This window comes from Labeo rohita, chromosome 13 (assembly GCF_022985175.1).
Source record: "Labeo rohita strain BAU-BD-2019 chromosome 13, IGBB_LRoh.1.0, whole genome shotgun sequence".
NCBI classification, from domain to species: domain Eukaryota; kingdom Metazoa; phylum Chordata; class Actinopteri; order Cypriniformes; family Cyprinidae; genus Labeo; species Labeo rohita.
The window spans coordinates 29,237,308-29,298,255 of record NC_066881.1 but is presented as its reverse complement, the minus strand read 5'-3'; the positions used below and the strand labels follow the sequence as shown (position 1 = coordinate 29,298,255).

General features: G+C 34.8%; 2 protein-coding genes and 1 non-coding gene across 6 annotated transcripts; 2 read left to right on the top strand and 1 right to left on the bottom strand.

Annotated features, from left to right (window-relative positions):
• Positions 1-517: 517 nt before the first annotated feature.
• Positions 518-30,093, bottom strand: ide (insulin-degrading enzyme). 3 transcript variants are annotated; one of them, XM_051125590.1, is made up of 26 exons: positions 30,023-30,093; positions 29,734-29,874; positions 28,036-28,220; positions 25,711-25,918; positions 24,119-24,288; positions 21,870-21,992; positions 21,371-21,483; positions 20,536-20,698; positions 20,051-20,143; positions 19,876-19,967; positions 19,538-19,618; positions 19,014-19,117; positions 16,449-16,551; positions 15,412-15,534; positions 15,251-15,333; positions 14,579-14,723; positions 11,181-11,291; positions 10,383-10,503; positions 10,209-10,300; positions 9,190-9,301; positions 8,095-8,262; positions 6,688-6,960; positions 6,534-6,595; positions 5,884-5,956; positions 5,723-5,790; positions 518-4,062 (listed from the first exon to the last, which is right to left on the bottom strand). In XM_051125590.1, the coding sequence occupies exons 2-26, from the start codon at positions 29,766-29,768 to the stop codon at positions 3,967-3,969; spliced, it is 2,997 nt and encodes a 998-aa protein (XP_050981547.1). In that variant the 5' UTR covers positions 29,769-29,874; positions 30,023-30,093; the 3' UTR covers positions 518-3,966. The 3 variants fall into 3 exon arrangements, with proteins under 3 accessions (XP_050981547.1, XP_050981546.1, XP_050981549.1); XM_051125589.1 differs by lacking the exons at positions 14,579-14,723; positions 30,023-30,093 and adding an exon at positions 14,071-14,215 and having other exon boundaries at positions 29,734-30,007; XM_051125592.1 differs by lacking the exons at positions 28,036-28,220; positions 29,734-29,874; positions 30,023-30,093 and adding an exon at positions 26,314-26,417.
• Positions 30,094-35,722: 5,629 nt separating this feature from the next.
• trnah-gug (transfer RNA histidin (anticodon GUG)) lies at positions 35,723-35,794 on the top strand. The gene has a single exon. It is a non-coding gene; the product is annotated as a tRNA-His (tRNA).
• A 323-nt stretch (positions 35,795-36,117) lies between these two features.
• On the top strand, positions 36,118-60,726 carry LOC127174915 (kynurenine 3-monooxygenase). 2 transcript variants are annotated; one of them, XM_051125600.1, is made up of 15 exons: positions 36,118-36,320; positions 42,041-42,110; positions 42,304-42,401; positions 43,438-43,527; positions 45,291-45,339; positions 48,089-48,176; positions 48,690-48,855; positions 48,933-49,004; positions 50,654-50,775; positions 54,874-55,021; positions 56,077-56,134; positions 56,550-56,632; positions 57,105-57,206; positions 57,291-57,350; positions 58,842-60,726. In XM_051125600.1, the coding sequence occupies exons 1-15, from the start codon at positions 36,243-36,245 to the stop codon at positions 58,980-58,982; spliced, it is 1,425 nt and encodes a 474-aa protein (XP_050981557.1). In that variant the 5' UTR covers positions 36,118-36,242; the 3' UTR covers positions 58,983-60,726. The 2 variants fall into 2 exon arrangements, with proteins under 2 accessions (XP_050981557.1, XP_050981558.1); XM_051125601.1 differs by lacking the exon at positions 36,118-36,320 and adding an exon at positions 36,369-36,480.
• The last annotated feature ends 222 nt before the right edge of the window (positions 60,727-60,948 follow it).

The following is a 60,948-nucleotide window of genomic DNA, read 5'->3' as shown; positions in this document are numbered from 1 at the left end:
ATCTAGAAGTTCACCCCACCCGCAAAATTAAAATAAATTCAATGAAGTGTCATCATTTACTCACCCTCAAGTTATTCCAAACCAGTATTTTCTTTATTTTATAGAACAAAAAGATGTTTAGCAGAATGTCCAAGCTGCTTTTTCCACAAAATAAAAGCATTCAGTAACCCAGAGCCAAATAAATATCTCATACAAAAATAAAAACACTTTCATCATTAACTCACCTTTATTTCGTTCCAATCCTGTATGACCGTCTTCTGTGAAATATAAAAGACGATATTTTGAGAAATATTTGTCAACACAATGAAAGTCAGTGGGGTCTAAAATTTACAGGTTTGGAACAAGACGAGGATGCGTTAATGACAACTTTAACTGTGGAGTTAATATCCCTCAAAACAAAATGGCCATGAAGTACCAAATGTGTTTTCCATATAAAGGGTTGTGCAATAATCCAAAATAATTTGAAACCATGAGACAGATTTGTGATGAACAGACATCAATTTAGTTTATTGTGGAAAAAAAAAAGAAAAAAAAAAAAAAAGCCTATATTTAAAAGCAGCTATGATTTTCAGCTTAAACAGTTTCTCACAAAGCATGCTTAATTTTATTTCTATTTAGCTGTATTTTTTCCCCTCGTAATTTTAGTTTAAACTTTTTTTATTGTAAGATAAATAAAAATATTTGGTCTAAAGTAAAATCATTTGACTTAGATCAGAACTTCACACAAATCATTTGATTTAGATCGGGACTTCAAGTAACGCATTGCAAACCATTTGATTTGAATCATTCAACTCACGAAATAATTCACAAAGCCGTTTTGATCTAAATCAAATGATTTGCAAACCCACTCCAAACTTCTGATCTGAATCAAATGATTTGCGATCCATTCTCCAAAGTTACGATTTAAATCAAACGATTCACGAACCCACTCCGAAGTCCCGATCTGAATCAAATGATTTGCAATCCATGCTCCGAAGTTCTGGTCTAAACTAAAATAATTTGACTTAGATCAGAACTTCACACTTCACAAATCATTTGATTTAGATCGGGAATTCAAATCACGCATTGCAAATCATTTGATTTGAATCATTCAATTTGCAAAGTGATTCACAAGCCCGTTTCGCTCGGAATCAAATGGTTCACTATACGTGAAATTCCGATCCAAAATGAATTATTTGCAAACCCACTCCGAACTTCTGAATCAAATGATCTGCGATCCACACTCTGAAGTTCCAATCTAAATCAAACGATTCGTGAACCCACTTCGAAGTCCCAATCTGAATCAAATGATTTGCAATTCATGCTCTGAAGTTCTGGTCTAAAGTAAAATCATTTGACTTTGATCAGAACTTCACACATCACAAATCATTTGATTTAAATCGAGACTACAAATCACGCATTGCAAATCATTTGATTTAAATCATTCAATTTGCAAAACGATTGACAAACCTGAGTCGATCTGAATGAAATGCTTTGCGATCCACGCTCTAAAGTTCAGATTTAAAATCAATGATTTGCGAACCCTCTCCAAAGTCCCGATCTGAATCAAATGGTTCACAACACACATAAGTTCCGATCTATATCAAATGATTTGTGATCCACATTTTAAAATTCCGATCTAAAGCAAAATCATTTGACTTAGCTTGGAACTTCGCATATTCTGAATAATTTGATTTAGATTGGGACTTCAAATCACACATTGCAATAATATGATTTGATCCATTCATTCGAAATGATTCACAAACCAGTTTTGATCCAAATAAAATGAGTCGCAATATGTAAAGTCCCCATCTGAATCAAATGATCCACAATGCGTGAAGCTCTGGTCTAAACCAAATGATGCACGATATGCAATTTGAAGTCCCGATCCAAGTCAAATGATTCGTGAACACACTCCAAAGTCCCGATCTAAATCAAATGATTCACGATACACGATTTGAATTCTCAATTAGAAACAAATGATTTGCAATACACAATCCGTTTGGAGCGCTTCAAAACAGTGAATCATTTTGTGACGCATTGGTTTAACTGATCACTTCATGGTTTTTAAAATTGTTACAAGCGGTGGAAATTCAAAAATGAATGGATTTTACATTTAATCTAGCTTTTGCTAGCGAATGGCTTAAAATGGATGATTGAAATCACGAGTTTGAATCAATCGGAGCGGATTGATTTGGTTAATCTGTTCTTCTTTTCACATCATTGTCAGCACTACTACTGGCTTAGCTTGTGTCAAAAAGCCTAAGTGTCACAAAGCTATCAAATGGCTTCAAAAGACTTGAAATACAAAAGCACAACTCATATGGACTATTGTTTTTATGCTGTTTTTAAAGTTTGACATCACTTTAATTGCATGGAAAAGTTGCCAGACTTCTTTTTCCATAAAAGAAAATGTCATACAGGATTGGAACGCCATGAGAACCTATAGAATTACTAAAATGTACATTTTTGAATGAACTATTCTGAACCATTTCTTTAAATTCAAAAACAAAAACCACCAAAACCAATGCAGTGAGATGCCTGAGAATATCCATCTTGGTGGTACAGCCAAACTCATCTAAGAGGTTGACGTCAGTTTGTTTTGCTGAGCATGAAACAGTATTCATTATTTTGATGGACGCGGCAGGATGGTCGTCGAGTTTCTAAAAAAATGCAGCATACAGTCGATTTGATATGCCTGAGTAAGTCCAGAATAAATCTCAGCACTAGAAACACAAGTGATGGTGAAGACTTGGCTCGAGACGAGACTAACACACACCTGAGATGAGGACACACATGGATTAGACCGACATGACGTTCCTGCATAAGCGCAGGTAAATTACAGCCTTCAAACACCACACAGGAGGGTTTTCTGAGCACAGACCAAGTCTAGTTCTCGTCTAATCCGTTTCTCAGAACCAAGCTATAGAGTTTAAGACACTAGTCATAGGTCCTGTAAGTCACATTATTGCTTGTGAGGAGTGCATAAATCACAAGTCAAGACATCAGAAGTAAAACAAACCCAGTTAAAGGGGTTTTCAGAGTCGGTTTCTTGCAACAACTCCTGAAATGTTGTCATGTGGGTATCAATATATGGGCAAGTTGGATCAAAGCATCTTGAAAAAGACAATCTGCATCCTTCAACGTATTTGTTTAAAATTGTTCAAAAAAACAATGGTGCATAAACTGTTGCATTAAATAGTGTACTTAAAATTCAAATAGGAAAAAGAAAAAGAAAAAAAAAAAAAAAAAAAAAAAAAAAGGTTTTAATGTATTTACATAATTCATGTTTCAAGAGGAATTTCTATTACGACAGTTTTGGAGAACAAGGTTTCAGGTACATTATAAATCAGACAAAGTAACTTAAATAAACAAATGAAAACGATATTAAAAATTGTTTATTATGATATTTCTTCAACTGCAAATAAAATCAAAGTCCATCAAGTTAACCACCTTGCATTTACAACACTATCCTTAAAGATAAAACTCTGCCAACATGCACAGAAACTAAAAACAACTCAAAGCAAATTGTTTAAATTAAAATTTAAAAAAGGTGCCAGAAAACCTGATCACTGATTAAAATCATCTTAAGGCCAATATTTCATTTCAAGAGAGACTTATCTTGATAAATTACACAACAGCCTCTCCATATGGTTTCTCATGGTTAACATTGGTGTAAGTGAAACGAAACAGCATTTTGAAATGAACCCGAACAAATGAAAAAGTGTCGTCGTGGCCAGCGAGTGATTCCTATATTATATAGGGATACAAATGTCCTGACAGAAGCAACATGAAACACATTGTATGTTTTCTTTGTATCTATGAAATATCGGGTGTGCATGTCTGACGCAGAGCACAACTAAAAACGTTGCAAGCGGCACCGTTGTGGCCTGCCTGCTTACACGCACACACAAACACACACTCACGCACAGACAACGGCATTACTGGCTCCATATTTGGGCGTCTCTGACAATCCCATGATGCTGGTCACAGTTTGGCAGCCATGAAATTGATGTGAGGTTTGGTGAGAGGGAACAGCGGCAGACTCCTTTTGAATTCAGTCATATCCTGAACCAGTGATGGCTGAAACACAAAGTAACACAATGAATGATTGTTTTTTGAAGAAAAGGCAAGCAGTGCTTGGCCATGTAAAACTAAGGCTGGGCTGCACTAAGGTAGAGCTATGAGATAATGATGATATAATTTTCCTCGATAAAATAAGAGTTTGATAAATGTTTATGTGCCAAAAGCGGAACAAAACAGCGCTACTCATTTGAACAGAGCCACACAAACCACTAAAGAATACAGTGAAAAACAGACTCTCTGATTTCAATTAGTTTAAAAGAGAAAGGGGAAACAGGAGAAAAACTGTGTGCAACAATACAGTCAGAAGACTTTTCAATCTGCAAATCGCCATCATTTACCATGCATTTACTTTACTGACACTAACTGCACAATGGGGCTGTGGCAGAAATGTGGGATATTCATATCAAATGTTACTATATTCGACATTTTGGTATTTTGGTTTGACATTGATTGTGCCAAAGCATAATAGGCCAAAACACAACTTTAAAGACCTTTTATATTAGAATAAGAAGTTTAACAATATTTTTAAAAATACACACTTTTTTTTTTAACTTATTTTTTTTCATACCATCATGTGACCATGAGACAATCTGCTATCGCAATACCACGATAGCGATAATACCGTTACATCCCGTTTTTCGTACAAATACCTAAAAACCATATAGTTATATTTTTACGATGATATTGAGGTGCTATATACATGGCTGTTACTGTGGTTACCGTGATCTAAAACGCATGCTACTATGGAAGACCAACGGTTAATTGTAATAAAACTCAAGCAGTCAGAATTACTAAATTTTTAAAAAGGTTGTTATAATTTTTACTGACTTTACTGATATTTTTTGATAATGAACAAATGTACATCTGCATCCTAACTCAAGCTACTGTCAAATGTGCATTTCTTGGAACATGCAGAATCCAAGAAATTATTTTTTCTATTAAGATATCTATTTTAAGGAAAAGTGAATGGAAAATTGTAAATATTTCAAAAACATGAAGTGTTTGTCATGTTCTGACTATAAAGAGTAATTTAAAAACAATTAACGGTCTGGTTTCTACAACATACACTTAGGAGCAAAAAAAATCTGCCTTTAAGCTTGAAAGAAATTTTGGTAATTTCGTCCAGCCCTAGTGCAGAGTTCAAAAGTTTGGGGTCATGAAATGTGTTTTCAAAAGAAACTATACTCATTTATTTGATAAAAACACGGTAAAAACATGAGTATTGTGAAATTATAATTTAAAAATCATTTCGATATTAATAATTTAAAATGTACATTTTTTTCCCTGTGATGCAAAGCTAAAATATCAGCATCATTACTCCAGTCCTTAGTAAATCATATTAATATGCTAATTTGGTGCTCAAGAAATATTCGTATTAATTTTAAATACAGTTGCTAATATTTTTACAGAAACCGATACATTTTTCTACATTCTTTGATCAAATGTTGAACAACATTTATTAGAAGTATAAAAACAGAAGTTTCTGAAATGCCTTTACTGTCATTTTTTGATTAATGCTTCCTTACAAAATTAAAAAATTATTTTCCCCAAGCTTTGAATGGTAGAGTACAACATCATCTGATATTTGTCTTGCGCATTTTTGCCAATGCAAATAATCCACCATTGCATAAGCTGTAGATATACATCAATGCAGTACCTGAGGAAGTGAGGGAGCGGGAGCCAGATTGACATCATTTTGAGCAGGAAATTCTCCAACCAGTGGACCTGCAGTAAATATATGGTAAAAATAAATGAATCTGCCTTGCTACATCAGTCAGTCTAATCAAAACATCTCAACCTGATTGTGTCAGTACTCACAGGAGTCCATCTCTCTGGACAGCACATGCACAGACACTTTGTGTCTTCTGGGGGCATCAATGGCCAACAAGTCCTGGAGAAAACAGACGATGATTAAACCACAAGACAAGGAGGAATTGAATTTTTGGAGATCTGAAGATAAATTAGTGTTTGCAGGGGCTGTGCTTTATTAATAGTTAATTTAATTTAATTAATCGCTCAAACTATTTAACATGCACAACTAGGTTAATAATATTATATATTTTATATATTTTAATATAAATAATAAATCTCCCTCCAACTTTACAAGATATTTAAGTATGTAACTGACAGCAAATGCCTGAAATATATTTGCAAACACTGTTGAGACTGGCCCCGTTTTGCATGCCTTTGCATACTGAAATGTGACTGGTCTATTTATCAAGCATCTGCCTTTACAAGGCAAGGCTTTACAAGACGGTGTACATTGTATGCAGACTCTCAGCCATCTTGAAAAGACGTGCGAGAGTTATGAAAATGTCATTTACACCGAACCAAAGCCATAATCCTAACATTGTTATTTTGCTGCAAGCATGGAGATTTTCTTCTGTAAATGCAAATATAGTTATGATTAAGCTACAAGAAACAACACCTGTTTCAGTGTGTGACAATATAACCAGATCATTACCAACCCTGTAAAACTGCATAATGTGTTCCTTTGCCAGTGTCTTCAGGTAAGAAACTTCAATATTATCTAGAGCAGACAAGAAAACCAAAGTCAGTGATATTAAAACTTCATATGCTTGATGCTAACATTAATTTCAACAGCTGATTGGTGACTCTCACCCCTGTCAAAGTTGTACTGTTGGGAGATGATTTCTCCCCAGTACTTGGCGCATTCAGCCGCCAGCTTCTTGGGTTTGTCAAGACGGCGAATAGCCAGTGCCTGGATGTGTTTCTGAAACGCTTCCTCCCCCATCTCCTCCACGCTCTTCTCCATAGTCTTGAGGAAGGCTTCCACTCGAGACTCCAGGTAGTGAGGAGCTTTTTCAGACTGGATGATGAAACGCAGACCCTGCACTCCATTGGCCCTGCGAGGGCCGCTGAACACTATGTAACCTGGTTGAACAGAGAGAGAAAGAAACAAACAAAACATGATCTTAAGGAGCAACAGGAAGTCAAAGGAGAAGTCCACTTCCAAAACAAAGATTTACATATAAATGTACTCACCCCCTTGTCATCCAAGATGTTCATGTCTTTCTTTCTTCAGTCGTAAAGAAATTATGTTTTTTGAGAAAAACATTTCAGCATTTTTCTCCATATAATGCACTGACATGGTGCCCCGTTTTTGAACTTCCAAAATGCAGCTTAAATGTGGTTTCAAATGATCCCAGCCGAGAAAGAAGGGTCTTATCTAGCGAAACGAACAGTTATTTTCATTTAAAAAAAAAAAAAAAAAAAAAAAAAAAATATATATATATATATATATATATATATATATATATATATATATATATATAAAATTTAAATATTTTTTAAGCTCAAATGCTCGTCTTGCCTTTTTTTTTTTCCCTTAACTCTGTGTACTCTGACTCAAGACAGTCATGTCAAAAAATTGTATTTTTTTCCCTCAACTTTAAAAATTAACCTACGTCGCTGCAGAAGTACTGACCCAGTCTTTGCAAAGTGAACATGCAAAGAAGATCAAACACCCTTAACAAAAAACGGTAAAACTGATATAGGATGATTTTGAAGTTGAGGGAGAACATGAGATGGGAGTTTTTCAACATACCCTGACTGTCATGAACCGGAACAAAAACTGTCCAGGCAGAGTAAGACAAGAAGAGCGTTTAGCATTAAAAAGTATATAAATTGTATTATTTTTATTAAAATAACCAATCGTTACACTAGACAAGACCCTTCTTTCTCAGCTGGAATCATTTACAACTGCATTTGTGATCGTTCGAAGCAGCATTTAAACTGCATTTTGGAAGGTCAAAATCAGGCACCATATCAGTCCATTATATGGAGAAAAATTCCTCAAAAAACAATTTCTTTACAACTGAAGAAAGACAGACATGAACATGGATGACAAGGGGGTGAGTACATTATATGTGAATCTTTGTTTTGCAAGTGGACTTCTCCTTTAAATACTTTTGGGGTATATTTATACTGGTCCAGTCATAAAACTGATGGACAAAATTTGAATTTCCACACACAGCTAAAAGCATTTCTCTTGAGTGTTTGTGTTACCCAGCTGTTCTTTGGTGCGTAGCGTGTTGAAGCATGGCTCAGAGATGATTTGACAGAAGAGCTCCAGCAGCATGTTCTCGTGGGTGTTCTGCATGTCCGTCTGATAGTAAATCTCGATTCCACAGTTATTATGAACCTCGTTCCTCTGCTGGTAAACATACCAACCACCTGATAACCACAGAGAACTGGACTTAAACACAAGAACCGTGACAAACACACACAAAACACACACACAAATATCATAGACCTCAAATTACACACTACAGATTCAGGTTTAATACCAGTATTATTTTCTACGTTCCTATGAATAATTGAATAACGTACAATAAACTGTATTAAACCCCAATTTTGTCATTGCTTTGAAGCACACTAGCTTATAGATAACCTTAAGGCTAACATATTCATACTAAAAGCCAAAAAAAAAAAAAAAAAAGTTGCAAACTGGTATGAAAGTTTAGATTTTGTTTTAGATTGTGAAAAGTCTAAAGGAACTTCCAATATTAACTTTTATATTAGAGCCTGTATATTAACAAAATGGGTTAAAAATATCAGGCCAGCATTTATTTATTGTTTTAAGAAATTCAACCTTTTTTCAGCAAGGATGCATTCAATTTATTGAAATTTACATGGTCACAAAATATCTGTTTTAAATACAGTTTCCACAAAAATAAGCAGACCTAAGCAGAAGCATAACTAATTTCACCATTGACAAATGCTTCTTAAGCATCAAGCCATCATACTAGAATGATTTCTGAAGGATCATGTGACACTGAAGACTGAAATAATGATGCTAAAAATTCAGCTTTGTGACCGGAATAAACTACGTTACCATTTATTCAAAAACTAAACTGTAATTTTAAATTGTAATATTATTTTACAATATTACTGCTTGTACTGCATTTTTTTTATTAAATAAATGCAGTCATGGTAAACATTTTCAACTACACTAAAAAATTCCTACCAACCCCAAACATTTGAACAATAGTGTATATTATATATGTGAATACAGAGCTCAGAGCTGGAGAAAACCTGAAAGCAAGCATTTGTAAGACCACCTCAGATTTTGCATAGGAGTTTATGGTGCGAAGCACTTACCATCAGGTACCTGCACTTCCCTGTAGCGAATTAGCTGACTCGGTAGGAGGGGTTTAGTGTGAGCATGCTCAATGAGAGTGTCCTCCAACATTTGCATCATGCCCAGAGCAGACTGGAGGCAAACAGACAGACAGTTAGACTGAACTGCTCATATGACATAACATGATCTTGAAAGCAGGGTCAGAAATTAACTTTCCCCATTGAGGGGCAATATTTGCCCCCCGGAATAGATTTCGAGAGGGCATTTTTTACATTATTATTATTATTATTATTATTAGTATTAGTATTAGTATAAGTATATCACCATACTATGTTTTGGTTTCATTTTGGGCACGTTACATTTTGGCTTCATAGACATGTCAGTCCATGGGGTTAGCCTAGTCTAGCACAAGTTACGCAAAAAAAAAAAACTCAAGTTATAATCACTGAAGCTACAAAATTAATCTTTTATTTATATCATTTTTGCAGAGTGTTGTCTATGATGAGGGTTTTTTTTTGGAATTTGTGAGTGCGCAAATCAACAATGCTCCAGTGTCTAAGCAGCTCTGATTGGCCAATGCATTCCTAAGTTCAACAGAAACACATTTGATTGGTTATAAGGCTCAATGCTGCACAAAGCGGTGCATAAAAGCAATTTGATGCAGTGCAAGTGAATCTAAATGTAATTTCACAAATTGATACTTTTCATTTATTTTCACATTTTATTTTAAAATTTGCGACAGCCACAATCGTTTCATTTTTGTTTATTTATGCAGAGGCATTTTTTAGCCCATTTCTATTTAATTTATGGGTCATTTTAGATTATTTTCATGGCATTTTTGTCACAAGCCCTTGTTAATTTCCAACCCTGTTTGAAAGTAAAATTTAGCTAATTTACAAATGTACAAAAGAACAAAGCAACTCAAAAATGTGCCAAACACGTCTCATATGGTTCATAGTTTCAGCCTGTCTGGAGACAGACCTCTTACTCCCCACCTGCCTCTTCTGTACGTCAAAGGAAAAATGCCTTTCATACAAACCTGTTTGGTGATGTTGCCATGCAGCAGGGCTTCAATGTGTAACCGTGACAACAGCTGCGGTATGAACGCCTTCAGACGAGGTAACGTCACATCTGAGAAACAAAGTCACAGCATGAACACACATGCAGGAGACCACTGCACTCACTTTCACAGAACAACGAAAGATCATCATACCATCCAGAGCGTCTCTGAGCTCATCTTTAGTCCAGGCCACCTCTGTCATAAGCAGCCGCAGGTAATACATGGCGTGCTGGTGAGGCTGCTCAGCGCGGAAGTTATTCAGAGACCTCATGTACTGGAAATCACATAGAAGTTTCATTTAGACCAGATTTACAAAGCACTTTTTTAATTCAAGGACGCAGATCAGAAAACGCCCAACGCTCAGACAAATCCAGAGATATTTCTGCAAATGATCCATCAAATTTGTCAGCTGAAAAATCATTCAGTGTTTCATCTGTGGAAACGCAGCTTGTAATTTCAATTTAAGCTCAAGACAGCCATTTAATGTCCAAAGCTCATTAGTTATCTAGAAAATGTAACTCGAGAAAAGCAGTTTATTGGATATTCATTATATTTAGACTTAATCTGTTAGTGATGTCTTCGTTATTTAATGTACGTGTAATAAACGGTGGCTGTAATAACTTTCATGTCCGCTTTAAATGTTTATATAACAACAAATTGGAGTAGAAACTATTTTATTAAGAGGTTTCTTAAACGTTTTTGAGGGTTTATTATTAAATTGATTGGTTATTAAATAAACTTTCATTTCCACCTAAATAAAGTTTTTTTTAGATTAGGTGTAAAAACAGTGAAATGTGTTAAGGAGTGGAAAACACAAACCAGCCATAAATTACAAGTAAGCTACTGTGGAAATCTACAGATTTCTGAGAGCATAGATTTGCAGCAATAATTTTGTCATCGGTTATTGTAAAAGCATCTAAAAGAGTGTTTTTTTTTGTTTGCGTGTCTCACCGCTTCCTTAATGATGTCGAAACGCTTCTCATCGATCTCAAACGTGGCCATTTTCTCAATGATCTTCTTCAGCAGGATGTGTTGTTTGTCATTATAACCCTTGACTGACAGCTGACACAGACACATTAAATATTTATGAGAATGAGTGCTAAGAACAAAAACAGCTCAAGCATTGACTTCCATCTGTCATTGCCTTGCTTTTGTGAAATGTGACATTTAGAAAACACTCTACAAGACAAACACAAAGCTTGGCACCAATGCGTGAGCTACTGCAAAATAGACAAACATATAAAGTTACAATTTTTAGAGGTTACATCTTCAGACAACTATCAATGCAGTGCATTTAGATTGTGATTAATGTGTGTGCAAACAGTAAGGAGTAAGTGAATCACACAGCGAGTGAGGTTATGAGCAGCCCAGCTTTGCCACGCCATCCCAACATCAGGCGAGCCTGTTTATACCCGCTGTTAACATCCATTTCAGCTGATCCCAACCAATGAAAGGGAAGTCATTTTAAGCAAATTGGGAATATACAGCTGAAGCAATTAAAAGTCAAGCCACCCATTAAGGCAAGATGCTAGAAGTACTGGTACATTTTGTGATTTTGAGACGTTTTGCTTCCATAATATCTCTTCTTTCAGACTAATGGAAAGAAAATACCCAAAATGCACAGTGTTTGTTAGACTTTTCTCTTTGAGTCTTTAGATTTCAGTTAAAATGCACTACCAGTCAGAAGTTTTTGGACAGTAAGATGTTTTTTTTTTGTTTTGTTTTTAAGAAGTCTGTTTTGCTCACAAAGCCTGCATTGATTTGGACAAATTTGGTAAATTTTGGAATTATTTTTACCATTTAAAATAACTTTATTTGAAAACATTTTAAAATGTAGTTTATTCCTGTTATCAAAGCTACATTTTTAACATCCTTATTCCAGTTTTCAGTGTCACATGATCCTTAAGAAATAGTAATATGCTGAAACATTATTATTATTATTATTATTATTTATTATTATTATTATTATTATTATTATTATTATAATACAGTTTAGTACATTTTTTGAATAGAAAGATCCAAAGATCAGCATTTATCTAAAAAATAAAAAGCTTTTGTAACATTATACACTATACCATTCAAAAGCTTGGAGTCAATTTTTTTTGGTAAAGAAATTATAGAAATTAATACTTTCATTTAGCAAGGATGCTTTAAATTGATCAAAAGTGATGATAAAGACATTTATAATGTTACAAAAGATTCCCATTTCAGATAAATGATGTTCATCTGAACTTCAAAAAAAAAAAAAAAAAAAAAAAAAAAACAACAACACACAAAACACTACTCCACTGTTTTCAGTATAATAATAATAATAATAATAATAATAATAATAATAATAATAATAATAATAATAATAATAATAATAATAGTTTTTTTGAGTAGGAAATCAAAATATTTTAATTAATTAATTTGAATGGAATAATGATACTAAAAATTCAGCTTTGGGAAAAAAAAAAAAAAAAAAAAAAAAAAAAAAAAAAAAAAAAAAAGTCAACACACATAAGTTATATTTTAATATACCTTCAAATTGAAAAGTTATTTTAAACCGTAACAAAATTCTCAATTTTACCGTTTTGCTGTACTCTGGACCAAATAAGAAAAATAGAAGAGACTTCTTTAAAAACATTAAAAATCTTACCATCCAAAAACTTTTGACTGGTAGTCTATGCATCTTTAAAGGCCTTTAAAATGGATTTTTTCTACCAAGCCAAAAATCTTCACTTCAGTAGCACTTGTGTACAAAATATTTGTCCCCTTATTTTGAATGCTTTTACCTTTTCACCTGAACCTTAATTTACATATTTAAACATAACATTCAGAAAACTTGTAACACAAAACAACTGTCTTACATGTACTGTGATTAATCAGCAGAAGTATGCAAATATCTATTAGTTAAAATTTTACCCATTCACCTGTGGTGTCTCACCTTAAGAAACCAAAAATATAACTACACTATAAGAGACTAACAAAACAACTATACTAAACTAATATCATAACAAAATGTTTAAATGTATCTGTTCAAGTTTAGTGCAGTCACCCTAATTGAAAACCACAAATGGGATTCCTCTGAACAGCAGTGAACACCTCGACTAGTCTGGATGGAAGTCTTAAAAAGATGCAGAGTTAGTCGATTAGATGGACAGTGCAATAACTCCACCATTACAAATCAACTTTACACTCAAATATTCCTTTGAAGAAGCCAAACATGCCACCATTAACCACTGCTTTAAGATACAGCCCAAAAGATGTAGAAAACGGGACACCATTTTATTTTCTCCGTTGACCTTCAGCACAAGATAAGGGTTGTCGGGTTTAAACGAATGATTGGTCACAGAAAAACGTGGAAATTTGATGTTACTGACATTTAAATATGTCTAGACATACCCATTTCAATATGCAAGCAACAACAAAAAAAAAAAAAAAAAAAAAAAAAAAAAAAAAAAAAAAAAGAAAAGAAAGGTACAGCAAAGGGAATGAACGCAAACTTTAGTCTGTTCTTTCCACAAATCATTCTAATGTATACAAGAGAAGTGAAATACAACACCACAAGTCAGATGGACTACATAAGGTATAGGTACTTAAGGTTTTTTCTGTACTTTTGGGCATGCATCTTAAAAAACACTTACACCCAACACAAATACAATAACCCTTAACAGTTTCCAAATACCCTAGCAGACCAATCAGAGACTGATATTTCAAAAGAACAACATCCCAACAATCTGCAGAAAGCAGTAGAATTTAACAGACAAGCAACCCTGCAAACTCACAAGCCTCAAGCTCCGCCCTTCACCCAATACCCCACCCCCTCTCAAAAGGGGGAGTGGCTAATCACAATACTTACAATGATGGCATTCATTGCTGAGGCTATGTCATAGACCAACCCTGCCAGGCGGGCTGCATATGTATATTCTCTCAAATCATCCTTCAACAACCTGAGAAACAGGTAAGTCATGTTGCAGTGCACCGGGTCTGCATATAGGTAGCGACTAGCAGGATGGAAGAAAGAAAAAAAGGGAGGGAAAAAAAGAACAAATGGAGTGATATTTATATGGAAGGTCATGACAAGACAAAAGGAAACGGGGTTGAGAGGGACCACAGACAGAGTATGAATATGCAGCCTCAGCTCCGGCGCTAATCTAAAGCTAGTCTACTTCTACACACGGGGGAAGAAACACTGAAAGAATGAGAGGAGTTTTTGAGGTGTAAAGGCCACAAACAAAGCTACATTTGGAGTTATCGCGCAGGCAGCAACCACTGGTAGTCATTTGTTTGTGTGTGAGGTTGGACTGGCAGCCCCGCAGGAGGAGCATGTTGGGAAACAGTGGCGTGGGGGATTGTAGGATACTTACATACATCCCATAGACGGTATTTTGGAGGTCATAGTTCAGGCCGGCTAGCTCGGCTGCATATGCATACTCGTTCAGGGAATCCTTGAGCAGCTCAAGGTACAAATACGCCATGTTACAATGCAACGGGTCCACGTACGCAAATGGGCTGTGGAAAAAAACGCATGTGATAAACCCTGTCACTTGTAACTTTTAGTAAGGGTCGATCTCTGAAAATTTTAATTAAATTAATTAATCTAATTTAACTTTCTTAATGGTTTAGAGTAGTTAAAGGGGAATTTAACAGGATTAAAAAAAGTAAAATTACTATTTCTATAACTTTAAAATGAGTTTAATTGGTCTACAGCAAAACAGTCTGACTCTGCATCACTGGTGGGTGAAAAAAAAATAAATAAATAAAATAAAAAAATAAAATAAATAAAATTTCAGTAAAACCGGAAGAACAATGAAGCTCACGACACCTGTCAAAAACATGCTCACATCATATTTCACATTAAAAGATATGAAAACAAATGACATATATCCTCATATTTAATGCTATAATTATATTTTGCATATTTTAAAAAAATAAAATATTTAATTGACAACTTCGTACCCCACCATTAGTTACTATTATGCAAAAACACAAATAGACAGATCACTAATATGTAGAGTTTTTTTTTATGCTGAACCTACCTGAAAAACTCAAAGTTTAAACAAGCCTTGGGTAGGAAAAACTTGTCATCCTGTTTGAACCAAACTTTGCTCATTGCTGTGTCCTAAAAAACAAAGAAAAGCAATTCAAGCAAAATGACTCCAAGTGTAAATTAGACAAAATGGATTTAAGCAAGACATACCTTTATCAAAGTGGGGACAGATGGGGAATCCTTCTCTAGAGGATAAATCTCAAAGTTTGTTGGGATGAATTCATTCTTCATTGGCAGTTTGAACTTTCCATTGAGGTCTGCATTTTGCCATTTCTGAAACAAAAAAAAGGGAAGGAAAATATTTATTTTTTTCCCCCTAAATTACGTAGAGTACACCAAAGTTAAAATGAGTCCCTAGAGTAGTTTATACACTACCAGTCAAAAGTTTTTGAACAATAGGAAATTTTTTTTTTTTTTTTTTTTTTTAAAAAGACACCTCTGTGGCTCACCAAACCTGCATTTATTTGATCCAAAGTAGAGCAAAAACAGTAACATTTTGAAATATTTTGACCATTTAAAATAACTGGTTTCTATTTGAATACATTTTAAAATTTAATTTATTCCTGTGATCAAAGCTGAATTTTCAGTATCGTTACTCCAGTCTTCAGAGTCACATGATCCTTCAGAAATCATAATATGCTGATTTGCTGTTCAAGAAACATTTTTTTATTATTATCAATATTTACAACAGGCAAGTAAATTTTTTCAGGATTCTTTGATGAATAGAAAGATCAGCATTTATTAAATAAAAACACATATACTCAGCTATTTTCAACAAATATTTTGAGCAGCAAATCAAAACATTAGAATGATTTCTGAAGGATCATGTGACACTAAAGACTGGAGTAATGATGCTAAAAATTCAGCTTTGAAATCACAGGAATAAGTTACATTTTAAAATATATTAAAATAGAAAATAGTTATTTTAAATAGTAAAAATGTCCAAAAAAAAAAAAAAAAAAAAAAAAAAAAAAAAAAAAAAAACCAACAACACCATACACAAATCTTATTGTTCAAAAACTTCTGACTGGTAGTGTAAGATTTTTACAAAATAAATCAAACTGTTTTTTTTTTTTTACCCATCCATTCACCACCAGTCCAAGCTGTGAATGAATGTGTTTGTGTACATGCTTTTAACAAAAATAACACAAATGAAATCAAACATGACAAAATCAAATGCGTCTCACCTTAATAGCCTCATCAGTAATGGCTTCTTGTTTATACTGCGTACCGTACCACTCCTCAGTCCGGTCCGTCTGTCCTTCAAATGATTTGGAGACAACGGCTACCCTAAAAGAAAAAAAAAAAAAAAAAAAAAAAAAAGTGAAGCCAAAAAGAATTGTAAGATCACTGCACCAGACACAGCATGACAGTCCATTTCTCACAACTCCCTTGGGGAAAATGGGCCATGCAGTTTTGCTTTTATCAGATCTTTGGCTCAGTAAATAGAATCAGAATTATGGTCATTATATCAATCAAAGGTTCAGGTTTCCCGGAGCTTCTCAATCTGTTGTGCAGGGTTTTAGATCAATGTGCCATTTCTGGATAATTTAGACGGTCCGGATCAATAGAAAACTTTTGAAACAATGTTGTGCTATTTTAGACTCCCCTGCAATCAATCAATTACATGAGGGCACAGAATAGGTTCAGTGTAAAAGCCTGAACGCTCTTTCCAGAATTAGCCCAAAAATCACAAGGTTACCAGCAGGATACAGCAGTCCCAAACTATTCACTCACTGCCCATTTCCTAGCGCACACAAAAGGGCAAGCGCTTTTTCAATCTGGCAAGCTTTAATTTGATTGATGCATTCACTTCCAGCACTCAGAGAGCAGAGATTTTTATTCAATTCTACTGGAAAACCAAAGCAGTGTTTACAAGTTACTGGGTTTCTACAATGTGCACTTCTGAGGAAGAACTAGACAGTGGATTTGGCAAAGTTTGTGACATTCACAAACACAGAATTAAAAGTAAACAGGATACAAGAGAAGATGCCATTTCAATTTCCAAAAAACCCACTGCTAAATGTCACAATAACCATGCTTGGTCATTTTAAATATGGTACAGATGGTGTCTAGCTGTCCACGTTGGCAGTTCTTGGCCAGAAAGGGCTAGATCGGATTTTCACAGATAGCCAGAAGTCCGGCTATGTGAGACTTTGGACATCTAGTGTTGCAGAGCTTTTAGCAAGGTCAGTGGCATAGCCAATCACACAAGAAGTGGTATGACAAGCAGCAAATCAACAGAACTAAATGCAAAGTCTTTTATCTCGACCTGAATGGTTTGAAAATACAGCAACCCTACAAGTGCACCCATCCCAAGAACAATACAAGAGTAGCAATGGTATGGGTTGAGATGCAGTTCAAACAGAGACAAATGCTCTTTTAAAGCTGGAAAGGAAATTGAATTTGAAAGCCTTCGTCACACTGGTGAGAATCTGAAGTGGGGATTCTTTCAAACAGCACGAAGATCCAGTTTCAAAAACACTTCAAGAACAGAATAAGCAAATCTGAGCCTAGTTTGGCCCTGAGCAGCAATACATTAAAGAAGCTGATATTGCTTTGCACAGGTTCGAATATGAAGCTCCTTCAACAGGTCTTTGAAGAGAGCAGCCAATGGCTGGATGTCTGTTTTAAACTAATCTCATCCTGAGGGGACACTAAACATCTTTCAGATCTATCCACAACATTTTCATCAGGGATAACACCTAGGGCTGGGTTTAAAAAAAAAAAAAAAAAAAAAAAAAAAAAAAAAAATTTGATTTTAATCGATTCATTTTTACAAAATACTGATTCTTAAATCCCAAGATTTGATTAGTCTATCCTGTTTTAATGAACATTGTAGTGCACCTCCCATCCAATAAATTGCAATAAGCTTTGTTCTTATTACAGTATTCAAACAACAAATGCCATTTTGGTGCCGTTTAATGTGGATTGGCAGATTGCTTTAGCACCCCAGTTCAAGTGAAGTCTCTTCCACTAAATACTAGTTTCAGCTTGAAATAAACATGAATAAGCATCTGAAGCATCCGTATGTTAAACGAGAGTACAACAATCCTTATCCCGTCTCATATAATCGTCTCAGTGTTTCTACCATGCAAAGACGTCAATATAACAGCTTGTAAACAATGTCATAGACCATCACATTTTCCTCAGAAAAACATACTGGATGACCATAAACTCGTTAGTCAGCTAGAAAAATGAATTCTAGAGAAGCATTTAGCTAAATATATGCACTATATAACATTTGTGACCGTGGACCACAAAAATCAGTCATCAGTCATGAAATTGCAATTTAGAAATTGCAGGAAAGTTAAATACATAAACTTTCCATTGATATATGGTTTGTTAGGATAGGACAATATTTGGCCGAGATACAACTATTTGAAAATCTGGAATCTGAGGGCGCTAAATAAATAAATAAATAAATATTGAGAACAACTGCCTTTAAAGGAGACCAAATGAAGCTCTTAGCAATGCATACAACTACTCTAAGCTTTGAGTCATTTATGGTAGGAAATTCACAAAATATATCTTCATGGAACATGGAAATCATCTTTACTTAATATCCTAATAATTTTTGGCATAAATGAAAAATCGATAATTTTGACCCATACAATGTATTTTTGTCTGTTACAAAAATACCTGTGCTACTTAAGACTGGTTTTACGGCCCAGGGTCACATTTATTATAATTTTTTACTGTTCTTCAATATTCATCAATATTCATTCAATATTCAATATGTGTGTGCTCACCTGACATTCTCCGGTCTCAGTTTATCAAGCACCATCTCAATCAGGTCTGGCCTAAACTCCTCCAGCAAATATTCTGCAGCCAAAACTGCCTCCAGCGGATAGTACTGACACACAGAGAAATCGGCATTACACTCAGAAATATGCTTTTTTGCCCTCAAAGATATCTGATCTTTTCATAACCTTTTTCAATGTTATATTAATAAATATAAAATGCCCTCAACCTTACATTTCCAAAGTGAAGAATGAGCCAGAAGCAATATTCTTGAAAATACAAAATAGGCATTTGTCTTTAAATCTCCAGCCAAGTAACACAACACTCTTCAATTAGTATATTGATGCAAACTGTTCCAAACACTATTTCTGAAGTAGACAGAATGCAGCATACTGTTGTATGCAGTGAACAAACAAAATTAAAATGAAAAACTGGCTATGATCTTCTGACAAAACACTGAGCAGCACCCTGATGACATGAGCAACTGTAGCCATGGTGACAACCTTTCAAGTCTTTCATGAGAGACACCTACATGCAGTAGTCCAGCCACTTTAGACGTGTATCCACGAGGACGTTCCTTATCCTTAAATCTAAAAGCCACAGTGTTCAAATCCTGTAAAACAAAAATGTAGAGACAATTCATTGTCAGTAGCACTGTATGAAAGTTATGAGAGGTTTGGAACAAGAACGTTTTCAGTTTAATATTCACAAGCCCTAGTCCATTTCATGTTTTAAGTGACAGCTTTTGATTTATTCATGCAAATTTGCCAAATTCTGTGACATTACGCATTATGCAGTAAATACCATTTTAATGACTGGGATTCATAAATCTTTACATTTTTTCCCACATTGTACCAAGCATGTTCATACCTTACACTCCTGAAAGACCCACTCTTGAGGGCCCTCTGTCCGCAGCTTCTGAATATACTGGAACATGTGGAAGATGATATCCTCGACATGCACTGGAAATACAGGAAATACAGCTCAAACCATCAAAAACACTGACCAGCACCATAACACACATGAGAACACCCTAGGTCCTTACACAGCCCCTCTTCTGTCAAGTCCACATTAATAATGAAGAACATGAATCCTCTGGCTCCTTCTTTCTGGCCTCCAACTAGCGTGTTCACCCATCCTGAGGAGAGATAAGAGAGCATCTATGAATCCATGGACACAATGCATGGCTGAGAACTAAGTTATATGGATCCAAGCCATTTTACAAGTCAAATGCAACCTTTAAGGTCCTTGCACACAGAGTCTGAAATTTTCATGTGTTTTTCTCAGATGCAAAAAACAGAAAATTGAATCTGATACAGATTTTTTTTTTTTTTTTTTATTGACGGATGAAAGTTTCGGATGTAGCGTACAAACATTGTTGACACGTTGAGGTTGCCTTTTTTTTTTTTTTTTTTTTTTTTTTTAACATGCAAAATTTCAGACAAGGACCTTTAGTTGCAAATCATCTTTAATTTTTTGCATGTTTTATTATTTGGCCACTCAAAAACCTAAACTCTCAAACTCTCTTACCTTTAGCTTTGAGCTCAGACAAAAGACTTCCTGGACCCTCATGTCCAATCAGATGGCCCAGATAATGGCCTGGATTTGATTTGTAGTACTTCTGCAGGTCTGGGATAGGGAAGGTCACATACAAGTTTCTAATGTCCTTGATTGGTACAACTTTATAAAATTGCTGCAGGGAAGAAAGAAAAATTGAAGACAGAATCAGACACTAAGAAAACAGCAGCAGAGAACTTTCCTTACAAGAAAAAGGGAATTATGCACTACAAATATGGGTTTAATACAGTAGAACTATTCATTCAAATTCAATGGGCATTATCTGCTGTTTGGGTTAAGTAAGATGTTGCGAAATTACTTTTATCTGGCAAAAATGTATTAAACTGATCAAAAATGACAGTAAAAATAATCTGTATTTTTAAATAAATGCTGTTCTTTTGAACATTCTATTAAACAAAGAATCTTGAAAAATATCAAGCAGCACAGCCGTTTACATTGATAGCAATAAGAAATGCTTCTTGAGCATAAAAATCAGCATATCAGAATGATTTCTGAAAGATCATGTGACACTGAAAACTGGAGTAATCACGCTGAAAATTCAGCTTTGCCATCACAAGAATAATTTGCATTTTAAAACATTAAAAACTATATATATTTTTTTTTAAGAATATTTCACAACATTATTGTTTTACTGAATTTATTACATAAATGCAACTTTGTATATTCAGTTTCACTGACCTCAGACTTTTGAACAGTAATGTATAATAACAAATGGTCAGCTCTGATGAAGCATGAAGCAGGTTTAGTGTGTAAGGTGCAAGACGCATGACTGAGGTTTAGATCTCACCCTCAGGTGTTCCTCCTGGAAAGGATGTGATGGGAATTCTGGGATGGGGACGTTCTTGTTCTCGACCTCACCAAAAAGCTTCACCACCATAGATGTCAAATCATCCAGCGACTCTGAAAAAACAAGACACAATGTTAAACTCAAACTGAAAACTTCATCTCTGCACCCTTCAGAATACATACTAGTCTGTGCAAAAACAAACAATGAATCATTCAACAGAATGACAAAGAACAAGGCAGATCTCATGAAAGATTCAGTGTCAGACTGCGACCGAAGAGAGAAACCTGCCGTGCCTTGAATGGAGCTCAAAGATCATTGTGTTTACTGTCAGCTACATTTACGTACAAATATCTGAGGCTGTTTGTTGAAGACTTGTGGATTTTTTTTTAACAGAGTGAATTGGAAAAGCTTGCAGATTGAAAAAAGGAAATGTTCTTCATCTACTAACAAGCACAAAATGTAAGAAATCGATTTAAGGTTTATGTGACCGATGACTGACCTCTGCCCAGCACACACAATCCCATCAGATTGGAGGAATAGTAGGTGGAGTGAAACTTGAGCAGTTCCTCACGGATATCAATGCCCTGTTGAGATGGTCTCGTCTCAAGGGTTAACTTATTGCCTTAAAAAGAGACAAATCACAAAAACAAATTAGTGGACAATAACCAGCATTGATAAGAATATACTGGACAGTCAATGGGCACTTGACGGTCTACGGCAGACCTGCCTGAATCAAAAAAATAAATAAATAAATAAATATTTCCTGCATTACCAATAATTGTATTTTGAAATAGATAGGTTTCAGCTACACCTTAAACTTTCTAATGCAGAAAGGCCTATTTAGCCATCAATAAACATTTATTTGACAGCATTCATTTCATCAATTGAATGCACAGAACAAACCACTGTTTTTTTTCTAAGAGCAAGCAAACCTTATATAACTCAAGGCCACCACCATCTGGCTATTCTGGGCAACTATAAATCTCAATAGGGTCTGGCTGCAGACATGCAATTGCATTTTCAGATGTGCACTCTCAGACCTGCGCTTCCAGACAACTGCACTTCCGGAAGTCTTTTTTAATTTGTATTTTGTTTTGTTTATTAATTTTTTTTTAATTGAATATCTCAACATTTTACAATGGTAGCCAGGTGGTGAAGAACCTAAAAAAAACAAAAAAAAAAAAAAAAAAAACTACGATGTCACTCGCAATCGCCACTTGCACTCTCAGCTATCTGCAACGTCACTTGCAGTGCACACAAAGACGCTGTGGTGGTTAAACGATTAAAACTAATGTAATAGCAGTTCCTGCAAGTCATCTGTATGAGATGAACACAAGACCTGTGGCCACAGAACAGCAGAATACGAACACAATGCGCAAAGTCTCTCGTTAAGCGTTTTCCTCCCGTAGAACATCATTAACACTTCATGTGGCTTAATGTATTAAGACAGTGCTATTAAAATATCAAATATGATATACAGTGTATTAATATAATCCATATGTATATAGTGTTTTCCTCCACAAAACGTGGCATAATGGACTAAGATAGACTAAACTTAATATGCTCCTCTTCATTATTAAAACAACTACAGACAGGCAGGTGAGCCCAGAATAAACGCAACGCCGCATTTATTCACGTTTTTCCCCATATAGAATAACTTCACAGCCCTTTTATATTATTGTCTTTGTCCATTATGCATTTTATTTATATTGATTTTCTTCAGGAGGAAAACGTCTATTTAACGCATTGTGTTCTGGGCACGTCTGCTTGCCTGTACGGAGTTGGTCCTTTTAAAATCACTTTATGCATTTCTTATTGTGCGTTCATATCTGCTGGTACATAGTTTATCAACAATAAGTTTTATACTGAACTGGTCTGTATCTTAGTCCGTTTTGCCACATTAAGTGTTTGTTGGGCAAGTAGGTATAAATGTGAAAGTTTGTGCATTGTATTCATGGCCATATGCTTGCCTCGAAGTACTTTAAAATGAATAAACTATATATAATCAAAATTGATTTTTTTTTTTAAATGGCACTTATTCTATCTAAATAGATTAAGCCATTTTAAGTGTTAATGGTTTTCTACAGGAGGAAAAAAGCTTAACGACTTATTGCGTTCATATTCAGCCGTTCTGTGGCCATGGATTTGCGGGTCTTGTCTTTATCTCCTACAGATGACTTGCAGGACCCTGTACGTTCTGCTATTAAATTAGTTTTAATCATTTAATCACCACAGCGCCTTGTCTCCATAGGCAATACACACGATTTGTGTGGATTGAAAGTGACGTCGCAGGTAGCAGAAAGAGTACAAGTGGCGATTGTGAGTGACATTGTAATTTAGTTTTTTTCCCCTTGTCTTCACCACCTGGCTACTGTTGTAAAACGTTAAGGGATTCGGTTTAAAAAATATATATATAAAAATAAAAATAAAAAAAGACTGCAAGTGACGTCAGATGAAAGTGCAGGCATCTGAGAGTGCAGGTTCAGAGAGTGCAGATCTGAAAATGCAAGTGCATGTCTGCAGCCAGACTCTTCTCATAAATCTTCTCAAAGTAGATTAAGCTAAATCGATCTACACATTATCCTCCAGCTTTCTGCCGTCCTTCACTGAGAATGAAGTACAGACTACATTTACAGTAGCCTGTGGCGGGAAAACAGAAGGTTTTAAAGAATCTTAGGTCTTAAAACAGACAAGACAGGACAGCATCCAGATGAAAGAAATTAAATCAGGCATAAAGGATTTCCATACCAGTGCCAAACTTGCTAAAAGGATGTTTGGGGTTCCCAGTGGCTTTCTCCAACTGAAACAGCCGCCATGCGTCATTCATGAGGTTCTTCTCATGTTCTGAATCCACTGCATTCACCTCTCGGTCCTTACAGCTCTCATCAAACAGCGGACAGAGGAAAAACTGGGCAAATCTATGAGACAAAGTCAGGAAAACACCATTTAATGCACTATATAGATAAAGTCTGTTCAATCAATGTCAGCTTACAACTGCAAAACACTACATGTTCCTGTTTGAAGTTATTTGCATAAATAAAATCTCAAAATAAAAACCATGCAAATTGACACAAAGAACAACTGCCATGCAAATAAATGTACACAGTGAGAGTAGCACTGCTGCAGTGATGTGGTGATCTGCACTGGTTTAAAAATTATATATAAAAAAAATAAAATAAATAATAATAATAATAATAATAAATCATAAATTCACAGCATAAATTAAATTCAAGAGCTGCCATAATCCTTTTATAATCCAGTGAGTCAGACATTAAAAAGGACAAATGGACCCTGGATCACAAAACCAGTCATAAGGGTCAACTGAGATCTATACAACATCTGGGGAAAAAAAAAAAAAAAAAAAAAAAAAACCTTTTGTTCATGTATGGTATGTTAGGATAGGACAATATTTGGCCAAGATACAACCATTACAAAAAAATAAAAAATAAAAAATTATATATAAAGTTGACGTTCTTAGCAATGCATGTTACTAATCAAATTAAGTTGATATTTACAGTAGGAAATTTACAAAATATCTTCAAAGAACGGGGTCATTACTTAATAACCCAATGTTTTTTGGCATAAAAGAAATCTATAATTTTGACCTATACAATGCATTGTTGGCTATTGCTACAAATATACCCATTACGACTTATGACTGGTTTTGTGGTCCAGGGTCACAAATGGCAAACTTAAGTGCACCTATAAAGACTTTAAGATGCATCTAAGCATCCAAACACTTCAAAAACTGTGCATTGCATCTTTGCAAGTGTAACATTCTTTATTGCAAACTACAGTTAAGAATATTTACTTTTGCTACAGAACACATTAACATATACACTGGTTGACAAATGAGAATTTCAGAGTAGCAGGTGCACTTTCAAAAATCCAATTCAATGTGTCCGATTGATTTCTAATGATTGCTCATGTCTGCCTCAGCTTTTTTCCACACCCTCAAAGTGCATCCTACACACTCCTACCTGTCGAACCAGTCAAAAAAGTGCTTTCTAGAGTGCCCGGTCTGATACGTTTGCAAAATTCTTAGTCATGACCCAGTTTTTGGAGATTAATCATGAATCATTCAAATGTTTCAATGAGCAGGTGGTGTTCTGGGTCACAGGAGCAGATGGGCTCTGGGGGAAACTCTCCTCTCTATATCCCAGCAACCTGATTCCTCCTGGACATGTAACTCTACACTGAAAGGCATCGTAACACCTGAAGGTCTGAATCCTGTTCACCTTTTCATAAGTTCAAAGCGCGCACGTTGCTCTTCAGTACCTAAAACAGACCAGATGGCTCTTTAATAATTCACCATTTGCTCTTTTTTTGGATTCATTTACCTGTCCAAAGCCCCTTGTAGATGTTCATGGGATACGTCGAAATAGTAATTGGTGTGCTCTCCACTAGTGAAGGCATTGGAGCTGCCGGCGTGCTCGCTCAAAAACTGACTGTACTCGTTTTCTTTGGGGTACTTCTCGGTTCCCAGAAACAGCATGTGCTCACAGAAGTGGGCCAGTCCTGAAATGTTCTCGGGATCTGACAAAGAACCTGCAGGATAGTAAGAAAAGAAAAGCAGGAGATTAGGCACTTCAAGAAAATGCCAATAGCTTGCAGTGACATAGAAAGACTGCTTGACAAACTTGTAAGTCAAGTTGACTTCACTGGATGATGACATGTTCAGGCATATTTAAGAACCTCATGCTTAAATCCATAGTCACAGAGGTCAGACAAAGGTCTGTAGGATGGTAAGCTACAGCGTTCATGGCATTAGAGCACTTAAACAACCAGTTGTGGCTGGTCGCACAAACTACTTTGTTCTTAAAAGTTAGTCATCTAATTTTTTCCTGCAAGACTGGTTGTAACGTTTAGAAGTCAGTCACATAAAAACCGGTCTTGAATTGAATCCAAAATTGAAATGTAATCCAAAAAGTGAGACAGATTACCTGCTAGTCCATCAAATTAATTCTTAAGACAGTCTTAACACGATAACTATGTTCATTCAACTGGCCTCATATCTACCACAATATACTAGTCCAGTCCTGGAGAGCCGCAGCCCTGCAGAGTTCGGCTCCAACCCTATTAAAACTCACCTGCCTGTTGCTTTCTAGTAACACCCTCAGACCTTGATTAGCTTGTTCAGGTGTGTTTGATTAGGGTTGAAGCAAAACTATGCAGGGCTGCAGCTCTCCAGTACCAACGTTTGCCACCCCTGTACTAGTCAGTCAGACAGGTTTCCAAGTCTTTAGGCATTGTTCAGACAGGCAGCACAAATCCAATTCAAATCCATTTTTGTTAAATTGGGATTTATACATCACTTGAAAACTGAATAAATAAGCTTTTCACTGACATTGGTTTGTTAGGATAGGACCATATTTGGCAGAGACACAACTATTTGAAAAATCTGGAACTGCAAAAAAAAACACCTTTAAAGTTGTCTAAATGAAGTTCTTAGCAATAAATATTACTAATTAAAAAAAATAAGTTGAGATACATTTACAAAATATCTTCATGGAACATGATCTTTAGGACCTAATATCCTAATGATTTTTGGCATAAAAAAAAAAAAAAAAAAAAAAAAAAAAAAAAAAAAAAAAAAAAAAAAAAAAAAAAAATCGATCATTCTGACCCATACAATGTATTTTTGGCTATTGCTATAAATATACCCGTGCTGCTTAAGACTGCTTTTGTGGTCCAGTCACAAATTGAGAAAATTAAAATATGCAAATATGCATGAACAAATGTATAAGTTAATAAGTTGCACTAGAATCATTTCATGATTCATTTACCCCACAACTATTTCTACAAAATCTAATGTTGAAAATGAATGCGTTTGAAGAAACAAAATTTCCTGTAAAACATTGTTACATTGAAATAAACGCAAGTTACACAACCTGATTCATAAATGATTTAAACATTCTTTCTGCTTGTTTTGCACTAATAAGTACCACTGACTGCATTGTCTTTTGAGCCAGTCCTTTGATCCTTTTCAGATTTAAAAGCTTATTGATATAGCGTTCAGTGCAGTCAAATGTGATTCTTGTCTTATCAAATAACTCAAGTTTAAGATCTAATCTAGATCTCTTCTTAGACATTACCACCATTTCATTCAGTGGACTTTTTTTTTTTTTTTTTTTTTTTTTTTGCCTTCTAAAGTGACTTGGTTGTTGAAAGCTGCACTTTCAGGCATCAGTAAAGCCCACCCGCAAGTCTGTGCTGACACACTGGACAGCACTTCAGCTGCAATTCGAATCGATTGTTTAAAAGTTATTTTTTCTTAATAATAATCTGAAAAGATTCAATGCGACACAATGACGGCTTCAATGACTTGTACAGAGTGGTCTGTTCAGAAACTAAATTATTTAAAACTCTCGTGGGCTTTGAGTTCCACTCTGCAACGGAGACATAAAACCAGGACAAGGACGGCTGTCAAGGTCTGGGACTATTAAAAGTTGCTTTTTGTGAAGTGGAAAGCTACAGAGAGACAGACAGAAGCATCCCAATCAATTCTGTTAAAATGTAGTTATTGATGGCGAATAATGATAAGTCGATGCTGAGACGTCCTTCAGGTTAATAATAAATAGCCTGTGTTAAAATAAAAGGGATCAGAAAGCAATACGCGGAAAGTAGTACGCAAACAATATAGACGGCAAACCATTTCTGTTTACCTATGTGGACATCCAGCGCGGCTGATGATTTGTCAGTGGTGGGGTCACTGATGAGAACGGCTTTCAGGCCATTCGTAAACTCAAGTCCTCGATACTCCCGTTTGTCTTCTGGAGAGCGAATGATATCGCTCACCACTCTTTTTACAGCCGGATCACTCATTCTGATGGCGACAGTTGAGACACGTCTGGATAAACAAAAGAAAGTTAAATGGCCTGGCATTAATAAACAAACTTTTTATGGTTGACATTGAGGAAGGAGGAGTTTCAAAGGGTAAACACAGTCCAAACCTATGACATATACATATGACATATGTGACCCCGGACCACAAAACCAATCTTAAATAGCACAGGTACACTATGTGGGTCAAACTTACTGATTTTTCTTTTATGCCAAAAATCAGTATATGTGACCCTGGACCACAAAACCAGTCTTAAGTCACTGGGGTATATTTGTAGCAATAGCCAAAAATACATTGTACAGGTAAAAATTACTGATTTCTCATTTATGCCAAAAATCATTAGGAAATTAAGTAAAGATAATGTTTCATTAAGATATTTAGTAAAATTCCTACTGTAAATATATCAAAACTTAATTTTTGATTAGTAATATGCATTAGTAGGAGCTTCATTTGGACAACTTTAAAGACGATTTTCTCAATATTTTGATTTTTTTTGCACCCTGAGATTCCATTTATTCAAATGGTTGTATCTCAGCCAGATATTGCCCTATCATAACAAACCATACATCTATGGAAAGCTTTATTCAGCTTTCAGATGATATATAAAGCTCAATTTCGAAAAATTGACCCTTATGACTGGTTTTGTGGTCCAGGGTCGCATATTAAGTAAAGATAATGTTCCATGAATAGATCTTATAAATGTCCTACCATAAATATATCAAAGCTTAATTTTTTAAATTGGTTTTGTGCACTGCTAAGAACTTCATTTGGACAATTTTAAAGGCGATTATCTCAATATTTAGATTTTGGTTTCACACCCTCAGATTCCAGATATTCAAATAGCTAAAATCTCAGTCAAATATTGTCTTGTCCTAATAAACAATATAATAATAGAAAGCGAATTTGTTCTGCTTTCAGATGATGATGATTTAAAAAAAAAAAAAAGATCAGCATGTGAATTAAAACGTCATTCAATTGTATAAGGTTTTATTTCTTTAGTTAAACTTTAGTGCTAGATTTAGTTTAAATGGTTACTACTTTGACAGAACTGTTAGTAAGTGCCCGTTTAATCCATTTGTTTAATTGAAACTTAAGCTTAGTCTACATTAGTGGTTTAGTTCAAGTGCAAGTTTAGTCTGTTTAAGCGACATTGTGTCTTGGTTGAAGTGTACATTTAAACGGTTTAGTTTAAGAGTGAATTGAGATTAGGTTAAGTACGTTAGTTATTTTACGTGTAAGTGATTTAGCGTGTGTAAGTCTAAGTTTAAGCAGTCGAGTCGGCTTCCAGCGTTTTCGTGGAGCTTTAAGTTTTAAACTGACTTACTGTTAAATTATATAAAAACCAACGACAAATTCAACAGACTTTTTAGAATTTAAACAAAAAACATGTTGAGACATTGTAAAATACTGTGTCATGAGCTAAAGCTATCGCACCCGATAGCAACACACGAGCCTGACGCCATCGAACCGGGCCGCCGCTAAACAAACAAAGAAAACAAAACATACATTTGACACTTACCTAATAGTTCGAATGAAAAGTGTGGATAATATCATAAAATTTGAAGATAACTCGCTGTAAATGCACACCGGCTAACACATTTCTGCATACTTCAGTACTGGATAACAAAACTCTGCCGAAGACGTCAGGACGCCATGATTTCTGCAGACAAAACCAATCAATCCCAGATCAGCCGCAAGCCGCTTTTATGTGCCGTTCACTGATTTACATTTAATATACGATATTAACGATTACACATATGTATAAACACAGGTGGAACGTGTATTGGTGTCAAAAATGTTTAAATTACCCATCTGTTTTCCTGAAGTAGTTGGAATTGCTTAGTCACGCCTTGCCGACGATTGACGTTACGAAACAAACCACACCCACATCCAGGTTTAGTAGCGAGCACGTTGAGTATTTAAAGAGACATCTGATTTAAGCGTCCAGCTGTCGATCTTTTTTTTTTGTCTCTCTCTGGGTTGTGATGTGCTAGTGACATAATCTTCAATATTTTACTTATCTAATCTTTTGTTTTTATTCTTATTCTTTTGTAACAGTGTAGACATGATGCAAACATGAAGATTATGGGTTAAAGCATATAATATGTAAAAGGGAAAGTGTGCTTTATGTTTTAAATTCATATTGTTTGCTGTAATATTTAATCATTTAAATTTTGAAATGGTTTGACAAATTAAGATCTAGACTAAGTATGTCATACTGCAGGTCTTTCTGACAGGTAGAAGTACCAGTGTTGGGAAGGTTACTTTGGAAATGTAATAGGTTACAGATTACAAGTTACTTGATTTAAAATGTAATAAGTAGTGTAACTTTTCAATTACTTTATTAAAGTAATGTAGCATTACTTTTTAATTACTTTTCTAAATTTCTTATATTTTATAACTGTTAATCATTTTGAAACAGAGGCAGAGTTAACCTTACAGTAGCACTTAACACTGATTACTGTCAGACGTTATCCTTTATCACCTGAATTAAGATTATAATAAGTAAGGGATAGCATACATCTTTATTTGCGATAACAACTGGCTGGATGTATTACATTATTTCACTTATTACACAGCTGCTTGAAAGATTATTTAGATTATTTATTCGTGTCAAAATAATTAGACACAAAACACTGATCTGAGTTGAAATATTTGAATGCAAAGCTTCCATGAAGAAACCAGTCGCTAACAAGCGGCAAGTTTAAACTAGACAGATATTTTAGGGATACAGTGCAGTCATACCACTTTTCTTACACAACATTTCACCATATATTGTGCACATAATATTGAATTGAGCTTTAATATTTTATTAGCTAACCAAACACAAAGCTTCCGCCAAGAAAAACTATCAAGCGTATAGCGCCGACTTAAGTTGCCTGGATGAGTCTGTGTTATTAGCTTTTACCAGTTGTTATCAGGGAATAACAGCCCTTGGAATGTCATGAATCACCAATCAGAATCAAGCATTCAACAGACCCGTGTAATAATTTAATTTAAAGCACAGCCACCACAAATTCAGACTTAACACCTCTTATTTACTTTGAGATCATTGTGAGGTCACATACAGATTTGAAATCATAACAAGAAATAGTTTAACAGCTTTGATACTGGTTTTGAAATCAAATGTTTGCATAGTTATGACAGGAAACACTAGCATCTAACCATGCATTGGAAAAAACAATTAATGTTAAAAAATAAAGTATATGCATAAACCCAAATAGGAAATAAAACGTTATCGAATAAGCGTGTGTCCTATTCTGTGTCCTAAACTCCTGAAACACTGGTGTCTCATTTTTGAGCAGTCAATGCAATTTATAAAAGAAAAGTCAATTGTATGTGGGTGTTGGTATGTGAACAAATTCAGTAATTTCCTTTGTAATTTCTGTCATTTTTCAAAAGTAACTGTAATTTAATTACACATTTTTTCTCAGTAACTGTAACTAATTACAATTACATTTATTTTGTAATTAAATTACGTAATTCCGTTACATGTAACTAGTTACTCCCCAACACTGAGAAGTACAGATATTCATGTTTAAAAATACTCTGGTAAAAGTAGAAGTACTGACTACACTTACTTTTTACTTAAGTAAAAAGTACCCATTGCTACTACCTGTTACCTGTTTACATTAATACAAAATAACTTACATTTACAATGTGTTAGCTAATGAATGTGTCAAGGCTAAACAACCACCATGTAGAACAGGGCTGGAATGAGACAAAATTTCAACCCGGGAAATTTCACACTCATCCAGGCCATCGCATACACCTACAACAAATTCTGAAACCATGGACAACCCTATTTTTTGTTTGTTTGTTTTTTGTTTTTGTATGGCCATCACATTTAAATAAATATTTAAAACCTTCACTTTCATTTTCTCGTGACTCGAGAATGGAGTGGAAGCGCACAGGTGAATCATACAGGCAAAACTACCAACCTGTCAGTACTTCAAGTGCAGTTCAGGTTTATCTGTAAACAGGCTGCTAAGAGTTGCTAACAGTTTAATGCTTAACTAAGTAAACAGACAAAACTAAAATAAATTACTATCATCACTCAAAATACTCTATGCTAAAGGACATCATTATTATCTACTGTAAAGTTACAGTAGTAATTTAGCAAACAAATGTTATAAAACATCATTTTGTAATATGTTCAGAGGGAGCTAGGGCAGATAACAATACAACCCTTACGAAAATTAAAACCAAAATTCATGGTTATTATACTTAAACCATGGTAACCAAAACTGAACCATGGATTTGCTACACTAACCATAAACTAACCATGAGATGTGTAGTAAAACTATGGTTACAGTTAAATTGAAACAGATTGTAATCATCCGCCAAACAGAAAAACATGGTTACTATACATTTACTGTAATAAACAATAGTTAATTTTGGTAAGAGAATAATATGACTCATGATAATGCAATAACATGTACACTATTTTTCTGTAAACATATTGTCATTATGAAATCATTATTGTATTAATTTTGACATTTAGGCAATTTAGAAAATATAGCTTTCTTAATTCTATAGTATTTAAGCCAATTTAAGATAAAACACCCGGTCATAATGTAATACTTCAAATTGAACTTAAAATTGTTATTGCAAATAAAATATAATGAGGTGGTCGTTTTGCAACAAGGTGGAGACAGTTCTGCTCATAACAGTAAATGGCTGATTGGAAAAGTGAGGGCTACAAGAAAATTAGTGAAAAAAGCAAACACACACAAAGTAAGATGCAGAGAGATATCACTGAAAATTAAGAGACTGAAAAGGAAAATGGAAGTGAAGGTTCAAGAGAGAGCCTCTTTCTTATTTTGCTTGTCCCCAACCTAAGGTTTTAAATATTTATTTAAATGTGATGGCCATACAAAAACAAACAAACAAACAAACAAAATAGGGTTGTCCGTGGTTTCAGAATTTGTTGTAGGTGTATGCGATGGCCTGGATGAGTGTGAAATTTTGTCCCACTCCGGTCCTGTTCTACATGGTGGCTGTTTAACCTTGAAACATTAGCTAACAAATTTTAAATGTAAGTTGTTTTGTATTAATGTGTCAATATGTGAGGTCCAGTTACCAGCGTGACACTTAAACAGGTAGTAGTAATGGGTACTTTTTACTTAAGTACATGTCTGAGCTTATACTTCTTTACTTTAACTTAAGTAAAAAAGTGTACTTTTACTTTTACCAGAGTATTTTTGAACATGAGTATCTGTACTTCTACTTAAGTGAAGGATATGTGTACTTTTGCCATCTGTTTGTTTGATAAATTACTACTGTAACTTTACAGTAGATAATAATGATGTCCTTTAGCATAAGTATTTTGAGTGATGATAGTCATCGTTTTGTTTATAGTGCTTAGTTAAGCATTAAACTGTTAGCAACTCTTAGCAGCCTGTTGATGAATCTGACCTGCATTTGAAGTCCTGAACAGGACAGTAGTTTTGCCACTATGATTCACTCCATTCTCAAGTCACTCGAAATGATTACTTTCTTAGAAAGCATTTTGGCTCCATGATATCGATCCATGATTTATTGCTGATTAAAACTAAAGTAACCAGCCTGGTTTGAAAATGTAAGAAGTAGAAAGTACAGATATTTGTGTAAACATGTGAGGAGTAAAAGTAAAAAGTAGCCGGAAAAATAAATAGTGAAGTAAAGTACTGATACCAGAAAAATCTAAGTATTTGTACTTCGTTACTCCCCATCTCTGATCATAACGACCTCAGATAGGAACAAGAACACATCACCACTATAAAAACAAACAAACTGCAATTTACTGCCCCTAAAACAATTTAAAAAAAAGTTAGATAGTTTCCAGGCTTCCTGTTATTTTGGTTTAAAGCACAGAAAACGGACTTCTGAGAAGCATGTGTAATGCTAAGTGTTACTGATTACAACAATAACATAATACATGCACGTTTGTTCAAATACAGTGAACATTATAAAATTACACTACCTGTTAAAGAATGTTGTTTTTTTAAAGAAATCTCTTTCCGCTCACCAAGCTTGCATTTATTTGATCCAATATACAGCAAAAGCAGTAATATTGTGAAATATGTGTAGTATTTAAAATAACTGTTTTCTATTTGAATATATTTGAAAATGTAATTTATTAATATTTGAAAATTAATTTATTCTTGTGATCAAAGCATCATTACTCCAGTCTTCAGTATCAAATGATCCCTCAGAAATCATTCTAATATGCTGATTTGCTGTTCAAGAAACATTTATTATTATTATCAATATTTAAAATAGTTGAGTACATTTTTTCAGGATTCTTTGATGAATGCAAAGATCCAAAGATCAGCATTTATCTGAAATAAAAATAAAGAGCTTTTGTAACATTATACACTATACATTCAAAAGCTTTTAGTCAGTATCATTTTTTGTGTGGGGGGAAAGAATTTATAGAAATTAATACTTTTATTTAGCTAGGATGCTTTAAATTGATCAAATGGTGATAAATGGTGATAAAGACATTTATAATGTTACAAAAGATTTCTATTTCAAATAAATGCTGTTCTTCTGAACTTTCTGTTCATCAAAGAAACCTGAAAACATTTTGCTCAGCTGTTTTTGACAACAACAACAATAATAATAATATTCATAATAAATGTTTTTGAGCAGCAAATTAGAATGATTTCTGAAGGATCATGTGACTGGAGTATGATGCTAAAAATCAGCTTTGAAATCACAGGAATAAATAACATTTTAAAATATATTAAAAAACAGAATAAGTTATTTTAAAAAGTAAAAATGGTCTAAATTTTACTGTTTATGCTGTACTTGGATCAAATAAATGCAGGCTTGGTGAGATGTCTTAATTTTTTTTTTTAATCTTACTGTTCAAAAACTTTTCACTGGTAGTGTATGTGTACAAAAATAAGATTAAAAAAAAGAACAAAAATTAAAAAAATTAAAAAACAACTTTTTTTTTCTCTGTATCAAAATACTATGTAAATATAAAATGAACAATATAAAATCTGAATAAGAGTAAAATCTGGTAGTCATTGAGTTACTAACCATAACTGAATAAATGCTGTTATATATAACAGCTGTTCTGCAAGGTCTAAGATGCAATCAGGAGCCAGAAGCTTGATTTGTTATTTAACAAAATGCTGTGTTAAAAATATGCATCTTTAATACTCCAGAATAATAACAGAAGCAGGGAAGCTGTCATTTTTTTACTGCCTGACAAGCCACCACGACAAATAAGCACACAAACTTAGTTTCAAAGAGGGCATGTCTACTGTTTGAGATATTTGTAGAACCAGAATAAGAATTAACGGAAATAATGAGCTGATTTAGTGGTGAAAATCCATTTTTACGCACAAGTTTCTTGTTTTACAACATGAAAATAAGTTGTTCCGACATTTGTTCGTCAGTACGGCCAATTAAACCTTTAAGATTTTAAAATCAACTGTAAACGCAGCCAAAATGCCTTGTTGAACAATCATCCCTCTGAATTTCACACCTTGTCCTTGTCCTGTAGGTGGCTCGCCGTGATCGTATAGTGGTTAGTACTCTGCGTTGTGGCCGCAGCAACCCCGGTTCGAATCCGGGTCACGGCAGTTTTTTGTGCTGTAAAATCCCGTATTCATTATTACAGGTTCTGAGTATTTAAAACACGGCTAAATTAGGATGATTACAAAATGAGTATCAAATATCCACTACCGATTAAAAAGACTGACCTATTTGAACTTTGACGTAGTCACGTTGTTGCCCTGACGTCGAACGAGAATGCGTGTAATTTTGGTCTCTCCCACTAGGTGGTGATATTACAATTGTTAAGAATATGAGCCATACACACGTACTTGATTTTTAAACAACACTGACAGACTGATTGACTGGGTGAAGGTCTGATAAACGGCGACCTGCTGATCCGGCTGGTCGATGTTTGACTTTGTGTCGCTCCTCCTTCAAAACCACTAAACCCTACTCTGAAACTTTAGATACTCAGTCACTCACTGATTCCAGCAGACCCTCTTTGCCTCATTTAACACTTTAGGATTGTTAAACATGGAGAGTGTTTCCACATACACACATGAATCCAGCAGCAGTAAGAGGAAAGTGATCGCGGTGGTGGGAGGCGGTTTGGTGAGAATCACTTGATCTTTATAACTTGATTACATGCCTTAAATTTCTCTCAATCACCAGCTGTCTCTATCAGTGCAGTCACTGGATGTGTAAATATTTGAGGATCACAGAAAAGACCGATGTATGAAACGAAAGCTGCCAGTATGTCTGTCTGACTCAGGTCTGTTACGAATGTTTCCTACTGTATAAAAGACAAATGGACAATTATATTAAATGCAACCTTTGTTAAACAAAATTCAGAGATAGTAATTCTACTATAACTTACAGTAGGACAATGTTAATGATTGACAAAGTGGTTATGAAACTCTGTAAATGTACAGATGTGATGACATCCTGAATGATAAATTAAATAAAATAGCACTTTATTGGATTTTAGTCTATGCACTTTAGAATTATTTAAATTAAATACATAAAATGAAATGTACATTAAAATGCATATTGTTACACACAGTTCATGGCTTTGATCAAAGCTCAGAATATAATATCATAAACAAATTCAGTGGGTTATGGGTGTGTTTGTTTTCATCAAGTGTCTTTATGAATCATAGTTGCATAAACCAAATGTATTAATTGTTAATTGTTAAAGGGGTCCTATTATGCTCTTTTTCAAAGTATTGATTTTGTTTTGGGGGTGTACTAGAAACATGCTCTCCTGCTTGGTGGTTCGAAAAACTTTCTTTTTCACATACTTTACATTATTACAATACCTTTCTCCCAGCCTGGCCCAAATATCTCGATTAGTTCCGGGTTTAATGAAGGCCAGTCTTCCGAAACGAAATGTGTTATGATTGGTTAGCTGTCACACTAGGTTGCCATTGGCCAACAGTTTAGTTTAGACGGTGTTTCAGTACTGCCACACCCCTTGTCAACGCAGTTAGCGCAAGCTAGATTAATCAAGTACTGTTGATTCGCGTCCGAATGGCCTCCAGCTCCCCCTCTCTGGATGTCCAGCTCTACCTTTGTGTGAACTAATGGGTGGAGTTTTTAGGATAGGGTAAGAGTCCTCTCTATACAGCTCTGGGGTAAGGGGTAGGGTTAGGGTGTGATTAGATGTTTATCTCCACCAAGCGGCAACCTCCCGGTCTCCCTCTTGAAGCCAACACGGAAGTAACTAAAACTGCAATTCATCGACTGGCCACTAGAGGCTGGCTCCAAAAGGGAGTCATTCCCTCAGACCTCCCATGATAAAATGCCCAACTTTACAGCAGAAAAATATATGTTTACATCCTGGTACAAAAAGTGGTATTGGTCTATAGAGATCATTTTGCCCTTCATGACAACTGTGAGGGGGGTGATTTTTTTTTTATAACTCTTTATATTTATATTAAGCCTTAAAGTTCTGCACAATTAAGGGCGTGGCCACTTGAGTGACAGGTGGATTACCGCTTCGCCCTACAAGGCAAAAGAGTGTGAAACTGAGAAAAATGTCTTAAAAGATTTTTATTTTTCCAGAAAAATTAATTATAGGTAGGACACTGGAAATCTGGGGATTAAATGTTTTAATGAAAATGATCTTAAACTTGATTTTTGCCGCTATTTTGAAGTTATTGTTCTCCTTTGTATTGTCTGCAAAAAGTGAGATGTCAGGCCAAGGTAAAAGGCAGTAACAGCCACATTATATACAATATTTGGGTGCTGATCACCATTTACAGAATCATTATAGTAACATCTGTATAAAATCAAAGACTATAGAATGGACTACTTGCACTGAGCCTCGTGACGTACTTCCGTTTTGAAATCGTAGGGCTCAGTTATTTCCGGTTATGTACATTTTCAATGCGCTGTAATCATGTAGTTGACTTAAACGTCTATTAAAATGAGATTTCGCGGGATGATTTCCAATTCGCAAATCTTCGGAGACGGGAGAAAACATATTCTGATAATTATTGCGTATAGAATTTTCCAAACTGAACGGACGTGAAGTTTTAATGCAACATAAACCGATCTGAGAAAGCAGTGACTGGTAATCATACGTGACTGTTCACCACATATTGATGAACAGCTAAACAAATGCAGAGCACTGTAACTCAATTTGAGTGTTTCATAAGAAAGTCAAAGTGCTCTATAGTGTTCTATTCGCGACGCTGCAGTTTGTGAAATCTGAAGAATAAGATCATAATGAACCTTTATTTATCTGTATTAAATATGTTAGTCACTATTCTGTGTCATATTCTGTCATCATTTCACTGTATGTAGTCTAATGCCAAAATATGAGTATTCAATCGTCGCACTGTCAGCGTGTTACTGTTAAAAATTATTTTAAGGTTTAACATCGTTAAATTAGGCAGTTACCGCACATTCATTCAACCATGGACAACAATGGAATAAGCAGTATGGGCTCGGAATAAGAGCGCCAAGGCACACAAACAAATTAGCCATGGTTTTACTACAAATAAAACCAAAAATTGCAATTGAAGTTAAACCATATAACAACAAATCCATCGGGTATGAATTATGATCAGTAAAAGAAAAATGCTGTCCATGAGAATGCGGCAGATTAGTGGGGAAATGTATTTATTTATTATTCAGAATGCACATACCGAAGGGAAATATATTTATAGTAACCTTTCAGCAGGTTGAATATGATTCATTTTAACGCAGAGAATATGATTAATTGTTTTTTTTAAAGAAATGCCAGCCCTAAAATGTAGTAATAATCTGCGTCCTCATGAGAAACTGTCTGTGTGTAGGTGCGCTGAACGCTAACCGGAAACTCCCGAGCCCTAACAAGTAGAACGCGGAAGTAGTTGTGCAAGTAGTCCATACTCAAGACTTGTCACTCGTATAGTTTTGAATGGGGAAAGACGCAACGCTCATTATGGCCGCGAAGCCCCGCCTTCTTATTGAAAGAGCCAATCATTGATTAGTAAAATCAGCGCGTCACTGCAGCTGCCGTTAGAAGTCCCGGTTGCTACAGAAACAGTCAGCGTTCCGAGACGTGCGCTCAGTACTGCGCATGCGCACTGGCTGATCTAGCCTGAAAAATAAGTTTTTTTTTAACGCTATTGGAGCACATGGAACAATATTTATGAGGCAGTTCTTGTCAGATTTCATTGGTGATTTCAAATATGAAGTTTAATCGTAAGCTTGGTGAACAGTTTTGGAGAATTTGATGTTTCCCCATTCAAAGAAATAGGAGCTGCACTTGCCTGCCCGAGAGGCGTTTCAAAGATGGCCGCCGAGGGAAATGACTTGCCTTAAAGGGAATTTGATAAAATCTAGTGAGCATTCGTTATCTATAATGTGGTTTAATTTTTTTTTTCTGATCGTAACAACCAGACTAAAAGTTAAACATTAGTGAATAACGTTTTGAAACGTTTGAAAAAAATCCTTTAATTGATTATTTACGATTAAAGTGAAAGTGAAAGTGACAACGTACTGTCAACTATGGTGACCCATAGTCGAAATTGGTCCTCATCAACCCATCACGAGTACACACACACACACACTGAACACACACACACACTGAACACACACACACAGAACACACACACACACACTGAACACACACACACACACTGAACACACACACACACACTGAACACACACAGAGCAGTGGGCAGCCATTGCTCCAGGGAGCAACTGGGGGTTCAGTGCCTTGCTCAAGGGCACTTCAGTCATGGTATTGAAGGTGGAAAGAGTGCTGTTTATTCACAGTCCCCACCTTCAATTCCTGCTGGTGCGGGAATCAAACCAGCAACTTTCAGGTTACAAGCCTGACTCTCTAACCATTAGGCCATGACTGCCCCTAATTATTGTTGCCAAGTTATCGAATGGTTGCTTGCTTACAGTGCTTTATGGAGCGGTTTATTAGATTGAGATCTATCAAATTTGTTTGTCTAATGAAGTGCCGACAGATGTTAGGACGTCAACAAGTTAGGCTAAACCGTAATTTAAACGCAGCAGACTTTAATGGACAGTAAAACAAAGGCAGAATAGCGTACAGGGCAGCACAGTAATATTGATGAACAGCTAAACAAATGCAGAGCACTGTAACTCAATTTGAGTGTTTCATAAGAAAGTCAAAGGGTGGTAACTCATATTATACTGTGTTCTGCCTTGGTTTCTCCTGGGCTTTTCTCACGGCAGCACTGCTGTCACTACTGTTGAGTTAGGCGGGCATGGTTTCAGCAACTAGGCACATCAGCTTCACCCATGTCCCGCCTTTTTGCCCATTTTCGATTATCCGGGAGTGACACGCAGTGATGTGGTTGTGGCTAGAAGGGATACAGCTCCGACTGGAAACTAACAATGAAATGAATTGTTCTACATATTGGATTGTGTTTTTTTAACATCTACACCTACCCCAACCCTAAACTTAGCTCTTACTATAATACAAAAATAGTTTTATTGTTGTACAGTGTGACAAAAATAATGTTAGATTGATGTGCGCATGCCCAGTAGCAAGAGCTGTATTCCTTCTAGCCTTAACCCGGTGACGTGCTGCCAAAATGGCGGCGGTCAGCCCCGCCCACTTTAGGCTTCAAAAATGCTCTTCAGAAACCTAGGAGTGACATCACGGACACTACTTCCATGTTTTTTACAGTCTATGATCTCCACCCATTACCTCCAGCGAGGGGGAGTTAGAGCTCCAGCTCCTCCCATTTGGCAATGCAGCGAGCTCAGATTAATAGTGAATCTTACGTTTTAAATATAGATATTTTTCTTACAAAAATGCATCAATTCGTTACAGAAGACCCCCGGGAGCCGTGTGAGGTAGTTTTTATTATGGATGGATGCACTTTATTAGACTTTATTAGACTCCGATTGCATTCGTTTGAAAGAAGGAAGTCATATACACCTAGGATACATGGAGGGTGAGTAAATAATATGCTACAGTAGTGTTGAGTCCCATCCTCAGCCTGCGAGATTGCAGATACATGATAATATCGTGCTAATTTAATTTTTTTACGCATTAAATTAATTTTTAATGAGTAAATCTTATACAACACACTGCACACGTCTGTGGCGTGTTACGGCTCCGACGTGGCAACCGAAGTAGATCATGGCTTCGGCATGTGTTACGACCCCCTGTACTGCACACATCTACGGCGCGTTACAGCTCTGAAGCAGCCACTTTAGCCATTGTTTGTGTTTATACCTGCTGTGCTGCGGCTCGTTGAAGCGGCTCTCCGTGCTGCATCGCTAAAGTTAGGCTAATCCCCCACCTCGTCCCTAAACACCCCCGAACATTTTCCGTAGGCGGGATTTAATTCAATAAAATTGTAATGAACCGCATTGTGACATCATTGCATGCGGGAAAACAAACGCTGTAGTCCAAAGGAGCTGATCGTTGTAGTTCTTGGAAAGAGATTTTTTAAAAATGAAATATCTCCCTTTGGAGTGGACTTTGAGATTTGTAACTTTGTAGATCTTTTTTATGCCCAAAGATACACACCACACACTGACTAAAATTCAAAAAGTGAAAAAGCATAATAGCACCCCTTTAATTAATTAATTGTTCCCTATTTTAATGGTTTGATCTGCTTAAGGAAGTGATATAAAAAAAGCTATTATAGCTATTTGAAATAAAATAATTAAAGTAATAGTCATTATTTCTTCAATTGCTCTTTCCTTAATATGCTTTATACTTAAGTATGAGTTTATAAGGCTTAGTGTTCACATTGACCATTTCAGTGCATTTACTGGTAATATCATGGTGCATATCCAAAAATAAATAAATAGATAATCTATTTCTTAATCTAACCCTGTCAATTTAGGTTGGATCATTGAACGCCTGCTTCCTTGCCAAACGAGGATTTGACGTTGCAGTCTATGAATCTCGAGAAGGTGAAGAAGGCATTTGAGACATTATTTTAAGGCTGTCATTCTGCATCTTAGTTACATCGCTCTGCATGCTGCAAATTTTTTAAGCGCACTTATAATCTTGTGGAAGGATTTTACACAATTATAGGCCACCGCAGTCTCATTTTGCACAGATATGGGGTTTCAAATGTCTTCATTTAAACTCTTATTCTGTTAGATATTCGGCAGGCAAAAGTCGTGAAGGGCCGAAGCATCAACTTGGCCCTGTCTCACAGGGGGCGCCAGGCTTTGAAACATGTGGGAATGGAGGATAAGGTGGGTTAAATCTTGTTTATTGTGGGAGTTTTATGCATTGTTAAGTGTGCATTTATTCTGATTTTACATGCATTTGTGTCCTCTTTATAAAAGAGCTGTTTATAGTTGCTAAGGCCATCATATTCTGGCATTTTAATTAATAATGCATAGCACTGATTAAGTAATAAGTTGCCATTAGCAGATGCTTTGATCTTGCAGTGCCTTAGAGTATAGTGCACTTACTAAAAAGACAATTCCCAGAAGCTGGGTTCATTATTTTGCATGTTTCTTTCACGTTTGAGAGTGAAATGCCCCTTAATAAAGAACTTAACTAGTAGTACAGTATTTTCTGTAACAGCTCATGAATTATGTGATGGCTGAGATAGTCTCAGGCTTTTCCACAGAAGGAAGTGTTGAAAGTTCTAAGAGGAAGTCTGACCACATGAAACTAGGTCAAATGCTACTTATACTCAGTCAAACTTATTACAGGAAGAATTGCATTTTATATAGCGAGGACACAGAACTGTGTCTGTGTGATTTGGTTATTTTACACTTGTGTGACTATTCAGCCTGACAGGGTCAGGAATGCTAGATCAGGAATACCATATGAACTCAACCCTGAGTTAACATGATTTTTCATATCTGACAGAGTGTGACAGTCAGTCTGAAGCTTTAGAGTTATAAGGTGGATGGACGGAACTGCTGTGAGCCTTTGTATTTAAAATACATAATGTGATTTACCCAAGTAGGACATCTGCCTGGATCAACATCCTTTGTTGGTCCTGAAGCAACATTCCAACTTTAGATTTTAGGTTTTTAGTTCCAAAATTTGTTTTACCATTTTAGACCTCTGGTTTTAGTTGCAAAAATTGTATGTCAGTGACTTGTAAGGTCTTATATATAGTCTAATAATATTTTGACAGAAATTAATGCAACAGTGCATTTTAACAATGAAACAGTAAAGCAGGTGCATATACTGAATATTGTTTCCATTACAATTTCTTTGCTGATATATTTAGCAGTAAGTTTGAACAGTCATTTCTGTTTTTTCTTGTAGATAGTCTCCAAAGGGATTCCAATGCATGCCCGTATGATCCATAACCTGAATGGAAAATGCTCTCCGATACCCTATGGCAAAAAGGGACAGGTAATAATTTGATAAATTTTTTCAGATCTATACATTCATATTCACACAAATATAGTCACATGGCAGGTTGCAGTAAAGATGTTACACAGTTACAGGGTTATTCACCTGCTAGTTGAGAACATTTACATCACATATACATACGTGCATGGAGTCTGTTTGCTGATATGTGACCCCAGCCCCAGCAGAGTCAATACAACCATCTCCTTTCAAACCAGTTTGTTAATCATTACAATCATAATGCGTACATCATAGTGGCAATTAGGACTTTGACATAGCTGTTTTTCTTTTTATCAGAAATAAGCACATTTTGTTTCCTGTTACATCTACAGCATTCTAATTATTCTAAATTTCATCTGAATTTGACCAAAAAAACAAAAAACAAAAAAAACTGAATTTGTTTGAAAAAACAAACAAAAACAAACTATTTTTATAAAGCTGTATATAATATAAATAATTTTTCATATTAATACATTTGCATTTTTGGGCCTCTGTAAGTCATCATAATATCATTAAAATTAAATAATATCAATTTAAAATAAAAAAACAAAAACAAAACAAAAAAGTTAGAAGTATATAATATAATTTAAATAATTTTGCATATTAATACATTTGCATTTTTTATATATGTATAATATAAAGTCTATTAACATATTTACTAACATATACTGAAAATTTTCTAAAAAAGTAAGAGGTATGTAATTTTAATAATTTGCATATTAGGACATTAGCATTTTTAGGCCTGTGTAGGTCATCGTATTTTCATCTAATTTTATGACCAAAAAATAAAATAAATAAAACCTCTACTCATAACTCAAAAAAGAAAGAAATATTAAAAATTTTGAATTTGTTGAAAAAACAAATTTAATAAAGCAATATACAATAAATTTTCATATTAATACATTTGCATTTTTGGGCCTCTGTAAGTCATCATAATATTGAAATTTATGACCAAGAAAAAAACAAAAAACAAACTCAACTCAAATCTCAAAAAAAAAAAAAAATCATTCTTGTATAATACAAATTGGCATTTTATTTTTGTAAGTCATCTTATTTTCATTGAAATTTATGAACAAAAAAACAAATTTAATAAATCGGTATATAAGTGTAATAATTTTTCATATTAATACATTTGCTTTTTCACTAGGTAAGTCATCATTATCATTGAAATTTTTATTTAAAAAACTTTTTTTTTTACAAACTGAACTCAAAACTCAAAACTAAAAGTACAATTGCAAGACTGCAAAACCAGATAAGAACCACTGATTAACACATAAAACATCTTGTTTCACTCAGAAATATGTCACAGCCTAGAAATGGTTTCAAGTTGTTTTTGTGACAAAAGCCCTTAAATATGCTTTGAAAACAGTTGAGATGAAAATGTTTCTCTGGCCCAGTTTGTGTGTTCATTTTGTGCCTCATGAGGTTTGTGGGGATTATGTTTACTGGAAATCAGCAGATGGACAGAAACAGAACTGCTTTTAAACCATTATCTTATTGCTACTGCCATGTAATCTCCCCACAAAACACACTCACTGCAGCAAACAGACAAACAAACAAAGTGTGTGTCAAGGTGCTTTTAAACAGTTGTGGCATCTAAGCTGTAGATTATAGTGCCTTTCAGGTGACTGAACTCCATGGCTGTCATAAATCCATCATTTCAGACTTAAAATATCCCAGATAATCCAGAATATGCATAATAGAGATTAAACATGTCATTCCACCGACTGGATGTTCCCTAAACATGACTGTTCTTTGTGTTGTAGTACATCCTCTCTGTGGACAGAGCTAACCTCAACAAGGAGCTGCTAACAGGTAACAGTTCATTTCACCAACTTCATTTCAAAAGTGATTTGAAACACTGAATGTAAATTACACTGACCAAAATTATAAACGCAACACTTTTGTTTTTGCCCCATTTTTCATGAGCTGAACTCAAAGATCTAAGACTTTTTCTATGTACACAAAAGACCTATTTCACTCAAATTTGTCTAAATCTGTGTTAGTGAGCACTTCTCCTTTGCCGAGATAATCCATCCACCTCACAAGTGTGGCATATCAAGATGCTGATTAGACAGCATGATTATTGCACAGGTGTGCCTTAGGCGGGCCACAATAAAAGGCCACTCTAAAATGTGCAGTTTTACTGTATTGGAGGGTTCCGAAATCCAGTCAGTATCTGGTGTGACCACCATTTGCCTCATGAAGTGCAACACATCTCCTTCGCATAGAGTTGATCAGGTTGTTGATTGTGGCCTGTGGAATGTTGGTCCACTCCTCTTCAGTGTCCGGTGAGTATGCTGGCCATGCAAGAACTGGGATGTTTTCAGCTTTCAGGAATTGTGTACAGATCCTTGCAACATGGGGCTGTGCATTATCATGCTGCAACATGAGGTGATGGTTGTGGATGAATGGCACAACAATGGGCCTCAGGATCTCGTCACGATATCTTTGTGCATTCAAAATGCCATCAATAAAATGCACCTGTGTTCGTTGTCCATAACATATGCCTGCCCATACCATAACCCCACCGCCACCATGGGCCACTCGATCCACAACGCTGACATCAGCAAACCGCTCACCCACATGACGCCATACATGGTGTCTGCCATCTGCCCTGTACAGTTACAATGACGAACTGCAGTCAGGTCGAGACCCCGATGAGGACGACGAGCATGCAGATGAGCTTCCCTGAGACAGTTTCTGACAGTTTGTGCAGAAATTATTTGGTTATGCAAACCGATTGTTGCAGCAGCTGTCCGGGTGGCTGGTCTCAGACGATCTTGAAGGCGAAGATGCTGGATGTGGAGGTCCTGGGCTGGTGTGGTTACACGTGGTCTGCGGTTGTGAGGTCGGTTGGATGTACTGCCAAATTCTCTGAAACGCCTTTGGAGACGGCTTATGGTAGAGAAATGAACATTCAATTCACAGGCAACAGCTCTGGTGGACATTCCTGCAGTCAGCATGCCAATTGCATGCTCCCTCAAAACTTGCGACATCTGTGGCATTGTGCTGTGTGATAAAACTGCACATTTTCGAGTGGCCTTTTATTGTGGCCCGCCTAAGGCACACCTGTGCAATAATCATGCTGTCTAATCAGCATCTTGATATGCCACACCTGGGAGGTGGATGGATTATCTCAGCAAAGGAGAAGTGCTCACTACCACAGATTTAGACAGATTTGTGAACAATATTTGAGAGAAAATAGGCCTTTTGTGTACATAGAAAAAGTCTTAGATCTTTGAGTTCAGCTCATGAAAAATGGGGGCAAAAACAAAAGTGTTGCGTTTATAATTTTGGTCAGTGTACACTGCTGTTCAAAAGTTTGGGATCAGTACGATTTTTAATGTTTTTTAAAGAAGTTTCTTATGCTCATCAAGGCTGTGTTTATTTAATATTTTGAAATAATATTACAATGTAAAATAACGTTTGTCTATTTTAATAAAAACAAATTTATTCCTGTGATGCAAATCTGAATATTTAGCATCATTACTCCAGTATTCAGTGTCACATGATCCTTCAGAAATCATTTTTAATATGCTGATTTATTACCAATGTTGGAAACAGTTGTGCTGCTTAATATTTTTGTGGAACCTGTGATGCTTTTTTCAAGATTCTTTAATGAATAAAATGTTAAAAAGAACAGCATTTGTTCAAAATATAATATACACTACTGTTATACACAAAATATAATACACACAACAATATACACTACTGTTCGACATTTGGAGTGAGTACATTTTTATTCTTTCTTTTTTTTGAAAGAAATTAATACTTTTATTCAGCAAGGATGTCTTAAATTGATTTTTTTTTTTTTTTAAAAAGTGATAGTAAAGTCTTATATTGTAAGAAAAGATTTCTATTTTGAATAAATTCTGCTCTTTTTAATGTTTTATTCATCAAAGAGTCCTGAAAAAAATATCACAGATTCAAAAAAAATATTTGGCAGCAAAGTTGTTTAAAACATTGATAATTCTAATGAATAAGCATATTAGAATGATTTGGATCATGTGACATTTAATACTGGAGTAATGGCTAATAAAAATTCAGCTTTGCATCACAGGAATAAATTATATTTTAAAGTATATTAAAACAGAAATAATTATTTTATTTTGTAATAACATTTTTCTGTATTTTGATCAAATAAATGCAGCCTTGATGAGCATAAGAGACTTCTTACAGATCCCAAACTTTTGAACAACAGTGTACATTTTTTTATAACAATGTAAATTTTTGCTTTCACTTTTAATGAATTCAATGCATCCTTGCTAAATAAAAGTATTAATTTTCTTTAGAAAAACTTAACTACCACACTTCTGAATGGCAGTGTACATTGGATTACAGGTTGAAAACTTGTGAACGCCATTACACGATGACTAAAAGTTACTACATTTGTTTGCAAGAAACACATTTCAGTTACATATTACAATTACATATTGCTAAGTAAATAACATTAAGTATGTGAATTGGGATGCGGTCAAAGTCTTTGAATACTTAAGCCTGTTTGAATCGTATTGCTTTTGTTTACTGAATAAACATGCAGAATTGCAATGGTTTCTTGCAGCGGCTGATGCATATCCAAACACTACACTGAACTTTAATCACAAGCTCCAGGACTGGAGTCCAAAAACAGGAACGATGACCTTCATTGGGTAAACAGTAATCACATTCTGTCATTCTGTCTTAGAAAAATAATACCATGATATTGTTTAAAATACCTTAGGCTACCATGTAAAGAAATAGTCACCCAAAAAAAGAGAAAAAGAGAGAAAAAAAAAACTCTAATAGTACTTTGTGATATTGTTATTTTTAATTAGATTATTATTGTTTTTTTAATAAAATATAATTTAGAATATTATTCAAAACTATACAAATTTTTCAATGACATTAAAATAACACAGTTATTAAAAAATAAAGAAATAAAATTATTAAAAAAAAATTAAAAATACAGGATTTAAATGATAATAAAATGAATAACAATAGATTTTTTTTACGTGAGCTGTACCTTTAAATAAATATTTTTGTAACTTCACATCAGGTTCGACTGCCCAAGAGGGTCACATGATCATGATCAAAAGAGTTTGGAAATTAATTTCATGTGGATATTCAGTTTGAATTCGATTGCATTTCAGTAGAGAGGCAAATGAGATTTCGTCTCTTTACAGACCTGATGGGCAGAAGGAGGAGATGCGGGCTGATCTGATCGTAGGCTGTGATGGAGCTTTCTCTGCCGTCAGGAAGCAGTTCCTACGGCAAAGTCGTTTCAATTACAGCCAGACGTACATTCCCCACGGGTACATGGAGCTCACCATGCCTCCTAAAGACGGAGATGTAAGTGTCACAGCAATGTTATCTGACAGTCTTACTTGCATATCTGCCCTCATTTTGTCTGCTCACGTTTCTTTCAGTTCACAATGGAGCCCAATTACTTGCACATTTGGCCCAGGAACACTTTCATGATGATTGCCCTACCCAACTTGGTATGTTCTTGTAATCATTTTCTTTGTCTTTTACTGTTATATTGTTATTTTTAATCACATTATTATTGTTTTTTAAATAATTGTTAGTACATTTTTATAAAATTAAAGAACATTTTATTATTTTACAATTTATTCACTTTTTATGATTATTATTATGATTATAAAATATTTTATTTAATATTCAGTTATTCAAATATAATATTTTACTGTTTAGTAGTAGTAGTAGTATTTTGTGATTATCTATTCATTAGTTTTGCGTTTTCATCATCATTAAACAATATTTTATAATTTATTATTTTTAGTTATTTTGTGATTAACACTTCATTAGTTTATTCAGTTATTATTATTATTATTATTATTATTATTAAAGGATATTTACCTGTTTGTTTTTGGTTGCTGTTGTTATTATTATTAGTATTATGATTAGTAATAATAATAATAATAATAATAATAATTATTATTTATTAATTAGATAATTTTAATTCTAAATCAGTTATATATATTGTAAATATTAAATATGAATAAATATAAATAATATAAACATTTAATATAACGTGATTAACCATTTATTGGTCTATTATTATTATTATTATTAAATATTACATAACATTTTATTATTTATTAAAAATTGTGATGATCTAGTCATTATTTTTTATTAAGATTATAATGACTATTATTATTATTATTATTATTAAAGGATATTTAATTTTTTGCGATTATCAATTTGTTTTTGGTTGTTGTATTATTATTATTTATTAATCATATAATTTTCATTATAAACAAGTTATAATTATTAAATATTGTAAATATTAAATATTAATAAATATTAATATTAATTATATATATTTTTTGTGATTAACCATTTATTAATTTGCTGTTTATTATTATTATTAAATATTACATAACATTTTATTTTTTATTAAAAATTGTGATAGTCTATTTATTATTTTTTTATTAGGATGATAATGACTATTATTATTATTATTATTACTAATATTAAAGGATATTTCATTTTTTTGTGATTAGCTATTTGTTTTTGGTTGTTATTATGATTAGTAATAATAATAATGTTAATGATTATTATTATTTATTTATTTATTATATAATTTTAATTATAAACACTGTACATATTAAATGGTGTAAATATTAAATATGAATAAATATGAATAAATATTAATTATATAATTTAATGCGATTAACCATTTATTAGTTTGTTGTTTTTATTATTATTATTATTAAATATTACATAACATTTTATTATTTATTAACAATTGTGATTATCCTTATATTATTATATTATTATTATTATTATTATTATTATCATCATCATCATCATTTTTAATGTGGTTTTCCAGCACAAATACAACCTTTGGCATGGCATACAAATGCTAAAAGTTTCAAAGTCTCTGTACTAGTATGTTATACTAGTTTTTTTATATATTCCAGCAGGTCTGCATTTTTTCCATAGTATATTTATAGTATATATATATATATATTAATATAGTACATAGTACATAGTATGTATTTATAATTACATTAAAATAATGGCCTCCAGAAGTGTTTTGAAGCCACATTATAATCTTTTGCTTTGATTATGTTGTGGTTTCCCTGTGGAAAATCTTGTTTCTTTTTGATTATGGTTTTTCAAGGACAGGACGTTCACATGCACACTCTTCATGCCCTTTGAAGAATTTGACAAGATCCGCACCGGTGAGGAGGTCATCCGTTTCTTCCAGAAATACTTTCCTGACTCTGTACCTTTAATAGGAGTGTGAGTACAGTTCGTTCTCTTTCTCTTTCAGTCTCTTATCACTCTTTCTGCTTCATGCCTCTCTCAAGTCCATCTTAGTGAGGTGTGAAATTGCAGTCTAACAGACACACAGCCCAGCAGGCGGCTTTTTCTTTATATGAATGCTGCAGGTGATGAGGAGATACAGTACTGAGATGATGGGGTGAGGACAGTGATTTCAGACCTCACGGAACTGTAAATGAGTTTCAAACAGCTCAATGTGCAGTTTAGCATTCGGGAATTGACTGAAGATGTTCTCATTTTGCTCAAAATGTGCATTTGGTTGTAAAAATTATTCAGTGATCTACATGCCCTTAAAGATCCAACAGAAGTATGTGATTTTGCAATACATTGCCATTCAAAAGTTTTATGAGAAAACTCTTATGCTCACAAAGGTTAAATTTATTTGATTAAAAATACAGTACAAACTGTAATATTGTGAAATATTTTTATGGTTTAAAATAACTGTTTTCTGTTTGAATATATTTTAAAATATTATTTATTGTTGTGATGCAAAGCTAAATTTTCAGCATCATTACTTCAGACTTTAACACTGACCCTTATATAAAATATTCAATTTCAGGCTTTCATATTATATGTTGAATAACTACACTGTGAAAAACAAGAAAACACATTTTTTGAGTCAACTTAAAATAATTTGTTACCCTGTTGCCTTAAAATGTAAAGTTCGGTCAACTCAAATAGGTTTAGTCAACTTAAAATGTTAGGTTGTACTAAGTGACAACTTGGATATTTGAGTTGACTAAATAAAAAATTTGGTTCGTTGAACTTTAAAAGCTGGGCATGTTACCCAGCTGCCTTTTTCAAGTTGACTAATTGTTTTTGAGTTGACTGAACTTAAAATTTTAATACAGCCAGGTAACAAATTATTTTAAATTGACTCAACAAATTGTTTTTTAGTGTAGTCAGTGTGGAAATGAATGGTACTGGTTGTAATTCTCAAAATGTGTTTTTTATTTTATTTAAAAGGAGGCTTTTGATGAGATTGTCCTACATTAAAGGGGTCCTATTATGCTCTGTTACAAAGTCTTGATTTTTTTAGGGGGGTGTACTATAACATGCTTTCATGCTTTATTTTTAACATAATTTACATTATTACAATACATCTCTCCCAGCCTGGCACAAATGGCTCGATTAGTTCTGGGTTTAATGAATGTCCGCCTACCGAAAAAAGAAATGTGCTATGATTGGTTAGCTGTCCCACTGCGTTGTGATTGGCGAACAGCTTAGATGGTGTTTCAGTACTGCCACGCCCCTTGTCAAAGAAGCAAGTTCCATGTACAACTGTTTGCGCAAGCTAGATTAAAGTGATTCTTACATTTTAAATATGGATATTTTTCTTACAAAAACGCATCGATTCACTAGAGGAGGCCTTTATTGCCCATTTCATATTCAACTTAAAAAAGTAAGTGTTCGTTAAAGGGGTCATCGGATGCCCATTTTCCGCAAGTTGATATGATTCTTTAGGGTTTTAATAAAAAGTCTATAATATACTTTGGTTAAAAATTCTCAGTGGTAGTGTAAAACAACACCTTTTTTACCTTGCCAAAATCAGCTCTGCAAAAATCATCCCATTCTGGTCAAGGCTGCTTTAAATGCAAATGAGCTCTGCTTGCCCCACCCCTCTATTCTCTCTGTGGAGTGACAAGCCTGTTTACTTTAGCCGCATTTAGCCCTAAACTTGCTAACTAGCACATTATTAGGAAAGGCGATCACAAAGATTCATAAAAAAACCCTTATACTCACTTCTGCTGTAAGTGAAGCTGATCATGAATGATTCGCATGAACATAAATGGATACGTGTAGATCGGGAGGTGCATTCCCTTCACAAACAAACGTAAATCTACTGCATCTTCAGCGGCTCAGATTTTTGGATTAAATGACGACCGCTACGTTCATTATTACATCCAGCAACACAACACCTCAATCGCACAGTCAGAGATATTCTTCAGGCATGTGATTGGCTAAGGACAAAAAAGCAGGAAAATATACTAAGACAACCAACCAGCCCCCCCCCTCCATCACCACCTCTCTCTATAACAACAAATAAATTTTAACTTATTTTTGTACACTCTGTGGGTAGTAACTACAGTACTGGTACAACAGTATTTTCTTTAGCGGCTATAGAAAACCATTCCCTTTCGTTCCCTTTAGTTACTGTTGTTATGTCCGACAAGCGACGCATAATATAATAAAATATTGAATGGGAATATACGTTGCACTTGACCTATCACTACAAGACGACTCGACAGATTCGGCAGCATTCATTCGCGGAAAAATCATTAGGCCTACATAGTCTACATGTAGATTCCTTTAAATGTTAAGGGGAAGATTAAAAAAGAGAAACTGGGTCTGTGAATTCAATTCTCACAGAATCACAGTTGAATTCACGATTGAATTCATATCTTGCTACTCAGTCAGAATCTCATTAACCTGGAGTCCCAGTCTCTGTCACAATAATCATATAGGCTATGTGATGTTTTAGGCCTATTTTGCAGACATCCATTTAAAATGTAGGCAATGGCTTATAAAGAAACTTTTTTCCATATCCACTTAGGTTTCTCAGCTTGCACTCTAGCATTTGTGTGGTCCAGGTAACGTTAGCTTTGCATAAAAAAAAATGGTTATCATTCGCATGGCTACTTTTACTTGAGTAAAGAAGTTAAATCAGTACTTCTACTTTTACCAGAGTATTTTTTAACACAAGTATCTGTACTTCTACTTGAGAACGAGAAGTGAGACGGACTATTTTCTTTAGCGGAAGCAATATAAATCGTTTTTAAATCAATAAACTCCTTTTAAAATCAATATTTTGTGTCAAATTATTGATTTATTTTGTAGGTAGCCATGTAATAAGCGGGATAATGTAGAGTTTGTCTTACATGTGCTTCATGAGGCACACACGCGCGGTCTCTTGCTCTCTCTCGTCATGCACGCGCTACGCGGTTTGGAGCACAGTCTCTGTCTCGCGGGCGCACTCACTCCCTCGCTCGCTCTAGATTCCGGGAGAAACTATTTGCGGCCATCAGATTCAGTGAGCTATATATTTGATATAATAATTAAAATATAATTATTGATTTTTCATTAGACTATTTTTTGGTGCCCCCTCAGCACTCGGTACCCTACGCACAGTGCGTGATGCGCGTGGTGGGAGCGGCAGCGCTGAATGAACCTTATTGAAAAGTGTTAACTTACCATCTTATCAGTTAACGGTTAATAATCGGACAATGATTTGCGGTTGTCGGCTGGGAAAATTAACCGAAATGAGCGACTGAGGTAACTTACACTGCGCAGCAGGGAGCTTGATTGACAGGTGATCTGACCAATCATACTTCGCCATCCGCCATTTGCGAACGGTCGCAAATACGTCCTTGTTGATACTTGGAAAGGAAGGAAAAATGCATCTCTTTGCCATCTGACGTGTCGCCCGGTGTGGCCCTATTGCTCGGGGACGGCGATTGTGGTTCCGTCCCGGGTTACCATGGTGACGGCTGTGAGATCGCCCCCCCTTTTTTTTTTTTTTTTTTTTTTTTTTTTTTAACAGATCTGCATGATTCACATAGGTCACATTTTCAGGTCGAAAAATCCGGAATTCCGGATTAATCCGGAAAAATCACATCCCTGATTCTTGTTTAACTTACAGTTATGCTCCATGCTCCGGCATCGAAACAAAGAGGGCGGACTGTTACAGCTGATTTAATGGCTCGATTTGAAAAAGGGGATATTATTTTTACAGATTTATTAAAAACCACTGCATGGATTTTTATCATTATAGGGTAGATGTGTACATAAACTGCCAACACACATTAATGTTCAAACAACATGTAAAAGTGAACTTAGCATCCGATGACCCCTTTAAAATTTTAAGTTTACTCAACTCAAATTTCCACGTTTTCATGTAATATAACTTAACATTTCATGTTGAGTAAACTTAAAATTTTAAGGCAGCACAAACACTTACTTCAAGTTGAAACTACTTTTTTTAAGTTGTTTTTTTTTTTTTTAACAGTGCATGTATTCTGTCAGGCTGAGTGTGTTTATATGTCTGTGTTTTCACAGTGAGGCTCTCAAACAGGATTTCTTCCGGCTGCCGGCTCAGGCCATGGTCTCTGTGAAGTGCACCCCGTATCATCTGTTTGATAAGTGTGTTCTTATGGGAGATGCGGCCCACGCTGTGGTTCCTTTCTACGGTCAAGGCATGAATGCAGTAAGTGGGGGTGGTGAGGATATTCATTCTCATCAACCAGCTTTAGTTTTTTTTCAAGACATCTCAAGCTAATTGCTCCCAGTGAGGTAAACATAATCTGTACATCAGATAAAATGTGATTAACAGTACACAGTATTCCAATAGCTCTGGAGCAAGTAAACATTTGTATTTAATAAAGCATTGGCCAGAACACAGTTAATATTACTGGGATGCTATTATAGTTGATTTTATTGCTATTTTAAACGTATTCAAAATAATTCTCAGTAATTAAAATAAATCTGAAATCTGAAATGACTGGTTATGATCGACTGTGATTGGTTCATGTGATAAATCCCGCCTTTTGTGCGCATTCATGAATCAGTCTGAATGAACAATATAGTGGTGTTAATGGGAAGACTAATAGTAAGTAAACAACTCACACACGTTGATATATCCACTTTGTTAGATCAAAATAAGACTTAAAATGGCATGAAAACATCTCCATGTCTGTGACAATATTTAATAAGGTTTGATGATAGACGATCAGAAAAATGCAAAAATAGTTAAAAATCCAAAAAATTAAAAAGAACAGAATATCTGAACATAAATTGTTACTGCTTGAGTTATTATTTTGAAATAAATGTTAAATACTTAAAAACAATAACTTGATGAAATTTAAACTTGACTTTATATACACACATTTTTTATTAATTTTTATTTCAGTTTTAATTTGATTTATTTTAGTACACCAAGATAAACTAAATAAAAATGGGTAATGCTTTTTTGGCTAGTACTTAAGTTTGAATTTTTTAAATATTTTATTTTAGTTATTTAACATTTATTATTTCAAGTAACAAAAATGTTTTACTGTCTTATTTAACTAGTCTATAATAACCCTGATATGGATCTTATTTTTTAAATTGTGTACTTGCAAATATAGTCACTGAAGTTCTTGCAGAGTGAAATGTTTAGCACAAGTGGAAGAATATTAATAACCAATAAATGTGTGTTTTGCTTTATACATTTGAGTGTTCACTCAGAGCCTCAGAGACATTTTTATATTTTTTTATTCACAGGGCTTTGAGGATTGTTTAGTTTTTGACGAGATTATGGACCTGTTGAATGAAAACCTTGGTAAGAAAGAAACAGCTTTACAAGAAAATTCATGAGAGTGCAAAATATTTCTGAAATTTAAGAAATGTATTATTAATTAATGAAAAAAGTTAATGAAAATAAACAAATATATACACTGCCGTTCAAACATTTGGGATCGGTAGGACTTGAAATGTTTTTCTATTGCTCATCAAGGCTGCATTTATTTGAGCAAAAAAAAAAAAAAAAAACTGTAATATTGCGAAATGTTATTACAATATAAAATAATGGTGTCTATTTTAATATACTTTAAAATATAATTTATTCCTGCGATACAAAACTGAATTTTCATCAGCCATTACTTCAGTCTTAAGTGTCACATAATGATGGGATCTAAGAGATGCCAAATATATGCTCACAAATTTAATGATTCATTTTTCATATGCTTTGCTTGCAGCTGCTGTGCTCAAAGAATACACCAGAGTCCGTGTACCTGATGATCACGCCATAGCTGACCTGGCCATGTACAACTATGTAGAGGTAGCCCATTAACTCAATGTCTGCAGCATTACTGTATTTGAACTCCAGGTGTGGTCACTTCCTGCAGTCACATGACTTCCAACATCACCTGCAACTCTTTAGTTCAAGTTTAGTTCATTTGACAATAAGTGTGTTCGACTTAAACGGGCACTGTACAGATCGATCGTTGTATGATATCAAAGTACCGCAAGAGGGATTAGAGAGTTAAACAGGTTTGTAGTTAAACAAGTTTGTTTATTAGCGCTGCTTCACAAAGCTGTGCTTGTTTTCTGTTCATTAAGTAGCACACACACACACATTACAGAATAAACACACACTGACACAATAGCAGTAATCTGACCAGCTGATCGCATGTGACATACAAACCGCAGTGACACAGGTCACCCTCATTACTGATGGCAAGGTGAAACAAACACATTTGTTTTCAAGAGGTTTAGCCCAGACCAAGACCATTATGTGATCTGTGTCGCAGATGAGAGCACACGTCAATTCCAGATATTTCCTGTTCCGAAAATACCTGGACAATTTCCTTCACTTCATCATGCCTAAAGCAGTCATCCCACTTTACACAATGGTAAGAGCCTTTTGGTGCTGTATCATCTTGTTTTATGTTATTGGTTAGTTCACTAATTCTTATGCCGGATTACTTGCCTCTTAGGTCACATTTACCAGAACAAGATACCATGAAGCGGTAAAGCGCTGGCATTGGCAAAATAAGGTGAAGACAAATCCTATGTGTTTGAAAGTGATAAACGTTTGGCAGACAAATGACCTGTGCCAGTGTAAAATCAGGAACTGTGTGAGGCTAAAAACAGAGAGTTTTAAAACAGCTCTTTCATTCAAAGCTATCAAAAAATATTATTATAGTTATAGTCATAATAGCACATTATAGACTGATGGTAGAAAAATAAGTTTAATTGTGTTTTTTTGGTGTATTTGAACCCTTTTCATCAATGATTATGATTTTGAGAGCCATCTTTTTACACTGAGGACAACTGGTGGACTCATATGCAACTATTACAGAAGGTTCAAATGCTCACTGATGCCCCAATGGGAAAAAAAGATGCATTAAGAGCCAGGGGGTGAAAACATTTGAACAGAATGAAGATGTGAACATTTTTCTTGTTTTGCCAAAAAAATCATATTTTTTGATTTAATACTGCCCTTCAGAAGCTACAGAAGATACTTACATGTTTCCCAGAATTAGTTAAATTTACACTGTTCTTCAAAAGTTTTCACCCCCGGCTCTTAATGCAAAGTTTTTACTTCTGGAGCATCAGTGAGCGTTTGAACCTTCTGTAATAGTTGCATATGAGTCCCTCAGTTGTTGTCAGTGTGAAAAGATGGATCTCAAAATCATACAGTCATTGTTAGAAAGGGTTCAAATACACAAAAATGCTGAAAAACCAAAGAATTTGTGGGACCTGAAGGATTTTTCTGAAGAACAGTGGGCAGTTTAACTGTTCAGGACAAACAAGGAACTCATGAACAACTATCACTAAACAAAAATCACAGCTGTGGATCATTCAGGTAACAACACGGTATTAAGAATCAAGTGTATGTAAACTTTTGAACGGGGTCATTTTTAGAAATTATTTTCTCTTGTGGACTGTAAACTGTGTAAACGTCTTTTATGTGAAATATCTTATTCAGGTCAGTAAATAAAAAATAACATGCGTTTTGTATGATCCCTCTTATATGGAAGCCCATTTCCACCACTGAATAAAAAATAAAAGAAGGTTATTGCGACTTCTCACAATTCTGACTTTTTTTCACAGAATTTTATGATTTAAACTCGCAATTCTGTGAAATAAAGTCAGATTTGAGTATATAAACTGATCTTAAGATTAAAGTCAGAATTCCAAGATATAAATTCGCAATTCTGAGAAACAAAGTCAAAATTTTGTGATACAAACTTGCAATTCTGAGAAATTAAGTCAGAATTGTGAGATATAAACTCGCAATTCTGTGAACATATCAGTCTTTTTTTCTCCTTAGAACTGGACTTTATAACTCGCAATTGTGCATTTATATCTCACAGTTCTGAGAAAAAAAGTCTTTCACAGCAGATGTCTTTCAGTGGCGGAAACGGGCTTCAATACTCCTATTTTGGAAAAATAATTACGATTTTGAAAAAGGATTTTAAAAAATCTGTAACTTTCTCACAGATAGTATAAAAATAATTAATCGTCTTGCTGGTCTTTTGCAGGTGATCACTCGAGGTCTGTGGGTATGTGGAGTTGTGTCTGCTGCAGGAGGGACATATGTCTTGGTCAGATACTCTCACAAACTCCCCAGCATCTCTGCAGAGCACCTGTGGACCCGTATACTTGCCTTAAAGCGCTTCTAAACTAATGCACAGGAAACTAGGGGCTAGTCGACTAAACGGTACAGCTCCTACTAGTCGACACTGAAAACAATAGCAGACTACACGACAGAAAAAAAACATGATTTTAATTTTAATGTTACATTTAAAACATTTTAAATAAGCTAATATTAATAGTTTGAAAAATAATACATTATTTTTAAAAGTGCATCGGGGCGAAAACTACATTTTTACCTCAGACCTCGCATGCCCTTATAGAGACCTCATGACCACGCAAAATACTAAGGTGTGGGGTTATTTTGAATTAGAAGGAATCGGAAAAGTTAACGGTGTAATATCAAATTGGCTTACAATAACTCTACTGGAGTGATGCATAACAGGCTTGTCGTAGGCGTTAGCTTAAAGCAGGGGCGTCAAATCCAAACTTAGTAGGGGCCATGCTGAGGGGTGTGAATAAAATCAGGGGCCGGACATATATTTAGATGATATGTAGGTTACTGATGAAATATAAGTGTATTAGTAACTTTAAAAAAAAAAAAGAAAAATTCACAATTCATTAAACCACATTTATCAAAATAACAAGGTTTTAATTTTAATTAAGTTGTAATGCATTTCTAACACATTTTGTATCACAGCAAGCTTTTTTCTCTTTATCAAAAAATAAGGTCTTTGACTAGCTTAACTGCATAGAAACAGTACTTCAAAACAGTAGCATAAAGTAGGCCTACTTTAAAAACAAAAACTTCAGTTTTAGAAAAACTGTTTGATAAAGCAAAATAGCCAACAATGGATAGATATAAATTCCACAAGATATATAGACAACAAATGGTATTTGATATTGTATTATTTGTCTTACTTTGGTAGCTTTTATTTTGAAACGACAACTTTAACGTGAAAGAACACGTGCACTGTGATATGCCAATAGGCATGTTTTAAACTGTTATCAGACACTCTGCATCTCTTCTTAAGGCCTGTTTACACCTGGTCACTTTATGCGTTTCCGCAGATCGGATATCCAATTTGTTACATCCTTTCTATTCACACATATGTCGCGCTATATTTAAATTTAACGGAGTTCACGTCAACGAAAGCAACAGAGGGCTGCATTTTATTCATCATAAGCTAAATTCAAGATCAAAGACCGTAATAGGAGAAAGCGCAGCAACAGCACTGGAAAGATACATTAGTCTTACTACTTTTAATGAAGATGACTGTGTGTTGAGCATATGCGGCAGCGATGCCTGACTATAACATATTATATAGCCTATAACGCTCTCACACATTTATTATTTTAACATTTTGGGACGAGTAAAATTTACATATGTGGTTTCAACAACAGATGCATTTACACTTGTCCAGTTTTGTCTGGAATGCGGCACAGACCACTTTCTGAAGTAGTTTGAGCGATCTGTCTCGAATAATCTTTTCGGGGGGCATTTACACCTGGACTTTTCACGATCGGATAGCTATCCAATCAGAGAAAACGCATGAAGTGAGGTGTAAACAGGCTATTCTGTTTTGCTGTAGCTTAAGTAAAAGTATAAAAACAAATATGATTACGAATAGAATGCTTCGGAGGCAGCATTCCAAGGCAGGAAGGCATCAAGGCACATCCGAATCCAAATTCTGCTTCACTTCCTGTCTCCAGAGGTACCTTCTTCTGATTGAATTTTGAAGACAGCATAGATGTATTCTTCACTGCCTTAGGTATTCCACAATTCTGTGCATTCCATTCTGTGACGGTTGAGCTAAAAAATAAAGATGGTGTTTGAAAGTTGCGTTTGGTGGTCAGTTTGTGTGTAAATGTATATTTCTGACTAACTTTTTGCACTTTTGATGTTATTTCTAGCAAGAAATCAAAATAATAGTATCTAAATATTTGTTTAGTTATCATCAAAACTTGTTCTATTTTGATATAGATAATTAAACCGTTATGCTGCCTCAGAAGCCTGTCCGAAATCAGTTTTGTGAGGTGCCTTCATGCAAAAAC

What these genes read in the sequence shown, in the direction of transcription:
- ide (XM_051125590.1), bottom strand. Translation starts at nt 29,768, where the DNA reads ATGATATTATCCACACTTTTCATTCGAACTATTAG. An exon ending in CTTGACAGAAGAGGGGCTGT is followed by an intron (nt 19,968 to 20,050) that starts GTAAGGACCTAG and finishes CTGTATTTCCAG; the next exon opens with TGCATGTCGAGGATATCATC. An exon ending in TTAAACTTTGAGTTTTTCAG is followed by an intron (nt 14,724 to 15,250) that starts GTAGGTTCAGCA and finishes TTTTTTCCACAG; the next exon opens with CCCATTTGCGTACGTGGACC.
- LOC127174915 (XM_051125600.1), top strand. Translation starts at nt 36,243, where the DNA reads ATGGAGAGTGTTTCCACATACACACATGAATCCAGCAGCAGTAAGAGG. An exon ending in CCATGTACAACTATGTAGAG is followed by an intron (nt 56,633 to 57,104) that starts GTAGCCCATTAA and finishes TCTGTGTCGCAG; the next exon opens with ATGAGAGCACACGTCAATTC. An exon ending in TCATCCCACTTTACACAATG is followed by an intron (nt 57,207 to 57,290) that starts GTAAGAGCCTTT and finishes CTTGCCTCTTAG; the next exon opens with GTCACATTTACCAGAACAAG.